Genomic DNA, 72089 nt, shown 5'->3' on the forward strand with positions numbered 1-72089 from the left:
CTCGTAGGAGTTTTTATGCAATTTTTATTTTAAACTTGAGTAAATTAATATCCATTAATAACTTAAATAAACACGACTAATAAAATTGAAAACTATAATAAAATTGTGTCAGTTTACATTTATGTCGTTATTTTCGTTAAATAATATTAATAAATAAATGTCTTTTTTTGTTCGTTTTCAGGTATTAATGAATTTTATAATAATTGAAGAAAAATGAAATTTTATTTTTGGAATGAAATTTACAGTTTTTTTTTAAAAAAATTATATCTTTAATGAAATTTAAAATAAGCGACACAATGTCAGCAGCGTAACTCAGGAAAACTTAACAGGAGTTCACTCATCCCAATGTTACTCTCACTCTTGCACGCTTCACCTAACAAAACTGAATGATAGTGAAAGATTTATCTTTTAGTTCGAATATTGTTTAATATTTATGTCAAAAGTTATATTTGTTACCCACGACGCAATATTAATTTATTATAATTGTGATTTATCGTGCAAAGCCCCTATACTAAGCAAATGGTGAACATAATGAGGATTGCATTGACGTGCCTGTCAATTTACCAAATTGTAAAACCCTATGCATGACAAATACAAATAATTGTTTGGTACAATAAGAAAACACTTCAAAAGAATCAAAATGAGTTTAAATTATTTTATGTGTAATAATTACTCTTATATACATCAAATGAATAGAAAAAGAGAAATAAAAATGAATTCAAATCGTTTTTATGTAAAACAAATTACCAATACACAACCCAAGTTTTAGATCACAATAAAAAAAATGTGATCATTACTTTACTTCTTTATGTTACATGTATAGAATAACAATCACAATTGAAGATGAGAATGAGATCGCAATAATAACATTATTTGGAAAAGTTGCGGCGTCTTTTGTTGGATGTTCTATTGAAGATTTCATTCAAATTCATGATCATATATAAGATAAAACAAACAAATGATTTTATATCTACATAAATATTGCATCTAACAATAAAAATTTTCAATGCAGAATTTACCAAATAACCCATATAAAGATTCGCTAAATCAACCAAGCTCCACACATTCTTGTTCAAGTTGGATAATTCAGTGGAAAAACGTGATGAAATGTTAAAAATTGTGGCAGAAGCTATTGAGATACATGACAATTATCCAACAACATATGTCAATATCAAGAAACGGAGATCTCGGAAGATTATCAAGACAACTAAACAAGGCAGTGTAGCACCAAAGGTAGAAAAATCAAATGAAATAAAATCAACAAAAACATGAAGATCCATGAAGACGAAGATGAAATAGAGATTCGAGATGAAGAACCAATTGCCGAGTACAAAAAAAAAGAGATAAGAAGATAAAACCGACGGACACAAAAAGATTTCAAGAAGTCTTCAAATCAAAGACAAGAAAATGTGATGATTTCGATTGTAACCAAATAATTACTTATTTATCTATTAAAAGTTATTCTTATTTCAAAAATAATTTAAACATATTTATATAAAATTATCATATAAAATTATTCTATTTCTCAACGTGCAACGCACGTGCATTTATCTAGTATTATAGAAAATTGCACGTGCATTTATCTAGTATTATTGAAATATATAGTTTATTCTTTCACAGAAAAAATACTTAATAATTTCTCACACTCAAAATATATTAAGCAACTCAAAATATCAATTCGAACATGGCCACATCAGCCTCACAACAAATCTAGGAAGAAACAGTACTCTTCATTGCCGCAAATCATATGCACATGATACAGACTGCAATCAAGTAATTTGTCTTTTGGTAATAACCTTATTCCTGTTCCAAACCGATAGTTTTTTGTAAATAGTTGAAAAACTTGTATGAAAAAGGTTCCCGATCAGCATTAACATAAACAAAATCTAGTTTTCCAGACAAGTTGTATATTTCCTATGATCATATCCACCAGCTACACGAGCAATCAAGAGTGGAGAAATAACATATCAAGATGGCATGATTGCATCGGTCTTCGATTGACCCCGTTGAAGATAGCGAGTAGTGGCTTCTTTATATGATGCTGAGATGGAAAATAAATAAACAAGCAGACATTATTTCAAGTAGATAATGAATACATTCATGTTTGTAGTTGGAGTAGTAACAAGAAAGATTTATCGTTCCCTAAAGCATGGATAAAGGAAAAAATGGCTTCACCTTTCCAAATTTCGAATTTCTTCTGGTTTATCATGGAACCGGTCACGTTTTGCATCACATCAAAGAGCATCTCCCGTGGGGTATACTTCAGTTCTTGGGCCACAGCATAGACGGTCTTCCCATTCTCAAAATAAATATGATTATTCGGGTGTTTGGTCTTGCAACCAGCGTGGCTCTCAAATTCATAAGCATTTAGCACCTACATGCATAGGTTTAGTGGGAAAAAGAAAGCTTCTTAAAAAACCGAAATGCATTCTTATTTATAAATATAACAGATACCTTAACAAGCTTGCACTCCTGGCAACCGCATAGATAATGAGTTCCATTTACCACTCCTCGAAGCGTCATCTGCACACACGTACTAATCTTCGGTCAACATAAACAAGCCTTGAATAGAAAGGCAGAGAATGATATCAGAATCAGAATTTTTTACCTCCCTTGACCATGAAACATACTTCACCGGAACCCCGTCGAGTATGCCAGTTGATAATAAACTTTTTACATTTGCAGGGAAATTATTTCGTGATGTTCTTTCAGTTGCCTTCTTTTTCTTATTCTTTTGTGCACCATCTATCTTTGAAGATGATGCTGAGATAACATTCAAACTTTGGTGACCCACCTGATCTCTATCTCCCAATGCTCCTGAAGATTGAAATGGCAATACGGCACAATTGCTTACGAGCCCACCTGAGGAATCATTCTCCCCAGCATTTTCATGTAAACCTTGGAAAGGTGTGGTAGTTTGTTCACTGTTTCTTTGGTCGTCACTCAATGGTAGGGGACTAGAATTTTCAGTGCGGAAATTGATCCTTGGGGATGGGACAACAGCTTCTCGATGATCCTGATATGAAGTCATTGATGTGATGGCATTGAGTTCCTTACTACTAGACAAAGTTGGATACAATGCTTCATTCGAACAATTGAAGAAAGGATATATCGTGAAGAAGTTCCCATGCCTGTAGTTGTGAGTAGGACAAACAGACATGAAATTGACATTTTCCTTTTGATACCAATTCAACATTGCAGTAATATTGTAATTTCCTCCGTCGAAAGCGTGACCAGTATAAGGCATAATGTTATTTACCCAGTTATTGTATTGATTATCAAGAATATAACTGCCATCTCTTTCGCTAGAGGCTTGTCCAAGCGAATAAATATAATTTTCTGTCCTACTGAAAGAAGGATTGACTATAAGAGGACCTCCATGTAACGCACTATAAGTATGTTCAAAAGACATGCCATTTTCCAACCTTGGTTCGTTCTCTTTTTGAAGGCAAAACGAGTTCTCCACCAATTCAGGGGAGCCATTTTCTGAGATCTTGACCTCCTTAACTTTTACTCTTCTAAATCCAGTTTTCTGAGACAAAGGATCTTCCAAGGAACGATGCATGGATAAAATATCGGCCAAATCATTTCCAAGTTGATCCTCAGAATCCTTTGTCTTGATGTTCAGAGCAGAGGAATCAATGGAGGGAACATTCTTGTCAGAAGCATCTGAAATCCCAACAGGCTTGGGGATGAAGAGGCCATCACCTATCTGACCTTCAGGGTGATAACTGGAAGCATCACGCCATAAAGGATCATTCAATATTGCTTCTTTCGAAGCTGCTTCAATGTTAACAGATTCTACAGCTTGCTTCTTGTTGTATAATAGTTCTTGCTTCGAGGCATCCATAGACATTTCATGACCTCTCTTTTGGTTAACTCCAGTAGAAGGTTCATGACTCATCTCACTTTTAGCCAGAGAATCAGAGCCATTGAGAATCCAACTATCAATTTTCTGAAAAGACTTCCAACACCATTTGAGCATTCTAAGACTAATGCGGTACATTGTTCAAAAAGAGGTTTAGCAACCTTCTACCACATGTATCATTTTTCGAGGATTCAAGGATGGAAAACATAATAGGAAGAATTGGAAAATGGGTTTTTTTGGTAGGGGATCCTATTTTTAGAAACGGAAAATGAAAAAAAAAAAAAAAGAAAATGAAATACACACACTAATCCCTTTCTTAAAACTGTCAGTTGGAAAGTTGATAATAATTATATGAAAGCAGAGTCATCCAAGGATGTACTAAATCAGATGATGGTGGAGATGGAAGCAGAAACTTACCAGATAACTAAAAAGATGGGAAAAAAAAGCATAATGTAAGCTATACGTAAATTCCATGGCAAAGGCTGAACTCGGATCCATAAGTATATCACTATTAAATGAATTCATGCTTCAACAAACCAATATTCCTTGTAGATAATTGAGTAAAAAAATTGGAGCAAGAAGGAAGACAATGAAGAGCCAATGACAATGGTAGAGGAGAACAAGGACAATGAAGAACAAAAACAATTCTATAAGTGTTATTTTTGAAAAAGGTAAATTAACAATTACATAAACAAAATAATAGAATAACACTGTAACAAATTTGGAAACAAAAAACTCAGTAAGTATAATATTTCAAAACAAATTAGAGGTATGATGTTATTTATCAAGTACACCAATTTGCATTTTGACCAACGGATTATGAAGCAGAAAGTTAAATTATTTCCCTAATCCACCCTTCTTTGAGGTAGTCAACATACTAACACGAAAGCCGAGAAGTGTGCAATAGCTTCCTCCTTTTTGGCCATAATAAATACAAGATGAGAACAGATTTTCCAAAGTAACATTTACAAACAAACACGCACATTAGTAAACAAATTTGATGCACATTAATTAAATTCCATATTTTTTCACAGGACCCCATATTAATAGTGTGCTTAAATAGCAAATATTTAGTATTCATCCTAGACTTATCCCCCTGCATCATTGACTCGTCATTGCATAAGTAAAAAAAGTGTATTCCTACAAAGAAAACCATGTGCAATTATGTAGTTTTGTACCGATAAACGCTCCATCAATGCTTAGATGAAGCAGTTCATAGTTCAAATTAGATCATATAACCCCTACAAGCTTCAAGGAAGGAAAACGAAGTGCAACAAAAAATGTTTTCGTAAAACAAGAACCTTTCCCCAGTAACAACTCAATCTGTAAACTATGCTAGAATGCTATGCAAACATATATCACTCTGTATTTTACAAAATCATATGAATGTTAACATTTTCACTTAAAAGTTCCAACACTATTTTTTAAGTAGATATGGCTTAATGAAAGATTTTTCTTTGACTTTGTCCCTAGTTTCTTTAACAGACCATGAGTTTTTCTCTCACACGCTAAAGATATGCTTGAGGAATGAGATATACAACAGACTTTTTCTGCACATATGCGCTGCATCTTTATGTGCACTCAATAGCACGAGTTTAAAATGAATCCAACATTATCCAAAGATGATTCGATAAATATTTATTTATCTCCCTTTTCCGTGTCACTAGCAACGGTAGTTCATTTTTATTTTGATACAAAAGAAAACAAATTAATGTTCATTCAGCTTCAGCAGTAAATGCACCAGATTGGAATTTATACCCACCATTTTAGTTATTTTGTCGTTTTTCGTGTTAGATGCCCGTTTGCCACGTGATGCATGGTTAGTAAATGATGATAGGAATACAGAGCCGGCGACAAACAAGAAAAAACAATATAAGAAACCGTTATCCCGCAAGTGCATTAAAATGTAGAAAAACTTGTAAAAAGTAAATTCTAAACATCTTATTGCAAGATCCTACCATGTTGCCCAATTATTTTTGATCAAATGCCGTTAATTTAGCTTTTATCCAAGAGTTCGGAGCAAGAAAGCCCCTAAATGATGAAATATTCCAAATCATGAATATTTGTTTCTCTTTAAACAACATACGGGCACGTTCATGTGCATATTAATGCAGCATAATCACGTGTATATTTTCCTACATGAAAGGACGCATGAAAACTCAGACACACACACAAAATCAAATAGTCTATGAGTGAATCAAGCTGATGATCAACTTCTCTTTGAATGATGTTTCAAAAACAATGAATCATCCAAAACATCAAACGCAATGAATCATCCAAAATATCAAACGCGGGTTTTTTTTATGAAAGGAAATGCAGGCTTTTAATAATAAAGCGAACCAAATTTTTTTAAGAGAATTATATTCGACTACCAAAACAAAACTATTCGACCAACCAGAAAAGATCATATAAAGCAAAAGTATAAACATACATCTTATGTGCACAGATACATATTAAAATTCAACAAGCATATTGGCACAAAAACAAATAAAGGTTGAGAAACGAAGGAATGCTGCTAGTGAATTCAGTTAGATTTAAATTAAAATGTGATGTCATGATATATAATGCACACAACACAATTCCAAACAACAAGATAAACAAAATCGTTAATAACAAAGTTGCATTCATCTCACTGAAACCAGAATTAGAGCTTACCATCTTGCACTGTAGCCTCAGTATAAATCTCAACCCGCTCGATCAATCCCCCCGCTGTATCTGTATCGGCCATGCACGAAGAACAATACACAAATAAATTAGACGACGTTAGAAAACCGAACAGCAAATTCGATCGTAAATCATAAACGGATACAAAAAAAAAAAAGACAAAAAAAAAATCGTCAATTCCCTCCGAAACAGCCACCATTTCCACCTAGCAACTCAATTTTACACCATGAAATCGTTCCTCCATCCAGAAATGCATTTACACATCTACAAGCATGCATTGGTCAAACTTGTTCAGAATTGATCGAAATGAAGCTCGTCCCAGACCCTACTAATTTCAGCAGCGCTCAACAATCAGGTGAAAATTCAAAGTCGGGGATTAAGAAAGATTAGTTATACCTTCGCCGGAGAACAACAATCGCCGAGCTTCCCGACGGGTTTTCCGGCAAAGATGAAATCTTTATGATTAATTTTTGTTACTTTTATCTTTTTCTTGGATTAAAATATATACAATTCGAGCATTTCATCACTAATACTAAATTGTTTGCAAAATGCGGAAAGAAAACTGTAGGACTTGGAGACCTGAGAGCGGAATTCAAGCGGCTTTATAGTGAGACAGTGGATTCCGTGCGGTCCGGTGTAGGTGCTCCAGTACTCTTACATGAGAACACGTGTAATAATAAGGAAAATGGCTACTATTTTACTGGTAGATGAGATCCTACTTATGTGGTATTACCCTCACTTTATTTCAACGGGTAAGATTTTGCCACACATACAATTTCAAAAAAAAGTGGGCTATATATATGTATGGACAAATCTTAGTCATCCGTCCTACCATGAGGACAATGTCCACATAGATAGGATGTAATAAACCCCATTTATTGAGCTGGAAAATTACACGAGAACACGTGTGATAATAAAAAAAAATATTATTTTAGTAAATTAAAAATCTTAAAATCTAAATATACATTTGAATAAATAATATACATAAATTAAATTAAAACGTTTTTTGCGAAATTTTCAAATATTTTCCTTTCTTTAAAAAAAACATGTCAAAAACTTGTGTGAGACGGTCTTACGGATTGTATTTTGTGAGATGAGTCTCTTATTTGGGTCATTCATGAAGAAATATTATTTTTTATGCTAAGAGTATTACATTTTATTGTGAATATCAGTAGGATTGACCCGTATCACAGATAAAGATTCCTGAAACCATCTCACAAAAGACCTGTTCAAAAAGCATATGGTTAAAAAAAAGTTTGTTATATTACAAAAACCTCTTTTAAAATTGTCTTTAAAAGAAAAATAAAGCGAAATCAATTTGATGCTCAAATATAATCGTGAAAAGGAAAAAAAAATTACTGCTTCTCTCTTTTTTCTTTCAAATGCAACTAATCTAAACACCATATTTTTGGCAAAATCATTTTTTTTCCCTAAAAAGCACATTTTTTTTTATAAAAGCTTCTTTATCCAAACTAAAATTCATAAATGCACCAAAAAAAATTATTTTTATTTTTTCACATTTTTCTTTTTTTTTTAGTTATAGCTTTAAAAAAATTAAATATATGTCGAATAGCGCGGTTTTAAATTAAAACATTAAGCTTATTTTTATGTATACTTTTGCATCCAAACAGATTATACATCGAGTGTAAGCTCTCGACTATCCTAAATTATCGACTATATATCGAAACGAAGTTAAATACAAAAAATCTAGAACAATAAAAAAAGTTGGAAGGAAATTGTTTTTTTTTTTTAACCCAATTAGTGTGTTGGATTTGTTTTATTTCCTTCTTAAAATCAGAGAAGAGATTACATTAATGATAAGAGATAAGAAAGAGATGTAAGAAGATTATGTATTCAGTATTCACCAACTCCATTAATGAATGGGATAAATAACCAACAAAAAGAGAGTCATATGTAAAGCACATCTTAGGTCACGTTTTTAGTGTTGCCAATGGGAGCACATTTATTACAGATTTTGTCGATTTATTTGAGGATGGTTATATGTTTTCTATGATTTTAGTAATTGTGAAAGCATGTCGTGACACTGAAATCTTACAAACAAGAAACAAAATCTCGATATGTAACATTAACCATACATATCAATGCGACAAATATGTAATTCTTAGCAAAATTCAAATATCGTGAGTTGTAAATTGATTCAATCCGACAAACGAAAAGGTGTCTCATCCAATTTTATCCGACTTCTAACTATAAGAATGAAACCTTCCAAAATTTGAACGATTGATGGAGTCAATCACAAAATGCATATTATCATCAAGAAAAGAATCCCTTTTGAGACCTCCATCAAAGCTCGTTGAAAAATTTGCTAAAGCTCCAACCTAAGTGAGGATTATTACACACAACTGCATCTCCGATATCAGATGAACCTGCAACTCCGACTTTTGTCTCGGAGTCAACTTTCCGATCGTGAATCTCCAAATGAGGTGGTCAATTTAAAAAAAGCGGATTCAAATGCTGAGGGTTCAAGAAAGCGTTAAAGTTGGATAAAGGTTGAAGATGAGGTCTTAGCGAGAAGTTTTGTCACTAACAGCTATGATCCAATAATCGACAATGATCAAAAGGCCGATGCTTTTTGGAGACGTGTTGCAAGCTACTACAATGAAAATCGTCACATAGGTTTAAACACCAGAAGTTCAAATATTATACGGTAACATTGGCACAATACAATCTAAAAGAAGGTATATCGATTCAACACAAATTATAATAGTGTTTACAGTTCATATCGAAGTGGACACAGTGACGAAGATATATTGAGGTTTGCGTACGAAAAATATCGATCTGAAAACAATGGTGTTGCATTCAATCTCGAGCATGTGTAGAGAATTGTCAAAGACCGTCCATGTTTACTCCACAGTCCGCTGATCACTTTGTGGCCACAAAGAAGACGAGGACTTCAGAGTCGGGAGCAAGCAACACCTCCTCTAACCAAGAGGTAAGTAAAGACATGGATGAAGATACTCGTCCATTGGACAGAAAGCAGCAAAACGAAAGGGAAAAGACAGAGTAAAATCGACCATGGAAGATTTGACAATAAACTACAACAATATCTTCACAAAGTTCACTGAGTACACAAGCGTGAAGAAGTCCGAAGTCGATCTGAAACAAAAACAACTCGAAATAGAAGAGATTAAGGCAAAAGCTGTCTTGTCCAAATCTGAAGCTAATACTCGACACTTGAAATTAAAGGAGTACAAAATCTTGAACAAAGACACCTCGCAAATGACAGAGGAGCAGCTTATCATACATAAATGTCTATATCAGGATATTATGTCGAGATGAAATATCTAAACTATTTACCCAAAGTTCATTTTCTAGTATTATTGTATTTCCGAGTGATTGTAATTTTTATTTATTGTATTTCTCATTTCGATTAATGTGATTTTCAATTATTATCATCTTTGCAAAATTATCATTGTAAAATAGCCGTTGAAAACTAGCCGTTGGAACATTTAGAAAATGATTTAAATATTGTAAAACATTTGTATTTAATATGAAAAAATTTTAAGATGATTGAGTGGACTGTGGGATCCATAAATAATGAGTATCAATGTTAAAAGGAATGTGGGTGAAAGAGGGAAGGTTCGATCGTGGGTGTGGGGACAATGTCCACACCCCATATCAATGGTTGAGATTCCACTTCATGTGAAAAAAAAAATTAAAAAAAAATTCCGACCTTTGGATGTGCCTGCAGGGGTAGGATGGAATAATCCGTGAAGGAGATATGTTGTTATAATAAGTATGCGATAATGGACCCCACGATTTTTGATGATTTGGTGGGTGTTCTAATAACCCACCATTACGTCTTTATGTTTATTTTTAATCATGTTATTCATTGTAACTTCCAATATGCTAGAGACTTCATTGAAAAGTTTTTATGAAAAATAATTTGTTGATATAATAGACATGGTCTTAATTCGAATACTTTAACTCATCATTTAGACCATTATATTTTGTAACTTTCAATATGTTAGAGACCTCTGAATTTTTTTTTTATGAAAAATAATTTGTTGATATAATAGACATGGACTTAATTCGAATATTTTAACTCACATCATTTAGACCATTATCAAATATAATGGACAAGAAGGGAACTTCTGTTTTGCTTTGTTCATTTAATATTTTTTTTTCCTTTTGTAAAAAAAAAAATCATTTTCTTTATTCGTTGTATTTAGATTGATGAATTTCAAATATATTTTTGTTATTTAGATAACTAAGATCATAAACTTCAAATCCACATTTTGTATGTTTAAAGTATTTCATATTAATTAGAATGGATTCAAGTTCACCTAATAATGATGTCTTCGAAATCTATTTTACCTTATATAACTAATGTGTAAATAAGAATGTATGAATTTAAAATTTAATAAATTATTTATTTGTTGATAATAAACTACAATCGAAATTTACGAATTTTAAATCATATATGTTAATTGTCTCACATCGGTTAGATAAACATTGAGAGTTGCATATATGAACTTGGACAATCTTCCCCTCTTGAGCTAGTTTTTAGGGTTAAGTTAGGTCCAAGTCTCAATATTAACATGGTATCAGAGCTCAAGTTCCACCGTTATGTGTTGGACTGCTCATAGTTTGGCCATATGTTCTGCCCATAATTAGAACATTTGTAAACTTTATGCTTCTGATGTTCATTCCTGGACGTGAGGGGGTATGTTAGTTGTCCTACATCAGTTAGATAAATTCCCTGAGAGTTGCATATATGGACTTGGACAGTCATCCCCCGCTGAGCTAGCTTTTGGGATTGAGTTAAGTCCAAATCTCCATCTTATGAATACACTCAAGGCCCGGTATATTCCAGCCGTGTCTCATTGTGTTCTTCGTAAAAACTAAAATAACAAAAAAAATAACAAATTTAGCAAAATTGAAAATTAAGACCATTTCAACAATTCCACTGTCCACAAGTCCAAGGTGCAATTGATTTTAGTTTGTTATAATTCTACCATTCGCCCTACTTTGAAATATTGGGTTATTTTAAGGAATTAAAAAAAAAAGAAAATTTAAATGTACTTTTCAAATGGTAGTGTTTTTGTAATCTGGCATATGTATCCATGGCACACACTCGATTTCAAACATTTAAAATTGATTGGAGAGACTTGACATACTAACTTGTAGGGATGTAATTACATAAACCTCTCGTAATAAACGAAACATATTTAATCTCACGTTAGTACTTAACCAGTGGATTATAACTGATTTGGATCTTCAAATACAGTGGCACTTAGTGGTAATCTCATGTTCGAAACTCATCTAAAACTCCGCCTCAAATGTAAAAAAAAAAAAAATAAATAAAATAAAATATTCGTTTGGACATTGAAGTGAAATAAAATCAAGAACAGAATTATTTACCAAAAAAAGAGACCCGAAACCGTACAAAACCATTACTGAAATTACAAGTTAAATCATATTAAGTCACGTACATATAGTAAAGAACCGGCGATACATGAGACGGGGAAATGTATACTAAAGTGTGCACAAGATTCTCAACACGATCAGCTGAAATAAAGCTAAATGAACTCGCAAAAATCAGCAATGCACATAAAGAAAGTGCGATAAAGCTAAGTTGAACCACCTCCTCAATATAGCAGCTCCTCAAAAACGGGATCAATGCTCTGTCCCCACTTTCCGTGGTACAAGTCGAGGAGCTTTTCAGCTGGTGTTATGCCTGAATGGGGTGTTTTTAGAACGAAATATGAAACAAAATCGATATTGTTAAAAGACAGAGAGCCACATACGATAAAATGATGAAACAGGAGATATAAGTCGGAGATGTTCTTGTCCCAACACCGTGTGATAAACTAGTTTTTTAGGAGTAAAATTAGACAATCTTGAGATGTTTCTCAGATGGGCATTTTGAGTTAGAGTCGCTTTTGTTAATTTACTTATATAGATTGTATGACACTTCCATTCCACAGTTTACAGCAAAAACTCCCATGTGATCATGCAAAATGTGATAGAACCTACTCAACTCAGAAATTAAAGTTCGCCGTGCAACTAAAAATATGTAATATGACTTGTGAGCTTACCAGTTTTAACCACTTCGCTCACTTCATTTAGGAAATTGGTCTCCTTAAAGCCTCTCCTTTCTAAGCCATCCTACATGGAAAAAAGTACAGATATAGAGATTTTAATAAGCTCGAACAGCAAGTATATGGAGCTTGTTGCTACCTACATAGACATAAGACAATGCAGACTACTAAAACAATGACACTAAAATTGACCATAGAGAAGCAATTGTTTTAGTACTATTTGGAACCTTTGCCAACTTCACGACGTCCATGGCAACATGCTTCAGCAGTCCATCCCGAAAAGGTGTCTTCAGACCACTCTTTGGTACCTACTAAATAGTTACAAATTAGAAGGGCATCTTCATTGCTATTAAAGAAATCTTCATCTTCATAGGCAGATATTATAATGAGAAAGGACATTCCCCCACACCAAGCCAACGTTTAAGTGTTGTTAGTAACAAAGATTTTCTTTTCCCACGGAAAGTTCACCATCATTACGGTCAGAGTTAGCATCTCCATAGTTCCAGGATTTTCAGTCCCGCCTCTCCCCTCCCTAGTTTTGGCTATGTCTCGAGTCTCTCTTCCTAGGAGGAGCTAGGAGTTCCTAGCCATTTGGAAGTATACCCTCCCATCTTTTCCGGTCGGCTTTGTTGTGGCAACTAGTCATTTCATACCTAACCAGGCTTTATACGGTCAAAGATACCTTATCTTGTTGGGACTAAGCTTGGATGGGGTTTCCCCATTAGTTTCCCCTTCTACTTCTGTTTTTGTAGTCTTTAGTAGCTTTCGCATCTAAATGTCAGGGTTGACAATTGACCCCATTCCGTGTATTTTGCTATACTATGCATCCATAGATTGGAGTTTGCCTAAACCTCAACCGGTTGTTTCAGGAGAAAGAGAAAATGGTGGCAGTGGAAATAGAAATCATGGGTAAAAACAAGAGGATTTGAATTCAATGCAAAATCTTTTCAATCCAAACATCAGCAAAAGACAGCAGTGAAGAAGCGTAAGCAACAAAAACTTCCCCTTCATAAAATTGATCCATGGTTCTTTTTCGATGATTTTAATCATTTGTCACAAGTCTTATTTTGGGGTTTGTTGGAGCACAATCTGTCTGTCTCACAAAATTACTATTCTGAACCTGATCTTTTATAGGTATATTGGAAGAAAGAGAATTTTTGTTTTCCATTTTTTTTGTTTTAAATAAGTTTGAAGCTTCTAAATAGGATTCCATAAAGATCACGGTCAAAGGGTATCATTGATCACAAAGTTGGGTTTTATTTCACTCCTTGCTTTCTGAGTGGCAGAAAATGTGTTCCTCAAATCCCCTCCAGGTGATTTAAAATTCAAACTCATAAGTATTGAGATTGCGGGTGCTAGATAACAGGCAACCCTTAGCCAAGATCTCAAGCAAAGACAAAACAGGCAACCCTTCGCCATACTTGTTTTACTAGTTGTAGAGATGGCATATCTCTGGTCTTGCCAAAAAACAAGGAGATCAAGTGTAAAAGGTACGCCTAAATCATGTTGAATGATGAAGCCTAAAGAGAAATAAAACAAATATCGTATCTGCATTCTAGAATTACCATCTCTTTTTTTTTTTTCTGTGATAGAAACTAAATGAAATCGGAAGTCATGTTTAGTCCACATTTACCTTATTCCTTAGCATCTGTCTTTCCTCCGAAGTCCAGTCAGCTGTCATGTCCAGGACATTTTGTAGAGAGACCTCATCATAGAGGAGACCTACCTGAAATTCAAAACTCATAAGAGCTTATAAATCCAACCAAAAGCGTGATTTTACAAGAACTAAATATGTTCTTAATTTGAAAGAGTGAGAAAACTTCTTTAGCAAAACATAAATTTTCCCCACATTCCCCCAATTTTTCTTTTCAATTTTGAACTTGATTACAAACATTTGCTTATATTCCGCTGAAACACAACACTCCATGCACTGCAAGTAAAAGAAAAAATACCCAGAAAGCAGGTAGAGCGCATAGCCTCCTCCAAGGCCCTCCATCGGCACCTCTCATTTCCAAGTATCTTTTAAGCCTGACCTGAGATAGGAGAGAAGGGCGAACTCACCAATAAGATCAAGATGATGGGCGCAACATTTGGTGAACCTTAACCAATGATGCAAACCTCAGGAAATATCGTCGTCAAATGATTCTCCCAATCGTTCAGAGTAGGATAATCACCAGGAAGACAAGTAAGTTTACCGGCCATAAATGCCTGTGTCAGATTCATAATAACCACCTTAGACAACTGGAAGAGAATTAGATAAGCTGTGGATTTTAGTCATAGAATCAAAGATAGAAAATAACCCGGAAGGACATCCCAGCACAATTAATGTACTTTTTCTTCCGATAGACAAAGTACATTGGCACATCAAGAGCATAATCTACATACCGTTCAAACCTGTAACAAGATATGGAATGATACACATAAAGGCTACTTCTTTCATTTGGGAGGCAAAGTGCTTTCAATGGTAAAACACTACCTCATGAATAATAGAAAACAAATCCAAGATGCAGAGGGGCCACAGACATGACACAACATTGACGATAAAAAACTCTTGTGACCGCTACATAGGATGTGATATAACTCATAAGGTTGTGATGATTGTGCAATAAATGGTGTAGCTCTTGATAGAAGAGTAGGTTGTGTTATTTCCAGCACAATGAGAGTATACTCAGCAGCAATAACGGACCTCAGCAATTGGTGTTGGTTTAAAGCTCTCTTTGTCATGGTGGCTGGTTGTGGATGTTATAGGTTGGTAATTGAAACCTATTTAGGTTTGTCAAAGCTTTTTATAATTCGATCTGTGAATGGATGAGGACCGAGAAATCAATTGACAAGGTCAATCGAAAAAGTTCTGTCTGAGGGAACGGATATTTCAAATCTTAATCCAAAATGGAAAGATTCTGTTAGGAACAAAAATTACAAACTGAAACTATATTGCAACCAGAATGAAAATGTTTTCCCAGAAGCACTCTGTTACAAAACCCTGGCAGAAATGCTAGTATTTCCCTAGCCAAAGCTAGTCATAGGATACAAATTGATAACTGAATGCCTAATCTACTCTCCCCACTCACATTTATATATCCTCCCCATTTCTAGATACTTCTAAGGCTTGTGGACTTGGGGCCCATTATATTTGGATCCGTAACAATACCACCCTTTTGAAAATCAGCCTTGTCCTCAAGGCTGGAGTTAGGAAGTTTTTGGCCACAAGTACAGCATTACCCCGAACTGCTTTCCTTGATGCGTGATCACATATTTGGTCTAGTATATTTTCTGGCTTCTGCAGAACCTCATGCATAAAGGATTCATGACTGGTTCTCGAGGCTTCAATAATTTGTAGCTGTTCGTTGCACTCCCCTACAATATCTTTATCCCCTTTCTCCACGCAGGCGATATCATTTATACCTTTTGCCAGTAATGGCATCTGCCCCCTTTTGACAGTTGTATATAGCATATCTCTGGATCCTGCACTAGTACACATTATATCCTCCAACTTCAGCTACATCCAAAGATGCCATTACTCGCCATACAAAACCCCACCTAACTTCACCACTACCATATTTACTCACGCATATGTCATGCTCATGTATGTCCAGGAAATGGCTCTTCAAATTGCAACATAGAAGCAATCCTCCTTTGTGCCAATACTTTGACAGCATCATTGGGCCCCTACAAGCTACAGACGTCCTTTTAACCACTCTATCAAATTCATGCATACCCATAACATTCTGCCTCAATTTCACGACAATGGCATCCATAACAAGATGCCCCAATCTACGCTCAAAAATTGTGTCCCTAACAGCTGACACAGTAGCACCTAGAGCCAGTTCACCGGGAATTTCATCCGGATAGTTGGCAGATTTACGAGTGTCTCCTGGTGCAAGTCCGAACCACGTGATGGGCATTTCACCACCATAGAAATCGTTGTATTACAAGCTACCTGAGTCAGAAAGGAGTCATACCCATTTATTTTCCTACCACTCTGGCCACAAACAACCATCATTTGGCCCAAAAAAACTCCAGACATGAGTTCACCCTCTTCAATTCCAACAAGTTTGTTAACTTTGTTGCACATGCTCCTGATTCGATTCTCAACCCACCATCAATTTCCCTTGTAATTAAACATCCCTTTTCCGGCATAACTTTAATTGTGTTAATGTTATCAACAAGCAATTCCATTCTATTATCTTCAGAGTTTGAATTAACACGGTATCCTGCACCTCTAATTCCAGCAGGCCTACTCACGTTAAAACCGCCCCCCATCCCCCCACCCCAATCGGCAATAAAAACCACACACTGAGGGCCAACGTCATAAATACACCACCAAAAATCAGCACAGGGAGATGACCCTCAACCCTCTGTTCCTTTTTGAGAAAGGATGTTTGCGTTATTAAATATCTACATGGTCCACTTATCTCACAAGAAATTCGATCTAAACTTAAAAATAACGAAGTTCTCTGCCTTTACCAAGTTCCCCAGCAGTCCTAGCAGAAGCAACCTGCAGCTCTGCCTGCTCGTACTTCTTCTGCCCCAACCACTTCCCGCCTTTTCCTGACCCTGCTGTGGGCGCCTTTCTTCCGATGACTGTAATTTGTCGGGTTAGCTTATCAGTGGCCCCTTCTTTCCATGATTCGCTGGTCGACAATCCGCATTAGTCTTCTTGTCAAATAAGCGCCCTCTATTAATTACTTGGACCCAACCCGTGTGTCAGCTACTAGGATGATTGTGCAAGGGCCCGTCGAAGTTCAGCCCGGTCCCTTGGAAGTGCGGGCAAAAACACCCCCTGCAATTTCCTTCACGAAGACATGACTCAGTACCGTTCCACATCCCTCAGAATGGGATCTGGGGCTACTGCCACTTTTCCTTCTCCAACCAACACATTTGGGCCTACTAGGGACATAGCCCATGAGTTTTCCTTCCTCCACAACCCACTGTGTTAACCCCATATCAATCAGCCCGTGGTGAAGCTCTGCTCTCTTCCACTCCATTAACGCAGTGAAACCTTCATAGGGGCTCGCCGCCTTACACCCACTTTATCTGAGAATTAAATCTTCGGTAAGACACTCATCGATTGTGACAAGAGTCTTTGTTTTCATCAACCGTGACCTGGGAAGTTTTAGGTCCTTCTCTCGAATAAACATGGAAAAGTGAATGCTATGCTCCATCTTCACCTTCATTTCACTGCACAATTCCATAGATGTCTCTGTCAAAGTCAGTTTCCCTTCCATTTTATTTCATAACTCTTTCGCAAGTTCACCTTTGGATCCAACTCCCTCAAAATCATGTTGTTCAAGCTTTCTTACGGCTTTTCCCGCTTTCTCACTGCATTGGTCAGCCTCATTATTGGTTCTGGAGCTACTTGTTCTCGTCAGCTTGTTTGTTATATTCAGCTTGGTGATTGAAATCCTCTTCCGTGCCTTGCAGCTCTGGATGTTTGTTCCTTACTGGAGATCCAACATCCCCTTGAACAACAAAAGTTTCAATTCCAGAAAGGACTTGAGAGATTGATTGATGGAACTCATATCTTCCGCGATGACTTTCATATTTTCTGCAATGATTTTCATTTTTTCCCCCCTTTTCATCAATGTCTCCTCTATTGCTTCCGGTCTTTCCTCTTCTCCCTCCATGGAATCCGGCAGGTCGAACCAATTGTTCGGAGCAAAAGTCAAAAACTGAAAATATATTGCAACTATAATGAATATGTTTTCCCAGAGATACACTCGGTTACAAAACCTTAGCAGAAATGCTAGTATTTCAAGCTAGTCACAGGGTACAAATGAATGCCTAATCTACTCTCTCCACTCACATTTATATACCCTCCCCATTTCTAGATACTTTTAAGGCTCGTAGACTTGGGCCCATCATATTTGGGTCCGTAAGAGATTCACAATCTCTTTGAGACTATATGCTGGTAGAGGTAAAACCATCCTCACAGGAGAAGTATATTAAGAGGAAACTCACCCAAAAGAATCATCAAACACGAAAGGTAGCATCCCAGCTCGATTATTGTCCGTATCAGTCCAAATTTGGCTGTATGAAAGAAAGAACTGTTACTTAACGAAATTTCCTGAAAACTTAAAACCCGGACAAATATTCAGAAAATTGAGAATAAATGTTGAAGAGGCTTAATAGTAGAGGACAATAAAACTACCTTCTCATGCTAAGATAACCATTTGGTTTTCCCTCAGTGAATGGTGAATTTGCAAATATTGCCGTTGCTATCTGTTCCACAGATCAGTTAGACTCCAGAGAAATACTGAAAATTCCCATGCCATAAACAACCAACTTACAGGTTGTATGGCAAGGCCAGCTCGAAACTTCCTTATCATGTCAGCTTCAGAACTAAAATCCAGATTGACCTGTAAAATATGAAGTTACAAAAGAATAACAGCAACATCTTATAAATGGCAGTTGATACCGTCTTGAACCAACTATACATATGTTGCAGTAAGCCCAATGAGTTTCTCGTATTTTTTTTTTAAATTAGCATTATGCTCACCTGGACCGTGCAAGTTCGAAACATCATATCAAGTCCAAGTGACCCAACTTTGGGCATGTAATTTTTCATGATCTCGTATCTTCCCTGATCCAAAATATTTTGTCAGTATTCACAAATTTACATGCAATGAAGATTGTGTAAGCATCTGAAAGAAAAGAACCATGCAGTGCATAAAAACACATACCAAGTCATTTAAAAGACAATGTGATCTTCAACATCCTAATTTCTCTGGTTCTTTAACGTTCTTGTTTACATCTGAAGCATGTTATTTCATGGCCTTTTTAACATTTAATATTTTCTATTTTTACATCAAGTGATAAGATGGTAATTTGAAGCAAATATGCACACAAATAAACGTACAAACTGCGTAGTTATTTTTAAAAGAAAAATATACCAATAGAAGTTGCATCTTAATATGGATAAATTAGCTAGTCTGGTTTCTTCAAAAATTGAGAATTTGGTTTATCAAGTATATTTGGTTAGTTTTTAAAAATCGATGCTATCAGATAACCAGGCAAAACAACCAAATTTGTAGTTTAATCGATTCAATTTGACATAAAAAATTATTCGATACTATCGGTCTCAGTAAGTCAATTGGGTCAGAAATCAAACCTCCCGATTGCACACTACTATCTTTAATCACGGGAATTACTGAAGTGAATGTTGTTCGTAAGGTCTTCTTGTATATAGTTTGTGGAAAGGCGCGGAAGACGGCAAAGGATAAAGAATCAAATCCATCACATCGAAACGAGAAGTATATTTATGAAATTATGACAAGTTTTTTTTTTTATTTTACAACGAACTAGGTCAACTAATCTATACAGAATAATCAAGACTTAATTCTAGGCACAATCCCTTAGGTTTAGGTACTAGACAATAATTATCTTTAATTAGCCTATGCGCTTAAGAAGGAAATATTCACATAATATCTCTATACAAACACAATATTTCCTTCTATTTTCTCCACATAGTTAAAGAAAAATATGAACTGTGCATATAAATCACAACCAACACATATATAATCACCACACATAAACAACTCAAGCATGAGGCATTATTGTTGCATAGAGAGCATGTAATTTCTGAGAAGGAATATATGTATAGAGAAAATATAAGGGTGCCCTACTTATGGCACAAAACTAGATAATTGGTCATTGAATAGTGCGGACACGATGTTATATTGGAACGTGAAAATTATCTGTGCATCAAATTGGCATAAAATGAATGCTTTTGGGTAGATAATACCTTGGGCATAACTGGTATATCTTCACGTCTCCATTTGGGCTGAAAGCCAATTCCTAGGAATCCAATCCCCAACTCCTCTGCAACGGCTTTAACCTGAGAATTTCATTTAAAAACCGATATCATACCAAATCACGCGAGGCATGATTCATTAACATTGTTGCAATTAATTTTCTAAAGGTATGAAGTTTGCAGGATTGGAATAAGAGAAAAGAATTAACGTGACATCTCTCTCAGAATTTTATCCCATCCCTTTCAGTATTTAATCCAGAAGTTTAGAACAAAACATCCTTCATAAGAATAGCAAAAGAGGTAGCCAAGCTACGGATTGGTCATATAAAAAGAAAATGACAATAGAACAAGCAAAAACAAATCATACAAGCCCCCAAAAGCTACACACAGCCATGGTTTACTCATAATTACACCCACAACAAAAAGCATTGAAATTACAACATAATGACCAGAAAATAGGATGGAAAATGACAAAAGTTGCACGCTGCTGGAACTTGTGTAATGACATCCTAAGATACTGAAGTTATTGGTAAAAAGCTTTATTTCACTTTAGACACATGTCAAGTTGAGTGATGTGAATGTACAGAAGCAAAACGAATTGTGTTGATGGCACATAGGTAGCCTGATTTCATTACGTGGCAGTAATTCCTTTGCTTCACGCCAACCACCTTCAGTTCACATTACATTTTTGTGAGATTTGTACTTGTATGACACCCTAGAGACCAAATTACCAGATAAATTCACTGCTTCACGCCAGTAACCTTCAGTCCAAATCCCATTTTTGTGAGGTTTGTACTGGTATCACAGCTAGAGGCCAAATTACCAGATAAATTAACGCATAAACCTCAAAAGGTTGTGACAAGAAATCAAACATCATACTTTATAGATTTTTTTTTATGAGAAACAATATTTTATTAATGATATGATAAGAGTTAATTACAACAGTGGACTAGCGGTCCACTATCAATAGAAATTACATAATATCAATGTAGTATCAAGGATACACATAAGCCCAATCTCTCAATATATCTGAGATCGACATGCTCTTAAATTTATCATGAGTGCAGATCCACATAACAACTTCTATCTTGACTTTATCCCAACATTGTTCTCTATTGTCCTCCTTATCTTCAAAAACTCTTTGATTTCTTTCTAGCCATATTGTCCAGCATATGCCTTGAACCACCACTTGCCAAAAAGTTCTTCCCCACGTACCTGTTAGTTGTCTTAGATCCATAGAGAATAAATTAGTCGTTGACTTAGGCATCACCCAAACCAATTTCAGTTCTTTCAAAGCTCTACTCCACTAGTCGGTCGTGAATGCACAGTGAATTAGCATATGATCACGTGTTTCCGCTTCATTCCTACACAACACACACCAATTGGGGCTCATAGCAATTGAGAGCCATTTTTTTTGAATCATTTCCAAGGTCGGTAGCTTACCCTAAATCGCAGTCCACCAGAATACCTGAATCTTTGATAACATGGAAATAAGGAAAAACGGGGAAGCGACTATAGGGAAAAAAGAACTCAAAGAAAGATTTTACCGAGAAAAAACCAGAAGGATCCCTATTCCACACTCAATAGTAATCTACCCCTTCAACCAACCTAGACATGTCTAACAAACCTAATAACTCAGTCAACTGTAAAAACTCCTCATCTCTCACGGCCCTTCTAAAATTCAAATCCCGTGATTGGGTAGACGACAAATTGTCAAAATGAAGTGTGATATAGGGAAATTGTGAACCGCAGATAGCTGAAAAAAGTCCGGAAAAAGTTCTTTGAAGGAGTAATCTCCCCACCACCTATCTTCCCAAAATCTAACCTTAATACCTCCTCTAACCTTAATTGAAACTAATTGCTGAAATGTCGGGTATATTCAGGAAATAAACTTCCATGGACATCTGAATGTCACGCTTCTTGCTAAACCCGCATCCCACCCATTCTCTTGTAACCCATATTTACACATTATGACCTTCTTCCACAACGTTCCATCTTCCACATAAAATCTCCACCATCATTTCCCCAACATAGCCTTGTTCCTCAACATTATTTTCCCAATACCCAATCAGCCTTTTTTCTTTGGGTTTGCACACTTGTTCCCACGCAACCAAGTGATTATGTACTTCACCATCCGCTCCATACCATAAAAAGTCCCTTGAAATTTTCTCCATCGCGTCCGTTATACCTTTAGGTACCCTAAAAAGAGACATATAATATATCCAAAGTGCATTTAAAACAGATGTTATCAAAGTTGAACTTCCCCATCTTGACAAAAAGTTTTTTTCCAACTTGCCAATTTTTTCCGACATCTTAGACATAATAGGTTCCCAGAACGATGCTTGTAATGGATTTCCACCTAAAGGCACACCCAAATACTTAATAGCCGACTTCTCCATAACACATCCAATTTGTTGTGTTAACAGTTCAACTTCTTCTTCTTCACCGTGAATACCCAACAAAGAATTCTTTTCCCAATAGATTTTTAATCCAGACATGTCGCAGAAAGATCTCACAACTTGCACCAAAAACCTAATATGATCCTCTTTCCTCACAAAGAAAAGTGTATCGTCTGCAAAATGAATATGAGATATCTTTATCATGTCTCTTTCAACCTCGATCCCCCTTATTAAATTCTCGTCCTTGGCTTTATAAATCAATCTCCCTAACACATCCACTACCAAGTTGAACGAAAAAAAAAACAGCGGATCACCTTGTCTAAGCCCTTTGTAAGCATTAAATTTGCCCCTTGGCCTTCCGTTAATCATAACAAAAAATGATATATTCGACACACATCTTTTGATCCATCTCCCTCCAAACCCCTTTTCGTCAAAACAAAATCCAAAAAATCTCAATCCACATTGTCATATGCCTTTTCGAAATACACCTTCGATATCTGTCCTTTCTTCTTCTTCCTCATTCCCTCTTCTAGTAGTTCATTCGCAGTAAGACCACAATCGAGTATTTGTCTTTCCTCAACAAACGCATTATGAGATTCGGATATTGTTTCTGCTATGAGATTCTTAATCCTTGTTGTTAAAACTTTTGTTATTATCTTATACAAACTTGTTGTAAGGTTAATTGGTCTGAAATCCTTCACTTTGATCGATTCATTTTTCTCCCGGATTAAACAAATGTACGTTTCATTGGTTACACCATTTATGATTCCACACAGTATTTGTCATGTAATGGGAGAAACTAAGGGCTGTAGTCACAAAAGCTAAATCAGAAGGGTTTGAGAATAGCAAACAAAACTTCTTGAGGAAAAAAATGAGAAACACAAAAATAGTTGATTGTCATTGCCACATTCATATAAAGGACAACGAACCTGGTAAAGATGAGAATTAACTTCAGCACAAGTTTGGTGTAGAGTTTCAAGAGGTGCACCACTGAGCTCGAACTGGCCACCAGGCTCCAAGGAGATGCTTTGTTTTCCCTACCAATAGATGGTCAAATTTAGTGGTAGATATTTCATATGGAAAAAAATGAAAGAAACCTCAATGTTTGTTCCAAAATGAAAGGCGTTTGGCATTAAGTACCAATGGCACGAGCTCAACGTGAACATGGAAAATGTGGAAAAAAAATACCTGTTAGAAACTAGACACTGTTGCCACAAGTAACTATACACTACATAAAAGAAACGAAGAAAAAATATATCCACAAGTTGACTAAGAAAATATCAAACCTGCTTGAGTCCAATAATGTAGTCACCTTCCATTATCTTATCCCAATCAAATCTCTCGGAAATAGCATTAAGCATCTCGGCTATTTGTTCATACTTCATGGGTTAGTAAAGTTCCAGTCTCGAACCCAAATTTTTCATGCTCAGTCCCTATCCTACATGGACAAAAATAAATATTGGGAGCTTTACATGCCTTGTGATAACTATAATACACAATAGTTAACACAAGTACCCACAAATAAATAGTAAACAAAGGAAACGACTAATTACTCCTTGCAAATAAACAAAAACAGATTAAACTGCCAGGCGATATTCCTGACAAAAAATTAAATAAATTAAAAATTGAACTCAAACCTCCAAAACTCTAAAAAAGTCTAAAGCCATGAAAATGAAAGAAATCGTAAATTGCAGGTTGGGGAGTGGGGTCTGCAGCATCTAGATGCATACGTACATATCTCAATCATTTAGCTAGGATATGTAAGGTCCGTCCAAAATTTGAACTACTTAAGTGCCGAATATCTCAAAAAACAAGCAGCGAGCACCAGGATTAATGGTTAGCAATAGTCACAGTGAAAGAACTATTTTTCTAGGAAAAGATGAACCGGATCCAAGTACCAATAAGAACTAGAAGTTGAACCTCCATTTTTCCTTCGTCTTGCAGCCAGAAGCAAGGTAACCTACAAGATCTTCTTTGGTCAGTGGCTCTGCGGCAACAACAGCATCATCAGTAGGAGGACTTGCAGCCACAATAAATCGATGTCCTCGACAAAATACTGCTCCAGAGACATCTAAACGCAAGTTATGTGCTGCCTTCAAGGAATTCCAAGAATGTGGGCGCAAACCAGAGAAGATTTCCTTCGTTTTGGGCTCCTCCATTGTGCTAAAACTGCTTTTAACTCCATTATGTCGAACTTTACACTGTATTCATTAGATATCCATTGTGATGAGCCAGGTTGGGTCATCATCGCCATGTCTTAAAGCTGAAAGATTTAACATAAGACTATTAGCAGATGACCCAACAGGCCCATGAGATAAAATTTATATGTTCAGCATTTCGAGTTAGAAAGCCTGAATATAGATACTGGAAAGATAAGAATCATAAAATGCCACAAATTTTTATGATTTTGATGAAAACTTACTTTCACTCCAACAAAAACAACGAGAGGTTATACCCAGATTTATTATAACTTGTTAAACGAAAGATTAAGCCCCTGATAACCATTAAAAGGAGATTTTGTCCATGGACCCTACTAAGGAGTGTTGGAAGTGTGAAATTTAATATTGGACATAAATTTTAAGAAAAATAATCTTAAAAGGACCGAAAATTCTCCTCGTTACAACAGGCAAACAATACATCCATGAATGATCACTCAAATTCGAGCTAAATCACACACGTAGAACCAATGAACAAGCACTGGCTCATAAATTCATTGCATAATCTTTTTTCCCCGTGGATAATAGATAGAGTGCCTTAAAAAAAAAACCCACAAGCAAGAATTATCTACATAAAAGATTAAAATAAAAACGAATGAAAGAAAGCTCGAGAGAACATAAGAAGATTATCCAAAATTGAATCTTGGAAAGACAACGCAATACCAAACAGTACGAGGAAATATGAGAAGGCGCTTCCTACAAAACAGGAAAAAGTTCGAGTCTTGGCTTCTCCGAGTGCCGCCGCTGAAAGATTGATATCTAGCTTTTTTCAGTTACCATTCAACAATTGCAGAGCAAACAGAAAAAAAAAAAAAAAAATTAAAATGGAAAAGGTGGGCCTCGGGGAATTGCAGGGTGCGACACCATCCATTCTTTTCGGTGGGTCCTTTTTTTATTTTCAATTTTATGTCGTCATATAATCAAGTACGATAAATGTGCAACATATCAATATTATATATATATTTATCGTACATATATTATATGATGAGATTACACTTACATATTAGAGGTACAATTTTTTTGTTTCATCAAATCTAATAAATGAATATCATCTTATTGATGCTCACATAAATGTGCACATTAAATATGCAATATATCAAAATTATATATAAAAAATTTTCCATGCAAAGAAGTTTAAATAATTTAAAATATGTAGTTAATTGGATTCAAACTCAAAGTTAATATGATAAACATGTGATATATAATATAAGGATAAATAAGATGTAGGATATTATATTTAATGTTTGGTATGATTTTAATAAGAGTGATTAAATGTATATATTAGACTGTAATGACAAAATTAACATTATCATTTAAATTTTGTGAGTCAAATCAAATATCAATTTTTAAAATTAATCGAGTGATACTAATAATTTTATTGAGATTTATAAAAATCATTTATATAATTATCTAGAGTTCATTTATCATATTATATAATATATAAAAATAAATAAATATATTTATTTGATTTTAATTTTATATTAAGATCGAAACAGTGACATTTTACAAGAAAAACTTTAAATATTTATAAAAATTATTTATATAATTATCTCGAGGTCAAAATATCATTATTTTGATAATATATAAAAATAAATAAAAATATTTGATAGGGTTTAGGATTTTTTATATATTGAGGGCAATAAAGTCATTTGTGATATTTTTTATCATTAAATTAAAATTATCACATCTCATAAAAAGGATATTTTATCTTTGTATAAAATTATTTATCACGGCTCATGATATTATCATGGCCTTTCTAAAAAGGTACTAAACGTGGGATAAGGAGGATTATTTATTAATCTCTCTCTTATCCAACGTACTAAACTATACCTTACAATGTTAACATTGTCTCAACATCATCTCCACCATCAACAATCTACCATTTTGCCATACAATCTTCACTAGAGTTGTGTAATTTTTAAATTTGATTTAAAATACGTGTGTGTATTTATCCGCCTAGGAAGATTTCGACTGCAAAGACGACTTGTTTTTCCCACCACATCCAGAGGTCGTCGTCTTTGTAAAAATCGAGGCAATAGGTGTGTACGGTAAGTTCGATGCTGGCGTTAGGGCTGTGCCCTAACCCAGTCGAACGCTGACACGTGGCACCTTTATTTAATTTTTTTTTGTAAATCTGCTTTAAAAAATAGCCTTTTTTACCATGATTAATTGCTCAACCTTTTCTTTTTAAAAAAAAATAGAATAACTCAAATTATTTCAAATTCCCGTGAAAAAATTACCCCCATTTTTTTCCCTTTTCTTTCACGTTATGCCATCTTCATCGGTAAATTTCATTCCATACCTCCACCAAAACGACAGCGGCGCTGCTACACACCGGCGTACATTGCATCCACCGGAAAGACTCCTGAATCACTGTGTGTTATTTTCACGTTCAGGATTAATTTTTATTTAAATCAAAAGATGAGATTTTTACCTTTGCTTCGGTTTCAAGCCATCAAGGGAAACTTGGGTTTTGTGATATATTTTGGATTTTCTGTTTGCTTTTGAACGGATTTTAAGGTACATTATAATAATTTCAAGTTTCAACTACTTTAGGCTTTGGGTTCCTGGATTTACAATTGGAGTTACCGTTATTATTTTATAATTTTCTTGTTTTCAGGGATCGTAAATTATCTTGATTTATCTCTTATTTCACATTGTTTAGGGGGCAAAAATGTGGTGTACGTGTTTATAATCTAGGTTGATTGTCAAGTATAGAGATGCTCATTGTCAAAAATATGTTGTTATAAGGCAGTGGACACATATAGATATTAAGATTTTGGCTTTTGTGACTTTTGAAAATTTTGAGGAACAATTTTTATATTGGCTGAAATTGGGGAACAATTTTTTTACGATACTGTTTGGTAAATTTCATTTCGTTTCAGAATTTGAGATGTTAACTATAATTTTATATTGTAATTTGGATGAAATGATTGATAAACTAACCCATATTTCTTATTTGACACACGATGCTCTCTGGTTCTACTTCTGATTTTTTTTGTTATTGTCTCATAAAATTTACTGGAGTATTGTTGTTCCTGAGTTCATCACAAGATTAGATCTTGGTCCATCTGTGGTTGCTACACATCTACATACATCTCATTGACTAAACCGAGACATGAAACACGAAGAATGGATCTGATTCATCTGTGGTTGCTACATTCTATCTACAAATTCTATTGTAGATCAATTGGAGAGTAGACTATTTGTTGGTGAAGTTGTGAAAAGTGTTGAAGATGATTATATACTATATTGTAATTATGCTCATGCAAAAGGTTTTAGTGCTAAAAAAAGGTGATCAACGCTACTTTCCTGGCACTAACGAAATTCAAGCTAAAGAGTTTGAATGTTATTGTGAGGATAGTAAAGATGAAAAACGTTCTAATGCACAAATACCTGTTTACTTGAAGCCGACAAGTAGAAGTAAATGTAAAGCAAAGCTCAGAATAGCTAGGCAACGTGGTGGAGAATGGACGGTCGATAGATTTGTCATGGAACATAATCATGAAATGCTTGCGGCTGATCAAAGACATTTGTTGAGATCATCACGCAATATTTCATATGCTCAAAAATCTATTTTGGAGTCCATGGTAAATTATGGGATAATAGTGTGGAAAGCTACCTGTTGTATGGTAAATGAAGCACAAGGACCACAGAATTTGAGCTTTATTCGAAAAGATGCATATGATTATCTTGGTCGCATAAAAAAACAAACGAAAGTTGAGAACGGGGATGCTTCTGCATTACTTCATCATTTTATAAACAAGTCGAATAAAGAGTCAAATTTTTATTGGAATGTGCAATTAGATGATGACAATAGTCATGAACTTCTTCCTTAGGGATTCCAGATGTGAAGCTGATTATGAGTTTTTTGGTGATATATTATCAGTTGACACGACTTATCGAACCAATCGTACAATTGGATAGTGCTCCTTTCGTTGGAATTGATCAGCACAGACAAAATGTAATGTTTGGCTTGGCATTTATGTCAGATGAAACTGAGAGTTCATTTGAATGGTTGTTCAAAACTTTTCTTTATTCTATGAATGGGAAACAACCTGAAACAATTTTTACAGATCAATGCCAAGCAATGATGAATGTAATTGAAACAATTTTTCCACATTCACACCATCGGTTATGTCAATGGCACGTCAATCAAAATGCTCCATCACACTTAGGTAGTTTGAATGGTGATTCGAGTTTTAAAAGATTGTGATCCACATGGAGTATTATGATTGATGAATACAATCTCAGTGGCCACAAATGGTTAAATGGTATGTACACGTTGAGATACAAATGGGCTACTACGTTTAGCAATCACAAGTTTAGTGCAGAGCTATTGGCAACTTCTAGAAGCGAGGTGACAAATGCTGCGTTAAAGAGATCAAGTAACAGTGCAATTTCATTGTATGATTTTGTGGTTGATTACGAAAAAATCCAACAAAGTTGGCGAGAGAAAGAGAAATCCGAAGATACACATTGTCATCACAAGAAAGCCCCGACAATATTGAAAAACAATCCAATGTTGAATTATGCAGCTGATGTTTATACACTCACAGTGTACAAGCTATCTCTTCAAATATTTGTGCAGCCTTTAAGCATTGCTCCCGTTGATCACATGCTAAATCTACCTGGACATCTATTAGTTTAGCTAGTTTCTCATATTGGTCGGTAGATGTGGTGCAACTTGAAGCTGTAGTAGAACTTGAAGCGGAAGCTGAAGCGGGCGCTGAAGCGGACATTGAACTCGAACAAGATTGTATTTCCTTGTACGCGTAAATGCTGCTACTGCTTCTTCATTAGTTTTATAAGACTTGTGTACAGCTCCACTAAATTTGTTAACTTGCATATGCGTTTCTTCCCAAGACGTATATACGCCGGGATTACGTCCAACAAACACAACATATGTTTTGCCCTATAGTTACACAAAATTTCCAAAAAAATGAATTAGTTTACTAAATGCATCAAATAAAACAAAAAATAGCAACTTCAAATTAAACGGCTCACCATTTCAACACTATCAAGTCACCAGATGCTGAGAAGGTCCAATAGTACCACACAAATAAAACTCTTGTTCAATTCCTATTATTGCTCCACAACCCAACTATCAGTGTTGATCCCTCTGTTACACACAATGTAATGCCCGGAAAATTAATCCCAGTAATCGGTAATTATTGAATTATAATTTGATATAATTACGAAAGGATTAACCGGGACACGAAATAAGATTACACGTGAAATGTATGTGCAAGGCAGTAGTATTGGCGCACATGCGCGAATAGAAGCCGCGCACATGCGCGCGATGTTCAGAGAGGTGGGCGCATATGCGCGGATTGATAGCGCGCATATGCGCGGAAGTTCCAGAGGGTGTCGCGCATATGCGCGGAAATAGTCGCGCATATGCGCGAGCTGCCGAGGAACTCAATGCGCAGACCAGTAGGTCTCGCGCATATGCGCCGGTAATGTCGCGCATATGCGCGAGACATGCAGAAAGGAAACGTGACACTTGGTTCATCGTGAGCCGTGAGTATATATATATATATATACAAAAACGCATTCAGTCTCAGAAACGAGAAATCGAGGAATTGAGAGAAAGTGTTGGAATTTGATTTCAATTTCAATCGTGTGATCAATCCGTCCGTCCGAATTGTAATCCGACTTTGGTACTGTTATCCTATCGACGTAGGCTACACTTTGACGTAAGTTTTGCTACGTTTTGACATGCTTTGAATTTATGCTATTGTCAGAATTGAATAGGATTCAGATATGATGTTCTTGATATGTTAGACATCATAGAATCGAAGTCAGATTAAGAAATAGACTGATTATGGAATTGTTATGAATTTTTAGGGTATATTGATTTATACCGGACAGATTTGGATTATGAATCGATTACAGTTTATATTGGATATGGGTTATAGATTGTAATTGATAGATGTTGAGATGGTATTGACGGGAATAGTGAAATGATACTATTATGCCGTTGATTTTGAATTAAATTCAGATTGATCAGATTGTTATCGATTTGGGAGGTATATTGACATAAGATTATTCATATTGTCATTACCAGACAGACTGTGAATTCAGGACTTCGACTGAGCAGGAAACCGAGACTGCAAAGAAAGGTATAAGTCAATGTGGTATTGGGAGATGGACTTGAGTCGGTTTAGACTTGGGTTTCCCTAAATCACATACTTTATTTTATTGCATGGATATTTGCATTGATTTGATTAATATACTTGTTCTCTTGATATTAGACAACAGGTATTGGTTGAATTGTCTTGGGACACACCGTGCCGGATAGTGGTGGTATCACCACGGCACATTGCACGATGTCTCAGGATAGGATGCTAGCGATAGAGCTATAGTCCTTGACGGTTAGGTCAGGACACTGGATGTATGGTTATATCGAGTAATGGAATCCATTACGGAATTCGATATAGGAACACCATATTTGGTTATATCGAGTAAAGGGGTTGGAATTCTTCTATTACGGAATTCGATATAGGAATACCGGGGCACTGGTTATATCGAGTAATAGAGATTATGGTTCCCTCCTTTACAGAATTCGATATAGGAATACCACATCTGGAAACCGGGATCCCTAGACTAGGATTGAGTCTAGTCTTAAATGATGTAGCTACGAGTATTGTAGATTCTTGTTTATGTTTCGGAGTATGATACATATTCATGTTACCTGATTACATGCTTTATATTGTTTATATGATTGCATGTTTCATTGATTTATACTGGGGATTATATTCTCACCGGTATATCCGGCTGTTGTCTTGTCTGTATGTGTACTTGACAACAGGTGGGACAGGTCCAGGGTCGAGGAAATGAAGAGCTAGATCGTGATTAGAGTGGTGGCACCGGACTTGGACTAGATGTAGGGTTCAACACTTGACTTTAGTTTTAAACCCTAGTTTGAATAAATGTTGAAATACAGGATTCGTATTTTATATACTGATATGTATATATGTTGTATGTCACTACGTTCCGCATTTTAAAAAAAATTTTAGACCCTGTTTTTAATTGATTAATTAGTCCCATTTATGATTAAGAACTTGATTAGCGTCCGGGTCCCCACAACAGGTGGTATCAGAGCGATAGATCCCTTAGACTGAGATAGAAGCTAGTGAGCGGGGTAGATTGATTTTCTTTCCTGCTTTTGATTGCTAGCATGATTCCTGTTTTAATATATGCTACCTGACTTATCTGATATTGATATGGTATTGTATATTATTGGAATGGATCAGCTGTAAGATGATCCGAGGAGGCTTGAAACAGGATTACTGTTGGAATTGCTAACCCTTTTGGTTATCAGATATGCCTCCGAGGAGAATGCCAGAACAGGGGAGTACCTCGAATCCTCCCATGGATGTGACACCTACAGCAATGGAGAAATTGCTGAAAAGGTTTCAGTCCTTTCATCCACCGACTTTGAAAGGTACGGAGAACTCCGTGGAATGTGAAAGTTGGTTGGACGACATTGAATCACTGTTTGACTCTTTGGAGTATACTGAGGAAAAGAGGGCTAAACTGATAATACACCAGTTGCATGACGTTGCTAAACACTGGTGGATCACGACAAAAAGGGCATTGGAACAGAGAGGTACGGCCATTACCTGGAATGTGTTCAAATCTGAATTTTATCTACGGTTCTTTCCAGTATCTTATAGGAAGGACAAGGGAGCCGAGTTTGCAAACCTGAAACAAGGCCAGTTGAACATTGAGGATTATGTGGCTAAGTTTTCGACATTGCTCCGATTTGCTCCCCACGTAGCTGAACATGATGAGGCCGTAGCAGATCAGTTCATAAATGGCCTAAATCCTGAGATTTTTACGCTGGTGAATACTGGGAGGCCTAACAACTTCACCGATGCCCTGAACAGAGCCAAGGGAGCCGAGGCAGGCCTGATGAGGCAGAGAGAGGCTTCGGTTGTGCTTCCAGCACCGGGACAGCAACCACCTCCTCGATTTGAAGGTGGCAGCAGTGGTAGCGGAAAGAAGGAGTTCTTGAAGGCTAGAGGGAAGCAATTCAAGAAATCAGGGACTACCTCGTCCAGTTCGAGTGGCTCTAGACAGACCGGTCAGAGCCAGAGCTATGCAGGACCGTACTGTGGTACTTGTGGAGGGAGGCATTCCACAGATTAGTGCCGAGGAGTAGTTGGCAGCTGTTGTATCTGTAAACAGCAGGGACACTTTGCCCGAGTGTGTCCCCAGAGGAGTGCCCAGGGATCACAGGCTGCTGAGTCATCTGGATCAGCGACTCAGACAGGGAGACGATCTTCTGCCGTTCATTCCTTTCAGCCAGCACCGTCTACTCTGTCACAGCAGAGGCCAGGAGGGGGCTAGATCGCGAGCCAGCCTCCGAGACAGCAGGCCAGAGTTTTTGCTTTGACCGAGGAGCAAGCACAGGATGCACCTGATGATGTAGTTGCAGGTAACTGTTTTATTTCTGGTTATCCTGCATATGTACTGATTGATACTGGTGCATCACATACTTTTATGTCTGAGCGATTTGCTTTAATGCATGCATTGCATGTTGAGTCCTTAGCTACTGTAGTATCTGTCACGTCTCCGATAGGAACAGGTTTAATATCGGTGAAATCTGTGAAATCGTGTATACTGCAGTACGACGGGCATACGATTGATTTAGACTGTATTGTTCTTGGTTTATCTGATTTTAATTGTATTGTCGGCATCGACATGTTGACCAAGTACCGAGCTACAGTCGATTGTTTCCACAAGATAGTTCGATTCAGACCTGAGATGGCTGAGGACTGGAAATTTTATGGTAAGGGTTCTAGAGCTAGAATTCCTTTGATATCTGCCATAAATATGACTCGATTATTGCAGAAGGGAGCGGATGGATTCCTGGTATATTCAGTTGATTTACTGAAGACGAGCCCATCATTGGCGGACTTGCCAGTGGTGTGTGAGTTTCCTGATGTCTTTCCAGATGAGATTCCTGGATTGCCTCCGATTCGAGAGATAGACTTCGGCATTGAGTTAATGCCAGGGACAGTTCCGATTTCGAGAGCTCCTTACAGGATGGCACCGATCGAATTGAAGGAGTTGAAAGAACAGTTGGAGGATTTACTGGCCAAGGGATATATCAGACCGAGTGTATCTCCTTGGGGTGCTCCAGTACTGTTCGTGAGAAAGAAAGACGGGTCGATGAGACTTTGTATCGACTATAGGCAACTGAACAAGGCAACGGTAAAGAATAAATATCCATTGCCTCGTATAGATGATCTGTTTGATCAGTTGCAGGGTTCATCTGTGTATTCCAAGATCGACTTGAGATCTGGATACCATCAATTGAGAGTCAGGGATTCTGATACCTCAAAGATAGCATTCAGGACCAGGTATGGACACTATGAGTTTATTGTCATGCCTTTTGGTTTGACGAATGCACCGGCGGTATTTATGGGATTGATGAACCGCGTATTTCAGAAATACTTGGATGATTTTGTTATCATATTCATTGATGATATATTGATTTATTCGAAGAATATGATTGACCATGCTAATCATCTGAGGACTGTGCTGAGAATTTTGAGGGCTGAGAAGCTGTATGCTAAATTGTCGAAATGCGAGTTTTGGCTGAAACAGGTTGTGTTTTTGGGTCACATTATATCGGGAGACGGTATATCAGTTGATCCCAGTAAGGTTGAAGCCGTGATTAGTTGGCCGAGACCTACATCTGTGCCAGAAATTCGTAGTTTTATGGGTTTGGCAGGATATTATCGCCGATTTATTCAAGATTTCTCGAGTATTGCCAAACCGATTACACAGTTGACTCAGAAGAATGCTCCGTTTAATTGGTCCGAGGAATGTGAGACCAGTTTTCTTGAGTTAAAGAAGAGATTGACCAGTGCGCCTGTGTTGACGATTCCTTCAGGTACTGGTGACTTTGTGGTTTATTGTGATGCATCTCATAGAGGATTGGGGTGTATACTGATGCAGCGAGGGCATGTGATTGCTTATGCCTCCAGACAATTGAAACCACATGAATCTCGTTATCCAATTCATGATCTTGAATTGGCAGCCATAGTCTTTGCATTGAAGATATGGCGGCATTATCTGTACGGTGAAAAATTTGAGATATATTCTGATCACAAAAGCTTGAAATATCTGTTTTCGCAATCAGAGCTGAATATGAGACAGCGGAGATGGCTGGATTTACTGAAAGACTTTGATTGTGAGATTAAATATTATCCAGGGAAGTCCAATGCAGCAGCAGATGCGTTGAGTCGAAAGGTATGTGCACTATCCTTATCGACGATAGGTGTCTCGAATTTGATAGAAGACTGCTGTTTGTCTGGATTAGCTTTTGAGACGGATTGTCAGCCTCTAAGATTATATGAAATTCGAGCTGAACCAGAATTGATATTGAGAATCAAAGAGGCGCAGAAAATTGATCAGAACGTACAGAATTCGATTGCGATGGTTAGATCTGGACATCGATCGGAATATCAGGTTCGAAATGGTGTCTTGTATGTGAATAATCGTATTGTTGTGCCAAATGTTTCAGAATTGAGACAGCGAATACTGACAGAAGCGCACAACAGTCGTTTTAGCATTCATCCTGGTGGCAGGAAAATGTATAATGATTTAAAGACACAGTATTGGTGGAAACAAATGAAATCTGATGTGACTGAATTTGTAGCCAAGTGTCTGAATTGCCAACAGGTGAAAGCTGAGAGGAAGAAACCAGGAGGAATGTTACAGAGTTTGTCCATTCCTGAATGGAAATGGGATCACATTTCCATGGATTTTGTGACACAGTTACCGAGATCCTCCCGAGGTTGTGATGCGATTTGGGTCGTGATTGATCGACTGACCAAATCCGCATGTTTTATTCCATACAAGATGACCTACCGATATGATCAGATGGCTGATGTAAATACGTACTCGCCTGTAATTACAGTCCTTCTTATGGATATGATTTGATTATCAATGATTTCGAGGACGAAATCGTATCTTAGAGGGGGAGAAATGTAATGCCCGGAAAATTAATCCCAGTAATCGGTAATTATTGAATTATAATTTGATATAATTACGAAAGGATTAACCGGGACACGAAATAAGATTACACGTGAAATGTATGTGCAAGGCAGTAGTATTGGCGCACATGCGCGAATAGAAGCCGCGCACATGCGCGCGATGTTCAGAGAGGTGGGCGCATATGCGCGGATTGATAGCGCGCATATGCGCGGAAGTTCCAGAGGGTGTCGCGCATATGCGCGGAAATAGTCGCGCATATGCGCGAGCTGCCGAGGAACTCAATGCGCAGACCAGTAGGTCTCGCGCATATGCGCCGGTAATGTCGCGCATATGCGCGAGACATGCAGAAAGGAAACGTGACACTTGGTTCATCGTGAGCCGTGAGTATATATATATATATATACAAAAACGTATTCAGTCTCAGAAACGAGAAATCGAGGAATTGAGAGAAAGTGTTGGAATTTGATTTCAATTTCAATCGTGTGATCAATCCGTCCGTCCGAATTGTAATCCGACTTTGGTACTGTTATCCTATCGACGTAGGCTACACTTTGACGTAAGTTTTGCTACGTTTTGACATGCTTTGAATTTATGCTATTGTCAGAATTGAATAGGATTCAGATATGATGTTCTTGATATGTTAGACATCATAGAATCGAAGTCAGATTAAGAAATAGACTGATTATGGAATTGTTATGAATTTTTAGGGTATATTGATTTATATCGGACAGATTTGGATTATGAATCGATTACAGTTTATATTGGATATGAGTTATAGATTGTAATTGATAGATGTTGAGATGGTATTGACGGGAATAGTGAAATGATACTATTATGCCGTTGATTTTGAATTAAATTCAGATTGATCAGATTGTTATCGATTTGGGAGGTATATTGACATAAGATTATTCATATTGTCATTACCAGACAGACTGTGAATTCAGGACTTCGACTGAGCAGGAAACCGAGACTGCAAAGAAAGGTATAAGTCAATGTGGTATTGGGAGATGGACTTGAGTCGGTTTAGACTTGGGTTTCCCTAAATCACATACTTTATTTTATTGCATGGATATTTGCATTGATTTGATTAATATACTTGTTCTCTTGATATTAGACAACAGGTATTGGTTGAATTGTCTTGGGACACACCGTGCCGGATAGTGGTGGTATCACCACGGCACATTGCACGATGTCTCAGGATAGGATGCTAGCGATAGAGCTATAGTCCTTGACGGTTAGGTCAGGACACTGGATGTATGGTTATATCGAGTAATGGAATCCATTACGGAATTCGATATAGGAACACCATATTTGGTTATATCGAGTAAAGGGGTTGGAATTCTTCTATTACGGAATTCGATATAGGAATACCGGGGCACTGGTTATATCGAGTAATAGAGATTATGGTTCCCTCCTTTACGGAATTCGATATAGGAATACCACATCTGGAAACCGGGATCCCTAGACTAGGATTGAGTCTAGTCTTAAATGATGTAGCTACGAGTATTGTAGATTCTTGTTTATGTTTCGGAGTATGATACATATTCATGTTACCTGATTACATGCTTTATATTGTTTATATGATTGCATGTTTCATTGATTTATACTGGGGATTATATTCTCACCGGTATATCCGGCTGTTGTCTTGTCTGTATGTGTACTTGACAACAGGTGGGACAGGTCCAGGGTCGAGGAAATGAAGAGCTAGATCGTGATTAGAGTGGTGGCACCGGACTTGGACTAGATGTAGGGTTCAACACTTGACTTTAGTTTTAAACCCTAGTTTGAATAAATGTTGAAATACAGGATTCGTATTTTATATACTGATATGTATATATGTTGTATGTCACTACGTTCCGCATTTTAAAAAAATTTTAGACCCGGTTTTTAATTGATTAATTAGTCCCATTTATGATTAAGAACTTGATTAGCGTCCGGGTCCCCACACACAATACCTCTGTATCGCACAAATTGTTGCCTATCTAACACAAATTTCACAACTCCATTCGTAAAAACAATGGTTAAGTTTTCACAACAAGATGAATTTAGGGATGCAGTACCGTGTTTTTTTATATTTATATTTCTAAAATAGATCAAATATTTAGGTGAGAATCGATTTAAACTGTACGTATATTATATGTTGTTATCATTAATTACTATATGATATTTTTTGAACATTCACTCTCTTGATTTTAGATCTACTTAAATATTATTTTTTCGTGGTTGAGGTTAAGAAAATTTAAAATAAGAACTCGGAATTAATTATTGAATTTTTCTTCAACCCTCGTGAAGTTGTTTAAATTTGTATAATATGAATATAAGCTTACCCAATCAAATAAAGAACCGATTCCATCAATAAAGACTTGGAAATAAAATGTTTCAAAATTACACACAAACAAACAAATGCACGATGGCGGCTTTTCGGCGGTGCAGAGTGGTGACATCGGCGATCGTGTATCGGTGGAAGAGACGTGGTGAAATGTAAGTTTTTGGTGGTGACGACCGTCGTGGTGGCTCGTGATGGTGGCGGCGTGGTGGGGAGAGTTGATGAAAACGTGAAGATTATCAGAGAATTGGGGAAATGCCCTCTCCACCCTAAAGTTTAATTAGAATATCATTGGAATATCAAACCACATAAGAAAAAGGTTGAGCAATTAACCATGATAAAAAAAGACTATTTTTTAAAACAGATTTTCAAAAAAAATAATTAAATAAACGTGTCACGTGTCAGCGTTTGACTGGGTCAGGACAAAGCCCTAACGCCAGCATGGAACGAACCGGTGTGTACATTGTTCAATATTGCATAGGACAACCTGTTTAATTCTTTCCCATTTGGGAATTAATCTTTAATCATTTGCAATTATTTAAAAATGAAATTTTATAATTTAGTTAATTAATGTGCTGTGTGCATGAAAATTTTTGGACCCACAATTTTTAATCAACTTTCCTTCTGTTTTTTTAGGTATTCATTATGTTCATTTTGACCAATCCGTCATTAAATTTTATTTTTGGCAGATTGCGCCTTCAAATCAAATTAAGACACTCATGTTACACCTTTTTATTTTTCAATATAAATTTTTCCCTCAAATCAAAGTTAAAGATCCTTTTATATTTTCCATAGAAATGGTTTAAGGGAAATTTTGTCAATTAAAATAAATTAATTTACTAAATGGGTTTTCATTGTAATTTTTTAAGCAATAGAAAGATATAAACTTGTAGTATATATATGTTATTATTAGTAAATCAATAGTAAAATAATATTAAAATAGAATTAGAAAACATAGAATAATATTAAAGTTATTTTCAAACATTAAAAATATAATTTATTTGTGATAAGAAAAATTAAAAATAAGACTTAAATTAAATAGAATATGAAAACAATATAGAACAAATATTTGAGAGTATATCTTTCAAAATAAAAAATAAAAAAATTGATGCGAAATTTTAAAAATTTTAAAAATGATAAATTATGAGGCGAGTGCTATGAGAATTATTTTAAATTATTTCTCGAATATAATGTTTCATATAATATCTAATATATAAATGAAATTTATCCACTAATATACATTTAGACATTGTTTGGTGTGCATGAAAAGGGGTGATTGATTTTTAATCATTCACTTATCATGTGTTTGGTGTGCGTGATTAAGATTATGATAGGCACGTTCAGCCCGCATCTGGCCCGCACATTATTATCTTCTTGTTGGTGATTATATAATCCTATGGGAGAGAAAGGTGACCAACGATCCTTTATATCTCCGGAATACAAGTTGGAGTGTAATATAATACATAAATATTTGCAGATTTGTTAATAAAGTCCATCCCATTGTTTATTCAGATAAATGATAAAGATTATCAAAACTCAACTTTGTGCTTAACATATTTAAACCTGAAAACCATGGTCATTTAAATTAATCGCGAGTTAAAAATAATTGTATCACAAAAATTTCTATTTATTTTATATTTAGAACAATCAAAATGTGACAATATCGGTGTTTATCATATTTGATCTCCACCAAGTGCGACATATATTCACATATAACTTTCATCATTTATTCAAATCTTTAATGCATTCCAATTCGTTACAAAATCTCGGATAGCTATAAACTTGAAACATATGCATCTTAATGGATATATCGGAAGACGTGTGAGTTTATGTAAAAACTATAACTCTCGTTTGGATAAATATGGAATATGTTTTTTCAAAAAAAAAATAGAGTAGCTTATATTATTATAAATTGTTCAAGATCACTGGGGATTTTTTTTTTTTTTTTTTGGTTATTGTTCTTGAAGAATCGCCTGTATTTCAATTTTTTCAGAGTATTGTAAATAAGAACTTGCTTATGTGGTAACTGAATATAAGAACTAGTATATGCACAGCCAAATGTGTATATAATTTAAATATGGTTAAATATTTATAAATTTTTTAGAATTGAAGATAAAGTTTGAAGTGAGAGTGAATAAACTCTTTTATAACTTTGTTCTAAACTCGTCTTAACAGTTTTTTGCTGTTAATACATGTTTTTCAACCTGTTAGACACAACTAACCACTAGAAAATGGTTTTTTAAAGTGCGGAAGGGGTCGGTTGGAGGCTAATATATATTCACTTGGATGATCTTTTAACAAGTAAAATAAAAGAATGAATTGAAGCAAAAATATATAATGATGCGTAAATTAAATAACACAAGATTATGAAAGTTCGAAAACACAATCCTTATGAGTCTCCAATTTTTCACTCAAAAAAGAAATTCACTGGAATGCTTTCATTTTTACAGCAACTTGCAACAACCGATTTCAGTTCGCACTTATCCATTACCTATATTGAAACTCCTAATACACTTCTCAGGAAGAAATACAAACGTGCTACCTTTAGAACCCTAACAGATAGGACAACGTAAATCTCTAACAGATAGCTTGAACAACTTGAGTTGATTAAAAAACACAAAGACTAATTATGAAGGCTTCAATAGTCTCTCCAGACTTGAATCTTGCCCTTAAGTAGTTAAACTCTTCCAACATTAAATTTGGCTTCAAAGTTCAACTAGCATTGTTTGTCTACACAAAAAACCAGCTTGATCAATATCTGCACTTGCTTGTTGAACAGGAATTTCAAATTCACTAGGTAGAGAGTGTAATTTTCAAGAGTTTGCAGTTTGGTCATCTGCTGGTCACCAGCTTGATCCCTAGGCGGATCTATTTTATCCTGATCCTCAATGTGAACTGTAGACGAGTAAGCGGCTGGAGTTGGGTCTTTCACTGAGTCAAAAGTAACAATATACTCGTCATCTTCCACAGACATATGATATTCTCACCTTTTCAACTTGACCATCATGGAGATGGAAAAAGCATCCATCTCCAACTGTAGGATGATGGCAGAGTCATCACGGCTTGTTGGACTGTGAGAGTCAAAGTTAAAAATGACATATATCTCAGCCCATCGAAGAATGTCATCCTCAAGTTGGGCCATTGGCCCATTGCCTTCAGCTTCTTCTCCTTTCGGATGGTTGTCTCCCAAATTGTAATATCGTCACTATATTACTTATAGTGATCGAAATGTATACTATATTTGATTTTAAAAAAAGTTTTAATTCAACAGTAAGGTCATGGTTTGGCTAACCCACTATTTTCATTATAAATTTTCATCCTCTTTGCATTCTTGTAATCATGTATATGGAATTTATAATAAATAGAAAGAAAATAAATGTCAAGTTATAGGGGATTTAGTAAGGAAATAAAATGAGCTTATATGTCGTTAAAAAAAATCAGACGATAACATATAATTATAGTATTTCAATATGAGATAACATGTATCAATAGTAATATATTGTCACAAATTATCTTGTGAAATGAAATGCCTCAATTATTCGGGTTTCTGAAGTGAATATTATGAGCTAAAAAAGTAGCTCCCACCAATATTTGACGCATCACTTTTCCTCACTTACTCAAGTAGTATCTGTAGAATATATAATTTATGAGTCAATGTGATATGTGAACTTATTGTGTCGGAAATAAGTACAGAAAGCTTCAGTTGTCGAAAACCGCCAAATCGAGGCAGCGTGTGAGCTTCATACGCCGATGCGTTGGCATGTGTGGCTACTCCGGTGGGCTTTTACCGGTTACACCAAATTCTATAATAGTTTAATAAAATAATGTAAGTAAAAAGGAGTTTGTGAAATTAATGTGTCACGCCTCTTCACTCTTGAAGAGGCGTGACTTACAAATTGTTTTTTTAAATGCAAGTCACGACATCTCAAATGGCGTGACTTGCTTAATAATTTTTTTAAAGTAATTCTCGTCAATTAAATAGGCGTAACTTACATTTTTCAATTTTTTTAAAATAATAATAATAATACTAGTGAGTTGCTTTAATATTTCACGTCTCATCACATGCATTAAAGACAAAGACTGCAACAAGCAGATGCATTAAAGCTGCAACAACATAATTTTAATAATTTCAAATTTATTATAATATCATATATTTTTATCTATAAATTGATTACTTCATTGTCTTATTTCATTCATTCATTCCATATTTTTCATCGGTAAGTTCTCGTAAATGTTTGCTTTTTTTTTTTTTCACTTCCTGCAAATTTGTATTATTTTAGTCTCTTTTTTCGCAGGTACATTTTTGTTTCAACTTATATTAAGATATGTATACTAATATAAACTATTTATGTTAAATATTAAATTTATAAATGAAATTATTATTTATGTTAGAATAATTTTGTCGTATTATTTTTTTATAATTTTAATTATTACGTGAATTTTTAGTTATTACTAATTTTAATTTTTGTAAAGAAATTTCAAAATCATTTATTATGATAAATTTTCATTATCATTATTATTTATTTTAAAAAAATTTATGTTACATGCTATTTTTTCAGTTATTATTATTGTTTTATAATAATTATTTAATTGTATAGTACAATAATAATAATTTTAAATTTATTTGTTTATTTATATATTTGTTTCAAATGTAATATAAAAGATTATTTTTAAAATAAAAAAATAAAAATCACGTGTTTTTTGTTTAAAAAAATACCATGTTTTATAATTTATTTGAAAAAATACACTATCACATATAATTATGAGATATTATAAATTTTTTTAACGATTTATTGTATTAATTGTAATAATTTGGTAATGTATTACGCCAAGTGAGTTGGCGTAACTTTTTTTAAAAAAATGGAAGTCACGCCTACTTCCAATAATAATTTGATTCAAAACTTGTTATTTGATTTTTAATCGAAATATGTATATAAATTTTTATTATTAAAATAATTTTGTATTTTTAAAATTCGTAGATTATGAATATATTATTTTTAATTTTTTGAAAATTAGTTTACTTATAGTTAATGTTTATATATTATCATTGTTTTGTTAATTGATTTCGAGTTATTATTTTTTTTTTTGAGAATATTGTGTGACGCCTCTTGAGGCGTGACTTACAATTTTTTTTTTACAATGAAAATCACGCGATCTCATATGGCGTGACTTGCTTAATAAGTTTTTTTAAAAAAAAGCAAGTCACGCTGTCTGAGATGATATGACTTGCATTTAAAAAAAATTAATTTGTTTATGTATATATTTGTTTCACATTTAATATAAAATATTATTTTTTAAATAAAAAATAAAAATCACGTAGTTTTTTGTTTAAAAAAATATCACGTTTTATAATTTATTTGAAAAAATACACCATCTCATATAATTATGAGATACAATAAAAAATTGTATTAATTGTATTAATTTGGTGATGAAATGAAAATGTATCACGCAAAATGAGTTGGCATCACTTTTTTTTTTAAAAAAAAGAGGCGTGACTTCCAATTATAATTTGCATTATTATTTTTATAAATAATCATGCACGTGTTAAATAAATTGCATTATTCAACACTTGTTATTTGATTTTTAATTGATACATGTATATAAATTTTTATTATTAAAAGAATTCTGTATTTCTAAAACTCGAATATTATAAATATATTATTTTTAATTTTTTGAAAATTGGTTTACTTCTAGTTAATGTTTATATATTATAAATGTTTTGTTAATTGATTTTGTAGTTATTATTTTTAGATAATATTGTGCTAGATAATGATATATTATTCTTGTTATTAATTATAGGATTTCATTACATACTTGTTGATGGTACTTATCGGTGATACATCACATAACTTTATTATGCGAACTTTAATTAAATTTTTTTAACGTTTTCTTTGTAAAAAATAAGAAAGATGCATGGCGTGACTTACTTAAAATACTTTCAGACTTGCTTAATATATATGGAGATGGCGTGACTTGCTTTTTTTTAGGGCGACTTGCTTTTTTTTTAAAAAAATATTAATTGCAAGTCACTTTCAGATAAACATTTTCAGATGGCACATTACTTTCATATACACCTTTTATTTTACCTTATTTTATTAAATATTAGAAAATTTACGTAAATGGTTAAAAAGCCCTACTCCGGTAGTCATGCGCGGCTGAAATCTTCCTCGTGGGCCGAGACAAGTTATGTCTTGAGCCCAAATAGTACGGCCCAATTCATTCACGTAACCCAATATATATAAGGATTCCTGCCCAATTATTCATTGTAAGCGACAGGTTACTCCAGCTTGGTAGAGGCGGAGGCGGCGGCGGCGGAGGAGAAGTGATATCACGACGTAGACTCATCCGCGATATCTCCTTCATAAAGTGTGTGACAAATTTTGTGAGAGAAGAACTGATACGATTTCAAGCAATCAATACACACATGGGACGAAAAGGAGCGAGCAAGAAACTGAAGAACGCAGTTTCAGGGCCTCAGCCACGCGCTTCCATGACACTTCGAGAAGAAGCGACTGGGAAGAAACAGGGGAATGTCAGTGCCAGAACTATGAGCAGAATCGACCACCTAAAAAGCCTTGCTTTGTGGGCTGCCACCGAAGTTTCTATTCCGTCACTTGGTGCTTTCTTCGGACAGCGCTTGGCTGCGTCCACTGAGGCCGTCGGTCTTCGCTCTGACCCGAGTTTGTTTTTTTGCGAAAGGTTTGATATTTCTCTCTTTTTATATTTACATATAATAATCCATGCTTATTTTCTGAATCAGGGGATCAGGTTAGAAGCCGATTTTATGGAGTTTGGTCTTGATTTCATATTCTGAAAAAAATTGTTTCTTGCACTAATGCCACAGAAATAAGACTCGTGCAATTATTTTTGCTTATTTTCTTGTTGTGCTATTATTCTTATCCATTGGTATTTGCATAATAAATTATGCAAATAACTCATTTTTATTTAGTTGTTGAAGATTTTTTTCTATTGAAAAACACGAAATTGTGTGCGGAGTTCTGCTGCGTGCAAAATTTGTGTAAATGCGTGGCTTGGTTATGTGAACCCTTTTTTCCTGTTTTTTGTGTTTGATCTTCGCAGGTCCTGGCTTTCGCTTTTATATTAATCTCTTAAAATCTGCATTTGGATTAATCATTCTGGTTCATATGTATCAGATGAGCTGGATTTTGATTTTGTCAATATTGTCAGGATTTTTTTGTTAGCGAGAGATCGAAACTTGCTATTTTCTTGATACATTTAATCCTTGAGAATGGTCTAATCTTAGTTCTCTATTTGTAATTGAATATGGCATATCAGGGGATAAGTCACATCGATACCAATTCCCACTTTCTTGTTTTTCTTCTTCTTTTTTATCCGTAAAATTAAAGATTTTATGGATCAATGAGTTTAATGCAAGGATACAAAATCGGTACATTGCTGCTATACCACGTGATTTTTTTTCTTTCTATCTAAATGTCAGATATAGATTTTGAGTTTCTAAACATTATTATCGCACATAGTTCTTCTTGGAATTTTTCTGATTATAATTTCCAAGATTTTATGTGTGCAGACAGAAAATTATTATTAAACATCCATTCTGCTTGAGCCTTCTCCACAATAGATAAATGGAGCTGTGCTTCAATGTTATTGGATGACAATTCTACCACTGTACTTACTAATCACTGGAAAAAATAGTTTGTTCTCGTGGACATTTGTTACTTGGCCATCTTTGTATATGAAACCTTGTCGTTGCATACATAATGGACATATCTGTTACAATTAGCGATGATGTTACTTTATAATCCTTTTTATACATCCATTATTTCTTAAGAGCGTTATTCTCTCGCTCTGACTATGCGTTGTTGTTCACCAGATGTGAATCCATTCTTCAACCTGGTGACAATTGTACCGTCAGGATTGAAAAGAACAAGCCGAATAAGGGACGTAGACATAAGAAATCTGCTATTATCGTACAGAATAGCGTGGTTTACAATTGCCATTTCTGTTCTCATCGAAATTTAATGAGAGGAACACCAAAGGGTTATATACAAGAGATAAGTCCTCCGAAGACAAAACAACCTTCAAGATTAGATGCCGCCTATCATGTTGTAGAAAGATCTAGTAGCTTGACCCAAGCTACACCAACAGCTGTCGAGATTAATAACGAGACGGATGTTGTTGCTTTTCCAATTACAGCTAGGCAGAGTCTTGAACCAAGCAGTCCCTCAACTCCTTTGCCAACAACAGGTATTACCCTATTAGATGCAAAGAGGAGGAAAAGGAACAGGGGAAGTGCCAAAAAAGTCGCTGAACAAGAATGTAGCTCAACTGCAGCCGACTCAGAAAAAAGTAGATGCACCTCAAGTAAGAGGAGGAGAAAATCCTGGACTAGTTTGAAGGAAATTGCCCAAAGTGCTGAGCATGACACAGTCAAGAGGTTCACCAACTTAACCATTCCATTCTTAATGTAAATAGAAATACTCTGTTTCCACATCATGAGAAAGTGGATCACCATTAGGGTGAGCATTCGGATAATTCGGTTACCGACCGAACCAAATCAGCCATAACCAAAACCGATTAGTTTAAAAAAATTGTGATTTAACTTTAATTATATTTGTAATTTTTTCTAATACTACACTTTACACAAATGCATAAAAACATATAAAAATGTATGAGGTTTATTTGAACACAATTAATATATATTATATACAATTAATTCGGTTTAACCAAAATCTTGCTCACCTTTAATCGCCATAGCTGCAATATAAATGTTAAATATTATCTTCTCTTGCTATTCGAAGGAGAGATTCTGTTACATCCGATGATTTACACTCGATGGATCTTCACCATTCATGTATGGGTTCCACACCAAAAAGAATGGTGGATGTTAAAATTGTTTATTTATTTTTGCCTATGGCATTTTCAAATTATATAATAATCACCATTGTATAAAATTTTAATCAATTATTATTTTATAATCCAGAATTTTCAAAGCAATAAAATAGTCAACTAATAAACTATGATTCATTTGTATGCATGCGATAACTCAAGATTTTTATTTTGTCATAAAATATTGCATTGTGACATATGAAGAAGATTTACAAAATTGTCACCATATGCTTATTCATTGAAAACGGATGAGAAATAATAATAATCATCAAAAAAAATTCAGCAACTTTGTTATATTTTTATGTTTTCTAGGATTTATTATGGTTTTGTATATAAATAAATCATGTTAGGAATTTTACTTCCATTTCCAACGTCGTTTTTCGTTATTTTTAGTACATATTAGCTTAAGATATCATAACTAACGATCAAATTAGGATTCACAATTGTCTTGTGTTTAGAAGTCGTGTTTTACTATTTTTAACTCAAGTTGATGTATTTGCACCTCACATCCAAAACTTTGTGCAAACAGTTATTTATATGTACATTATATTACTGATTATTTATTCTATTTTATTTCTTATCCTAGGAAATTAAATGATTCATCATTGTATCGACGGATCCAAACGGTAAAAATATTGATGCGCACACTTTTAAGAGCGAGTCTCGTGTGAGATCGTCTCACAGATCTTAATCTGTGAGACGGGTCAACCCTACCAATATTCACAATAAAAAGTAATACTCTTAGCATAAAAAGTAATACTTTTTCATGGATGACTCAAATAATAGATCCGTCTCACAAATACGACACGTGAGATCGTCTCACACAAGTTGTTTTCCACTTTTAATTCATTAAAGACACCAAATTTGACAACAAGATTTTGGCCAAGAATTGAATGATGCACATGTTGGACTCATATGAAGTCCTTTGATTGTATTCATCAAAGTTGAACTAATTTTTTTTTAAAAAATTAAAAATTAAAAATCATTAGTTTTTTGCATTGAATTTTCAGTCACAAATGTTAAAATATGGGAGATATATAATTGATTATTTCTATATGATTTTTATTTTCTGAATTAAAGTAATCCTAGTGATGTTTTTGCAATAAGACTAGGTAGATATTTTATGGTGTAAAGTACCATATTGGGGTTTAATTAGTTGTAAGATACGATTGTGGAAAGTACGATTTTTTGTTTTTTAACACTAGCGCTATTAGGTTCGACGATTGTCTTTAATTATAAGTGTTTTTCTAACGGCAAAAACTTATGTGAGACGGTCTCACGGATCTTATTTGTGAGACGATCTCTTATTTGGGTCATCCACGAAAAAGTACTACTTTTTATGTTAAGAGTATTATTTTTCATAGTGAATATGAGTAGGGTTGACCCGTCTCACAGATTAAGATCCGTGAGATGATCTCACATGAAACTCACTCTTTTCTAACATGTGTTTAGGTCAAATTCACTCACTCGTTAGAAACTCATTTCATAATTGATTCCAGTTAAATACGTTGAACTATGGAGTTTTTAAGTTATGAAATCCAAAAAAAATGTATTTTATTGATATTAATAAAATCTATGAAACCTTTTTAAGCGATATTGTATAGTCTCATGATTGCACATTTTTATAATTTCTCTCATTTCGATTTAAAATCGATTCATTCATATTTTTTTTCGTTTAAAAACCTACCGGGAGCCGCCCTTGTTCATGCTATTTCTTAGCATTGGCAGTCATTTCCTGATCTCGTCGATCCTGAACCTCACATTAACTAGCTACAGAATTCAAATATAATGGATAAAAGAGTTAAATTTCACTGTTAGAGTTGATACCAATACTTCAATATAGAAACCTTTAATTAATATTAGTTTAATTTGAAGAAAATGGGATAAATGTGGGTTTTTTCTTGTGTAATATTTTTCTATAATATTTATTTTATAATTTTATATTATAATATAATTTAATAAATATATATAATTTATAAATTATAAAAAATTATAAAATTATTGTTTTAATCAATTAAATATCTATTCACAGAATACTTGGTATATTTCATATACAGAATAATCGAGGTGGATGAGATGATAGTCCACCATGCTATAATGCAAACAACTGCTGATAGAACAGAGTTTGGAAGCATAATGGGTAAATATAGAGACTTTGCATCTATAAACTCGGGTTTCTTGGTTCATTTTACCCGTAGACAAGCAAACGAGATTGCACATGTGTTAGCTAAGCATTCTCGTTTTTATGTTAGTCTTTTTGTTTAGTAAAAGACAACAACATATATTGATGATCTTACAAATTTATATTTTATTCTTTCTATTATTGAATGAAGTAAAAAAAAAAAAAAGCCAAGTTCCAAATATATAAACATATTTAACGAAGCACGATCCAACAAAAAAATATTATAACTATTATTTTATATTATTGCTATTGTTGTGAAAAGTAAAAATTTACGGTAAAAAGTAAAAATCTCAAACTCTCAAAATTATCAAACTACACACTTTATAATATTTTTCTCTCAACTCAATTGTTATTTCATTCACAAATGAGTGCTCTATTTATAGAGTTTCATATACAAATATTCCAAAATAAATTACCTCATTACATACATCATCACACACTAATTTTCAATATTCAACACCTAATTTTACCTAATTTTCAACATTCAACATTCAACATACATATTTTAATATTATATTTTCAACACTCCCCCTTGTGATGATGATCATAATGATTATCTTCATTACGTGTTTTTATACTGTCTCGTTAAAAACCTTACTTGGAAAAACCCATTGGGATAAAAACCATAGTAAGGGAAAAAGAGTGCAGTCACGTAAACTCCCCCTGATGTTGACATGAACAGTTCTTCACAAATTTCGTAGATTGCGCATCCCAATATTATATATGTGTTTTCTGAATATTGACGTAGGAAGTGCCTTTGTGAAGAGATCTGATGAGTTTTCACTTGATCGAATGTGACGAACATCAATACATTTATTCTTCTCAAGCTCTTTGGTGAATGCGAAGAACTTAGGAGGAATATGTTTAGTTCTGTCGCTTTTTATGTATCCTTCTTTCATTTGAGCAACACATGCAGCATTATCTTCATATAGTATCACATGTTTCTCGTCGAATGATAATCCGCATGAGATTTGGATATGTTGGGTCATTGATTTTAACCACACACATTCACGGCTTGCTTCATGTAGTGCAATAATCTCGGCATGATTTGATGAAGTTGTTACTAGTGTTTGTTTCTGTGAACGCCAAGAAATTGCAGTGCCTCCACGAGTAAATACATATCCAGTTTGGGAACGTGCCTTGTGTGGATCAGATAAGTATCCAGCATCAGCATAACCAATTATACTTGGATTAGCATCTTTTGAATACAAAAGTCCCAAGTCTGTCGTTCCTCGTAGATAACGGAATATATGTTTAATTCCATTCCAGTGTCTCTTTGTTGGATATGTGCTAAATCTTGCCAACAGATTCACGGCAAAAGATATATCAGGCCTTATACAATTTGTAAGGTACATAAGGGCACCGATGGCACTTAGATATGGTACTTCTGGACCAAGAATATCTTCATCATCTTCACATGGACGGAATGGATCCTTTTCTATGTTTAATGATCTAACAACCATTGGAATACTTAAAGGATTTGATTTATCCATATTAAAACGTTTAAGGATCTTTTCTGTATAATTTGTCTGGTGAACAAACATTCCACATTCTTTTTGTTCAATTTGCAAACCCAGACAATACTTGGTTTTTCCAAGATCCTTCATTTCAAATTCTTCCTTCAAGTATGACACAACTTCTTGAATTTCCTTACTCGTTCCAATGATGTTTAAATCGTCAACATATACAGCAATAATTACGCATCCGGATGTTGTTTTCTTAATGAAAACACAAGGGCATATTGAATTATTTACATATCCCTTCTTCATCAAGTGATCACTTAGCCGATTATACCACATTCGGCCGGATTGCTTTAACCCATATAATGATCTTTGTAATTTCACAGAATAACATTCTCTGGGTTTTGAACTTTGTGCTTCAGGCATCTTAAATCCTTCAGGGATTTTCATATATATATTACTATCAAGTGATCCATATAAGTAAGCTGTAACAACATCCATAAGATGCATTTCTAAATTTTCAGATACCGCCAAGCTAATCAAATACCGAAACGTAATTGCATCCATCACAGGAGAATACGTTTCTTCATAATCAATTCCAGGTCTTTGAGAAAAACCTTGTGCAACAAGTCGAGCTTTATATCTTACTATTTCATTTTTCTCATTTCGCTTTCGAATAAAAATCCATTTGTATCCAACAGGTTTTACACCTTCAGGTGTAAGGACTATAGGTCCAAAAACATTACGTTTATTTAGCGAATCCAATTCAACCTGGATGGCATCTTTCCATTTTATCCAATCCTGTCGATTTTTACATTCACCAAAAGATTTTGGTTCATGATCTTCGTTATCATTTATGATGTCGATTGCCACATTATAAGAAAATATATCATCAATTTCTTCTATATCTTTTCGGTTCCATATTTTTCCAGTATTAATGTAATTGATAGAGATTTCATGATTCTCGTCAGTTTGTGGTTCTGACAGAACATTTTCATCATTATGTGTTTCTTCAGGAACATCATTCTCTATTTTGTGATCATCATGTGTTTCTTCAGAAACATCATTCTTTATTTTGTGATCATCATTTTTCTCTATGAATTTTCTTTTACGAGGATTTTTATCCTTGGAACCGACTGGCCTTCCACGCTTCAGGCGTTTAATGACATCATGAGTATCTTCCATTTGTTTCTTTGGAATTTCAATTCGAGCAGGGGCATTTGCAGCATGTATATATGATTTAGTTACCCCTTTTGTGTCTGCAAATGCATCTGGTATTTGATTTGCTATTCTTTGCAAGTGCACAATCTGCTGTACATCCTTTTCACATTGTTTTGTTCTTGGATCCATATGTAACAATGATGATACATACCACGTAATTTCCTTTTCGGTATGTTTCTGTTCTCCCCCTAACATTGGGAAGATTTCCTCATTAAAATGACAATCAGCAAAACGTGCTGTGAACACGTCTCCTGTCTGAGGTTCAAGATATCGAATGATTGATGGACTATCATAACCGATATAAATTCCAACCTTTCTTTGAGGTCCCATTTTCTTTCGTTGCGGTGGTGCAATAGGCACATACACCATACATCCAAAAATTCTCAGATGAGAAATGTCTGGTTCTTTACCAAATGCAAGCTGTATTGGGGAGTATTTATGATATGCACTTGGTCTGATGCGAATTAATGCAGCGGCATGTAAAATTGCATGTCCCCATATAGAAATAGGGAGTTTTGTTTTCATAATCATTGGTCTAGCAATCATTTGCAGACGTTTAATCAATGATTCAGCCAATCCATTCTGTGTATGTACATGAGCAACAGGATGCTCAACAATGATTCCCATAGACATACAATAATCATTGAAAGTCTGGGAAGTAAATTCACCAGCATTATCAAGTCTAATTTTCTTGATTGTATAATCGGGAAATTGATTTCTCAATTTTATTATTTGAGCAAGTAATCTTGCTAATGCAACATTTCGAGTTGATAATAAACATACATGTGACCATCTGCTGGAGGCATCAATCAATACCATAAAGTATCTGAATGGTCCACATGGTGGATGGATTGGTCCACAAATATCACCCTGAATACGTTCAAGAAACATTGGTGATTCAGTTTGGATTTTGCCTGGTGATGGTCTTATAATAAGTTTTCCGAGAGAACAAGCTTTACATTGAAACTTATTATTCTGAAAGATCTTCTGGTCTTTCAACGGATGACCATGTGTATTTTCTATAATTCTTCGCATCATTGTTGAACCAGGATGTCCCAATCGATCATGCCAATTGGTTAATATCGAAGAATTATCAACTACCATGTTTGATTCAATGGGACTTATATGTGTATAATGCAATCCAGTAGGGAGCATTGGTAATTTTTCAATCACATATTTCTTTCCTGATTTATATGTGATAAGACACATATATTTCTCATTCCCTTCATTCATTGTTTGAGTATCATACCCATGGGAATATATATCATTAAAACTCAACAAATTTCTTTTCGATTGTGGTGAATATAAATCATCATTGATCAAAAATTTTGTACCATTAGGTAACAAAAATTGTGCTTTACCACATCCTTTAATCAAGTCTACAGGACCTGATATTGTATTCACCGTTGTTTTTGTTGGTTTTAGTTCCAAGAAATATCTTTTATCTCGGAGGATAGTGTGCGTTGTACCACTATCGGGTATGCAAACTTCAGTTTTGCTCATTGCATTTTCCATATTTGAACTTCAAAAAAAATATGCAATGAAATAAATTACTGGCAATATATATTTAAATATAACACATATCATAATTATACAATAAAACATTATTCTATGAATACATGAAAAACAAATTATTGTACATTTATATTCTACCACTATATTGTTCATTTTCAGAAAAATCATTTAGAAAATCTGCAGCATCAAAATTGTTCATTTCTATCCCACCAACATGTTGATCATTTCCAGAGAAATCATTCATAAAATCACCAGCATCAAGATGAGTTGAATCACTCAAACGGTCACTGCGTTCAGTGAAGTTGGTCTCCTTTTCTTTCCCCTTTAATGATTCTTTATAAAGTTTACAAAGGTGCTCAGGGGCTCGACAAACTTTGGACCAATGTCCTGGAGTACCACATCTGTAACAAGAACTTTCATATCTTTTTGAGTGATCCTCATTAACACTTGTATTCTCATGATGCCTTTTCTATGGATGGTTTGGGACGCTCTTTTGAGATGAGTTATAAAAATAACTATCTCTATTATTTTCAAAACCACGGCCTCGACCACGACCACGACCAAATCCACGTCCATGTCCACGTCCACGTCCACGACCTCGACCTCGACCTCGACCAAAATCTTGTCTTTGAATTTGATTTTGGTTTCGAGGTTTAAATTCATTTTTATTTACAGCATTTACTTCGGGAAATGCTGTTGATCCAGTGGGTCGAGACTGATGATTTCTCACTAGAAGCTCGTTGTTCTTTTCCGCCACAAGAAGACAGGCGATGAGTTCAGAATATCTGGCAAATCCACGTACTCTATATTGTTGCTGTAGAGTAATATTTGATGCATGAAATGTGGAAAATGTTTTTTCAAGCATCTCAAATTCAGTAATCTCATGGCCACAACATTTCAATTGCGAGATTATTCTATACATCGCCGAATTGTAATCACTGACTTTTTTAAAGTCTTGGAATCTTAATGTATTCCATTCATCCCGGGCGGTCGGAAGTATAACTTCTCTTATATGTTCAAATCATTCTTTTAATCCCTTCCACAAAGCCATGGGATTTTTTTCAGTCAGATATTCACATTTCAATCCATCGTCGAGATGTCGACGTAAAAATATTATGGCTCTTGCCTTTTCTTGTGACGTGCATATGCCATTTTCTTTAATGGTCTCGCTTAGACCCAATGACTCAAGATGCATTTCTATATCTAGAGTCCATGGCATATAATTTTTCCCAGTAATGTCAAGAGCGATGAATTCGAGCTTTGTCAAGTTTGCCATGGTGGTACTAAAAATCACGATGCATTTTATTAGTTAATGAATATTGCAATACAAAGTAATGGATAAACAACAAGTACAAGTATTCGTAAAAATAAAGAAAACACACGAGGAGGATATTCTCCGATAAATACAAGACTCGTGAGTATGATAACTAAAATAATTAAAAATAACCTTGCGAAAGCCATCTTCTTTTTTCTCCGAAAATTTGATGAAGAATAATTTTTAGAGAAGAAGAGAAAATTGGGGTGATTGAATGAGTTTGAGAGATCATATTTATAGGGCAAAAACTAGCCGTTTTGTTACCGTTTATGACCGTTGGTGAATAAAAGAATAAATGTATGTATTTGTATAATTTTATGGTAATAATATGATATATATAATATTAGACATGTTTAAATAATTATATATATCATATCATAATATTATAACGACTGTCATAATTTATTTTGTTTAAAAACCTTATAGGCTTTTATACTTGTCGTATCCCTTGCCGGGAGTGTGGGATGTCGTCTTAACATCCTCCCAGGATTTATAACAAGTTTATGAAAAATTTATTTTTATTATTTCTAATAATAACATTATATTGTATATTAAATAAATACACAATAAACAAATAACAGTAAAATAAATATAATTACTTTTGTTACCTTTTTCTTCTGTTTGGAGCTTGGAAAAATATGTAGGACTTTTAGAGCTTCGTGCTGATAACGTGATGTGAAAAAGTAAAAATTTACGGTAAAAAGTAAAAATCTCAAACTCTCAAAATTATCAAACTACACACTTTATAATATTTTTCTCTCAACTCAATTGTTATTTCATTCACAAATGAGTGCTCTATTTATAGAGTTTCATATACAAATATTCCAAAATAAATTACCTCATTACATACATCATCACACACTAATTTTCAATATTCAACACCTAATTTTACCTAATTTTCAACATTCAACATTCAACATACATATTTTAATATTATATTTTCAACAGCTATTAAATTTAGTGGAAAAAGTTAGGCAAGAGGTGATTAATTATTAATATTAAATTAAAAACACTGAAATAATTCAGTTCCCAATGGCAAAAGTTGAATTAATATCTGCAGTGGATTCTTTCTTTAATATAATTGGGACGTCCTCCCTCAGCTGGTAGCACGTATATTCCCCAAAACACCCCTTGGTTAGAGACAGATATTACCAAGAAAGCCCCTCGTCAAAGACGATAGCACCATATTGAAAAGGGTGTTTTCGTCTTTTGACGAAGCTACCAAGCTTGGGGCCTCCCCTATCTAACGTGAGGGAAAAAAACAAAGTAATGATTAAAAGTAATTTAAATTTTGTGTCATAAATTCTATTAAGCTATCATTTAATTAAAGAATATTAACATATTTTACGTACAATTTATATACACTACTACCAAATGGGACATAACCCATGCAATATTATTTATCGAATTGAATGAATATCTCATATATAAAAATCGATCATATGTTGATTGATATCTCAGGGATGAGCCCACTATCCATAGTCCATCTCAAGTCCAAATGAAAGACAGGTCTATAAAGGGTCCAGTTATTCTCCTATAAATAACATGTTTGAGTGTTCAGTTCATTCCTTTGTGTTATTTAAAATTATCAAACTGGTTAACATTTACATCAATGGATATCTCTAAATATTTTAAACAACCATTCATTTTCAGACTGACCAGTCAAAGGAACTGGCTTTGGTTTTTTAAAATATTTGGACACAAACAGAGGCTTGGCAGCTGTGTCACTCTCCATTCTACATTGTCATTTAAATTAGAGTGAAATTTGATGTAACATCCATACCCCCCGCGGCTACCCCACCCCAAGCAGCAAAAAAGAGAGAAAATAAAGAAATTAAGGCATGCATGTTATGTCGTCTTTTGTGGAGGCATGTATATCATTAGCTTCCACTGTTTGTGGGTTGAGTTCAGTTCTCTCTTTTTTATGAACGGCATGACACTGTTCTTCTTCTTTCTTTGAGAAGTTTTTGTTACTATTTTTATTCATCTTTTTGGTGGTTCAAGTTTTATTAAGTCTGTTGTTAAACGTGGGTGCTGTTCAGATTTTCTTGTTTTGGTGAATCTGATTGTGAAATGGGAGTTCTTGGGAGGTAGGGAAAAGTGATTGCTTTTTCTGGCCGTTGTTTGGGGTTTGCTTTGGCTTCACTCCTCTGAGATCTGAAGTGTGGTATGACTGTTTTCTGTGGAAATTGTGTTTTACTTGGCTTGGAATGCATAAAAACGTTGTCTTTAATGATGTTTGCTTTGTTAATTATCATGCAGTCAGTAGTTTTTGCAAAGTATTAGGTTGCTTCTCTGTTGGAAAGTTTCAATTTTTATGGCACACAAATTGGGTTTTTTTTTTGTTCCATCGAATATCATAACTAATTGGCGCATGAATTTGTGGGCATTGTGCATTTTCAAGGAAAAGATGTGAATGAAATTGGAATTTAGAATCCTGGTTGTAAGTGTGTTAGATAAATGAAGTTCATTCTCTTTTGAACTAAAGATATGGTTGTGATTGTGGTTAAATTGTATTTTCCAGTTTGTATTTTTGAAGGCCTTAGCTGGTCATTCCTGCAATTAATGTCTTGTGTAATTTATTTAGAAAATTAACTTCAGCAGAAGTCCTCACGCTCCCCGATTCAAAATCTTTCCATCCCTTGTTTCGATATTCTTGGAAATATATGGTGTTTTTGAGTTATGCGATTGACAAATATATTTTGGTTCCTATTTAATGCGTGCCCCTTTTTCTTCATTTAAGTGTATTCAGTATTGTCTCATTTATATAGACGTACTTCCATTGTTGTTCAATTGAGTGTAGGAGCTATCGAATATAGACGTACTTCCATTGCTGTTCAATTGAGTGTAGGAGTTATCGACACGTTACCAACTACATTTTCTTTCCCTGGTATCAAATGCAAAGATGAAACGGGACTAAATAGCAATGGATTTGGATTTCGACAAGTACTGCGTTGTAGATGGAAGTCCGACAACTGTACTCGAAGCTCCTAGGTGTCATTTGAGAGTTTCAAGTAGAAAGTCAAGTGGAAAGCCCAAATGTGATGATTGTAAATCGATCCTCAAGGAAGGCTTCTCGGAGATTAGATTAAATCACTACCGTAGTGCATCGTGTAGAGACAGAACATCTGGGAGACTCCAACATGGTCGTGAATTGTTAAAGAGGGGTTCGGTCTATCAAAGTTCAAAAGATGTGAGGTTGATGAAGAAAACCGACGCAGTTGAGGCAAGGCAAAAAATTGAGTTTTCTCGAGGAAGTGCATCTACTATCTCATTCAGGATTATTGATTCATTATGTAGTTCAGATGACGAGGATAGCTCATTATTGGAGCCGAATAGAGCTTCATTAGTGTCTCTCTCAGAACAAAGTACATCTTCGGTCCGCAGATCCCAGACAGAGTTCAACTCTCGGGATTCCTTAACTTGTTCTTTTCCCCCATTGCCACCTCAATTACCGGGTGATGGTTCAAACACCGATAGTCCAAAGGCAAGGTTTTCTACTGTCAGAAAGATGTTTGATCCATTTGTTAAATCCAAGGTTCATAAGAGTCCCTTGAGTTCTTCAAATGATACAGGATGGGAAAATAGAAACAGAATGGTTGACACGAGTCATGAACCTACAACTTGTAGTACCTACGAGCCAAATCACGAAGAATTCAGTTTTAAATTTGAAATGAAGGAGAACCACATTTCCATTCCACAGTTATCCCCAGCTCATCTACATGGCCTTCTCAAGTTAGAATATAAACACGGGGTGCCATTTTTTAAGTTTTCGGTGAAGTCTCCGCAAGAAGTTTACGTGGCAAAGATGAGTAAAGTGGAAAATTCTTCAAATTGGGTCTACACGTTCCATTCAATTCATGGTAAAAGAAAGAGTAATGCTAGTGGATGGGGCCTAAAAGAAAGCAATAGAGGATCCTCCATAGCAGGACAAATGCATGCTTCATGTTATCTACATACAGAAATAAAAGACATTGGGGCACTCAATGAGTCTATGGTGACAGATTTTGTTTTGTCCGATGTTTCCTGTTCAAGAAAACGTATTTCTGTTCAAGATAATTCTAGACATCTCCATGATGATAGAGCGCAAACAGTTTCTAATGAACCCTGTGACATTGGTCGAGCACCGGAAAATTTAGGTCCGGAACTTGAAATTGCAGCAGTAGTTATGCAAATGCCATTGAAGATGAGAGAAAGTCTGAAGTTCAAGAGTGGAGATAGAATGATCACAAAAACACTTCCGAACTTGCTAGATGTAAGCAGTCTTGAGCAGAAAAAGGAGTTGAATTCCAACACTTCTATTGGTCAGAAGATGCACGTTGTTATTCCATCTGGAAACCACAGTGTGCCGGGTACTGAAAGCCGCGGCCCTTTGCCATTACTAGATAGATGGAGATTAGGTGGAGGATGTGATTGTGGTGGCTGGGACATGGCATGCCCCATTGACATTTTTGGAAATGAAAACATTCAGATTGGTGAGAGCATTATGGACAATCAACAGCCAGTGCAACTTTTTGTTCAGGTAATTTTCTCATCTAATGCAAGATTGCATGTTTCCTACATATACCAAGGATGTCCATGGCTGTATTATCAGATTCTTGAATATTATGCTACCTAATACTAGAAATCTTACTCTCAATTAGAATCGAAATACGTCCTTGAAGTTTTTTGTGATTTGTGCATACATGACTTTTGTTCTTATTATATTCAATAGTTTGATTCATTTTTTTCTGCACTGGGGATGCAATAAGAAGAATGGAAAGACTTTTCCCACTGTTATTCTTCATTTGACTTCTGATGATGTGCTTGAATACCCTCTCTTGTTTTCCATGACATTTACTAGTATTCAAAACTATATAATCAGTAGCTTTGACAATGACCCGTTAAAGGTTTTTCGAATGTTCTGCTAATTTATGTGGTTTCCAGACTAAACCTTTTAGATCGAGTTAAGATAATGACTTGAAATGAATGGACGACAGATCTCTTGATTTTATTGAAGATGTTTATAGCCTATGTAGCTGACTTTGTACTAGATATTTTATTTAATCTCTCTGACTCTGACAGATACTGGCACTTCTTAACCATATTCAGGGAAAGAAAGATAAGTTACCTGCGTTCATGATGACTGTAATCGAGGATGGAAAGTATGCCGTTGATTTCCATGCTCGATTATCTTCGTTGCAAGCATTCTCCATTTGTGCTGCAATTTTACATATATCAAATGCCTCCACTCTGGTTGGACGTGAGAGTACCAAAGAAATATTGCGACGTGACTCACTGAGGGTGTTCGCCGAGGAAGAATTCAAGAATTTGATAGATGGAGTGGAAGAGAAACTTGTTGCTAGCAAGAAGATGGGCGAACCTGTACCATCTCTCGTACTCAATCCACCTTTCTCCCCAATTGCCCGAGTGTAGAGAGGCCTGTGGAGCGACCTGAAAAAAGAGGTAAGATCAAGAACACCTTACACAATATGTATTTGTTCTGAGAGATGAACATCTGTACATTCGTTCTCAATCTCCATTCTCTCCTATTACTCGAGGATACGTCATGGGATGACCTGGAAAATGGTTGCATTTTTTTGCTATAGAAGTCGGAACATTTTGCATCTTCCGTTCTCGATCCACCATGTTCTCTCATCGTTCTTGCAAACCCACATGGGACATCCTGCCTAGTAGTTTACATCAACAACGCTTCGTGTTTGTTATGAAACATGATGCTGTCGCACATATTTTGATATGTTTCTCGAGGCTACCCGGGTATTCTTGATCAAGGCAGATATCGAGAATGGTATGACTTCGAAGTAGAAACTATACTGTTTATTGTTTTCTTAGTCGATAGGAATAACGTGTTCATGATGATCAGTCAAGTATCAATGTCTGCAAGGCATATATTCTTTTTGTACTTTATAGTTTGTTCAAGTGAAAAAATTGTATTCTGAAACATGCGAGATTGAGCTCTTCTTGCACAATGTTATTTCTCAATTTGTACCTGTCTGTACAATGAACAAAAATAAGTCAATAAACCATGTAGTTTGGGCTTAGTCAAGTAGTGATTTTTTGTTTTGTACTTTATCTATATATATATAAAGCAGATTTTTTGCCAAAAATAGTAATTTCCCGCCAAATATCATTTCTATAAAAGAAAGATTTATCATCAATATTGAAATATGTGCACTGCAATAAATGATCACTTCAATTTTTGTTTGCATTGATTATATCAATTCATTTAATTTAATTTTGAATTTAATTAATTTTTATATTAATTCAAATGTAATTTATGTATTAAATATTTTTTAATTTTTTTACTCAAATTAAAACTAAACTATATTGAAAAAGTAAACTATATTAAAAATTTCTGCATTAATTATATCAATCAGTTTAAGTAAAAACTATGTAAATAAATTTAAAATAAAAATGATTGCAATGTTCAATATCACTCATGAATTAAATCATCCAAAAATAAATTTAGCTATTTTAAGTAATTTATTTCTCAAAATACTTACTAAAAAAGAAATACTATATTTAATTAGTTTATTTAAATTTTCTAAAAATAAAATTGGTTGAGTGTTAGAAATTATCATTACAACAAAGTATTCCAATGGACATTAATGTACTATTTAATAATCATAAATTTTTTATCCCAAATACATATTATTTCGAAATTACCTTAATTTTAAAGAATTGTTGCATTTTAGTTTTCTTCCAAAATCATATGTATATTGTATATCTTGATTTGTCTTCTTAAAAATTCAAATAAGATAGCACAAGAAAATTAAAAGAGATAGATTCAAAAGAATTTCAAATGGACATTAAATTACTTTCGATACACATGTATATTACCCTCAATAATCAGAAATGTTTGACACTCAATGCATTCAATTCGGGATTTTCATAATTTGAAAGAGTTGATGTATGTTGTAATTCTGTCAAAAGCATCCAATGTATACTTTTTGTCCCTTGAGATGTCTTATTTGAATTTTAAATTATAAATAATGCAATATTGCATATTATATTAGAAACCAATTTTATTAAAATTTATCTTATTAAATTTATCTATTCCAAAATTGAATTTTGAAATGGCTCTTCTTTTCAGCACCATATATTAGTTAAATCCTTTCAAGATGTAATGTTCGTTTAAATTTAGATTTGTTCGTTGTTATGAAATACCTACATATGGAAACAACGAGACATTAAGTTTGAAATCTATCTTTCATAATCAAGAAATAAAAAATATTATTCTTCTATTTATAAAAAAATTTAATTATTATTTATTACTGATGTGATAATTTTCTTTTATATTACAAAGTTCACGGATACATGATAGTATAATGTCCCGTAATGGAAATGATTAAACCAATTCTAAATAAAACAAACATCTTATTAGAAGACACATTTTAAAATTTGTTGACATTATTTTGGAATACAAATAGTAAATGTTAATAAAATAACTTTTCTGATTTATACATAATCTACTTATGATCAAATGTTTCATTTTTCTTTCGGAGTAATAGGCTGTTGTGTATATTACGAAAAGATTTTGTAAATTAAATCACAACCCATTTGGATAAAGATATTGATGAAAAAATTATTGTTATAATTCAAATGTGTCAAACATGTGTCATGTCACAAAATTATTTGTGAATGTGGATTTAGACGAAATTACTGAATTTTTTAAAAAGTATTTTTTATTAATTTTATTGAATGTGATTTAAAAATATTTTCTTATCACATGTTAAAAAATAATAATATATAACATCTCGAAAAGTAAATAATTAAATATGTATTAAGATTGATGGCCGACATCAATACACTAAACACGATAAACATCATGTTATTGTCTTAGGCTAACACGATCTAAAATTTTGATATATGATAGTGATTATTATCCAAAAAAATTTATCGACATGCGTTGTATATAAGAAACTTTTTAAAATTAGTGAAAAAATAGTTTTTATTTTTATTTTTTATAATTGTATTATTTTTTAAAATTTAAATATCTATTCATTTTTCAATAATTTTTAATAATATCATCCCGTGCATCGCACGGGTTAAATACTAGTTTGAATAAATATTGAGTTTGCTTAATTAGTTTGAGCTAAATTACTTTTTATACTAAGAGTATTAATTTGTATTGTGAATATCTGTAGAATTGACCTGTTTCACAGATAAAGATTCGTGAGATCGTCGCACAAAAGATCTACTCAATTGGAAAATGCATTAATAGACGGAATTGAACTTTTTAAAAATTGGCTTCCATAATATATAATATAGAAATTGATAATTTAAATAATAATATTATGAAAAAACTGAGTATTATCGTAAGCTGAATTCAATCAGTATAAAAACCTGAATAAGAGTAGAATCGAAACTCCCTTGGTTTAGAACTCGATTTACTTTCTGCAGCTTCATCGATAACGACCCTACTCTAAATCATCTTAAATATATTTAAGCTATGTTTTGCTGGTTTTTTTTCCCGAATAATTAAAATGATAATTTATAAGAGTAATAATATCATAAAAATAGGTTGTTAATTACATCTTACACTTATTTCTCGATTTTTCTCCAAACCGGCTGGTTTGTTTCCATAAATGGTGAAAATCACGACAACTGTGCCAAGATTTTTCAAAGATTCGATTTATCTATATTATTTATGATAAAAACTTATGTGAAACGGTATAACGAATCGTATTTTGTGAGACGGTCTCACGAGTCGTATCTTATTTGGGTAATCCATGAAAAAATATTACTTTTTATGCTGATAGTATACTTTGTATTGTGAATATCAGTAGGATTGACCTGTCTCACAGATAAATATTCGTGAGACCGTCTCACAAGAGACTTACTCACTATCTATAACCATGTAAATAAAGAGAGCGTTTTCATCGTTAATTAACAATTTTGCACACAAATTTTATATGAAATCAAATATAAATCCACCTACAATCATAATTTGTTTGTGTTTTAGACTTTTTGGTTTGAATCCACTCTTGCCAATTCTAACATCTGAAGTCTCTGAACTTCGAAACAAATTCAATACAGTGGATTTAGGGACACTTTTCAACGGCTGAAACGGGTAGAAAAAACAAAATCATGATTAATTTAGTTTCAATTAGCCTTGAAGATAAATCAAAATAAACCGTGACATTCAAAACGAACACATAGCAATCAGGTACAGGAATGATGGGAAAAAAAGGACTCTAAACTACAACACGTCCGTTACATAATCTAATCTACATTAGTAGATCATGACCTCCATTTTTTGTGTAATCGGCCACGAATTAAGTTAGGTACCTCACGAATGAAGGCTTGTAAACAGCCTCCTCTTTCATACAACATTCTCATGCCTTGAGAAACATCGTTTAATGACATTAACGTTGTAGTAGTATACCAACGCAAAAGTATTGAAAATTTTGGTTGTCGTGCTAGGAACTTGTGGATTACGCCCATCGCTTGGAAGATTTTTGTGCATATGAATTGCCGGTTGTGGATCTTTTAGAGCCTGAGGAGCACAGAAAGAGACGAGATTTGATTACAAATTGCTCTATAATGTCATTGTAATGCTGTTCCCACTATATAAATTTGTTGAATTATTGGAAGTGCAACCAATCATCTATCACTCCGAGGGTGAAGATTCAGGATGATCCATGGTGAATTATAGACTGAGACTGTTGATTTCAGTGCAATATAGAACACCCCTACCCGCATCAAGGCACCTTCAACAAAACGACTCTACATGACAACTTAACACATAACAAGAAAAAGGTGACATACTTGAGGGCTTGGAGGAGCTTTTGCCTGCGGACGTTCGAGAAGATCCTGCTTGCGTTTGTTTTTGAGGTGGTCTTGGAAGTTTGGCGGGAACCTTGTGCCTGCAGGAAACATAATGGAACCCAAGTTCAACAATACGAAATAAATGTAGGCAAGTATCAGCTACACAGCAGGCTTTAAATTCTTATTCTATAATTAGCAGTTCTCTTAAGAGCAATATATGATTAAAATTGCATATTATTGGTGCCAATAAACTATTTTACTTCCATAATTAACTTTTCCGCAGCATTAGAGAGTAGCAGGGATATAAGAAATTATTACTTTTCAATTGTTTCTGCTGTCGATTTGGCAGTTTCTGGGAAAAGGGTATATTCTACCACACTGCCTACAGAACCATCAGTCTCTGTAGCCATAGAAAGAACACTATCCGATATATCACTAAGTCTTTCTTCCGAATCTGCATCTCCAAATCCCAAGAGTTCTATGTCCTCATCAAGATTCTTGACTCCATCTGCTAAATCAAGCTTCAAGTCAATATCTTCACGGAAATTCTCACCAGCACCTACAACAGTAAGTCTTGATTGTCGAAAGAATTCTTTGTGGTGCCTGAAATCGTCAATTGACTGCTGAGAACCAGCTTCAGAATGCTTATCACTGTACTCAGAACTGTTATCCAAATCATAAGCACCTTTCTCACTAGAGCTTTTCCCACCTGAAAGTCTTTGGCCGGGCCGTGATGTCCCTAAAGAATGTCTTCTTGGAGAGGTAGATCCATACCTCGGAGAAACTATACTGCGTCTGTCGCCATTTCCAGAATTTTTAAACAATCGTAAACGTCCTATTTCCTCATCCTTTTTTGCAACATCATTCTTTAGAGAAGCTATCTGCAAGATAAATACAAATTAATTGCTTCTTAGCTCTTTCTGTTTAATATGCAAAAATGCATATACATATATTCGGCTCACTGAGGAAACACGTAAATAATTTAGATAACAGAAGAAGAGTACAACCAGAGGTCCTGTATCAACAAAAGGCGAGTAAGCAAAAAGGTGATAAACAAAATTAAACAAAGCCACTTAAAAAAGAGATGCATACATCATAAAAAAAGGTGCAAAAATATATCAAAACCAAAGAACGGGGAAAAGAAATGACACTAATCATGTTTAATGATTTCACTTGGCATGCACACTAACGATGCTTAGATATTAAACAGAATGTTATATAAAAAAACTAAAAAGTGGAAAGCCTCAATCGAAACATCATACGGCAATTATCATCTGGACAAAAAGCGAGAAAAAGGAAACGAATGAGAAAGGAAAAGAACTGAGCAAGAACATCAACTCAAAGATACAACAACGAATAAGCAATCCGACAGTCACAGACTCAGAGGTGATAATCACATCACAATTTGACCATGCATGTTCATCAAACAACTGATCACTGGATGAACCTGGTCATTTAAGATTTGACAAGGGTATTTAAAGCACAAGACTAAACCTGTTCCATAAGTTCTCTGACACCCCTACCCTCCTTGTTACTGCGTGCTGCACCCAACTCAACACCAGAAACCCTCTCAGCAAACTTCAAGGTACTTATAGTTTCAGAATACGATTCTACATCAGGATTTAGTTGAACAAACATGAGTGTCTTTGCTTGTCCACCTGCAAAAAAGGACGACATTTGAAGCAAGGTTACATGAGAGGAAGAGAGAACAAAATGAAAGAGCTATCGATAACATGGAAGAGAACACATAAAACATAAGGCAAGAAGCTTTAGACATTAAAAGAACAGCTTATTCATGTGAAATAACTGAAAATGATCTAAATACCTAGAGAACTTTGAAGAACTTGAGTTAGTTTACTATTTCTATAGGGAACATGAGGGCTTTTTTGTGCTAGAGCGAAGATTACGTCTCCCAGAGCCGACAAAGACTTATTGATGTGTTGTGCTTCTCTCAATCTCTCACCAGTAGCTTCAGAACGGTCTACTCTTTCACTGCCAGCGAGATCAACTAAGTGCAAACAACCACGCAAAACAGCATTTGTTTCCAAATCCGTTCCCCGGACATGAACAGTGAGGATACTGTTTAATTACAGATACAATCAAAACTAGATAATCCAAAGCAATGTAGAGATGGAAAGTGACAAAAAAAATTATGTCAACCTGTGAGAACGACTGCTTCTTTCATTTAAGGCTGTGGCACCTACAGCCCTATTCGTCAATCCAATATTCATCAACTCTAACACATCAGAAGTTGATTTAACATGGTGCATGCTAGCATCAGGCACGGTCAACCCATTTGGTTGGGTGGTATTCCAAATCCCAAGCGTGTGCAAGTCAAAGGAAACCATGAATTAAGAAAGTACCACAAATGAAAACACAAAAACATAAGTATCAACAACAGAAACTAAAAAGATTGAACATTTATTGGTTCATTAAACATGAAATAAGGTAAAAAATTTATAAGGATATCTCTTTTGAGAAACGTCGTTGCTGAGTAAGTCACGCACTTGTTCATTGTATATTTCAACCATTTGGACACCAACTTCGTATGCAACGGATCCGTGTCTATTCCTTGAGATATTGAAGAGATCATTCAAAGCTCTATAGTTAACTCCCCAATCCACAATTGATGTCACATTTGGTCCAGTCTGGAAATGTTTTTCAATTTCACGATGGTAATAAACTAAATAGCCAACAAATGTTTTTCTTGATGATAATTTATGGACTTAACTTACCATCGTATAAGTTTTCCCAGAACCGGTTTGACCATAGGCAAAGATGCAAACATTATACCCATCGAGAACTGACCTAATTAAAGGTTGAGTGTCCAGAAATACCTCCTCTGGAGATGGACACAACGATGATCACCCAATCAAAAAAATAGGGATGAAAGAAATTGACTAGTGATTTAACATTATAAGCAATCATTAAAAATTTAGTACAATCAGAAGTCAGAACCTTGAGTAGTGGTGGGACCAAACACCTTGTTAAATTTGAAAAGCCGATGGTTGTCTTTTCCTTGCTTTCCTGGATTTATAACAACCAACTCTCCGTTCTCACCAACATATTGCATGGTTGTTTGTTTATCACTTTGTCCTGGAAGGAATGGCCTTATACGGGCATAAACTCTTATATTTCCTATCAAAATAAATCAAAATGCATGAGCAATTCATTTGAGTCCTACGCTTGTTGATAAACTACGATATGTACCTTTCAAATCTTGAACCTCGTTATACAATTTCCTATTTTCCTCTTGTACGCTGTGGTAATTCTGAGCAGCATATATCAAGCCTTCAAGATTTACACCTAAAAACACAATTTAAATGTTAATAAAAGAAATATTGAGCAAGTCAACTTGCTTTATAAGAAAACAAGTAACAAGAAAATAGCCATTTCAGAAGCTCAAAAGAAGGAAAACTTCAGGCAGTTCTCACCAAAATTATGAAACTCTTTTGCAAAGGCCTTGTTGATCTTAAAAAGCTCTTGCTTGATGGACTTAGATGTCAACCTCAGTTCCTGGTTATTATCATGAGATAAAACAACAATGATGAGAACATTGTACATAGCATAAAGTATTATGGTTGTTACAAACCTGCAGAGACACAAATTGAGAATCTATGAAGTGTCTATATTCATGTTCTTTTCTTTTCCATCGCAAGAATTTTGATTCAGAAAAATCTGAAAGTTCTTTCACTTTCTTCCTTGAATCAGTCAGCAAACCATCAAGTTCCAAAATTTTCTTTTCAAGCTTATCTTTAGTATCATCTGCTTTGGCTTCCAATTGCAGGCGATTCTCTTCATAGGTATTTTTGACTAATTCCAACTCTTCCTTTAATGACAATATTTGACTCTCACAGGTATCCTTTTCTTTCCTCAATCTGATCAAGTCCTGTTCTTCAAGCTTCTTCTTCTCCTCAATTTTGGTCTTCTCAATCTGCCATAACATGTAAATTGTCAAAAAAAACCTAAAACTTTCTAGAGAAAAGTTGTATAAGCAAACATAAAAAATTAGAAGCCATCTTCCAACAGCTTAAGTATAACTTCATCCATGATAATTTTATATTGTAGCATATGATATAGTTTCCTGGTTGATACATTAAATCGATATAGGAGTTTGGGAATTCATAAATCTTGTGACAAAGCACCAGAAAAGAATTATTCTATGGAGGCAGCCATCCTGGTACCATGATATATTAGTCCTCCATATATAGAGAAATTTTCTCTCAATGCTATGTTCAATATTTAAATTAAGAGGAATACAAATACATCCTAAGAATCTATTCTAGGAAAGATAATAAAAGAATTAACTTTGAAAATAAATACAGATGCTAAAATAATATACAGATCATAAATCTAAACATAGCCAAATAATCAAACAGTATTTAGCTCTATACAGCTGCCCGATGAAACATAATCTTGTCATTTTGATTTTTCAACACTTCCCTCTCGAGATAATCGGTAAACATATGTTATTCTCAGCTTGTTTAGAATATTTCTAAATGTAGGATGAGAGAGTCCCTAGTGAGGATGATAGCAAATTGGTCACCAATGGGAACATACAGAGTACATAATAGTCCACTATTAAGTTTCTCCTATATGAAATGCCTTTCCACCTCATTATGTTTTGTTATGTTGCACTACTGTTTTAAGTCGTATATTGCTTTATTCGGTCGACACAGTTGGTTCTCAAGAAGAGAGCCATCAAACCCAGGTGGAGGATCCATGTATGCTTCTTCCTCTAAGTCACCATGTAAAGAGACATTCTTAATATGTTATTCCTGCATAGACCATCCAAAAGTTTGCTAACAATATCCAATTTTGCAACCAGGATAAATGTATCTTCATAATCTATACCAAAGGTTTGAGTATGTCTCATCGCCACTAGCTTAACTTTATATCTTTCCAAGCTTCCATTGTCTTTAGACTTTAGGGTAAACAAAAGAATTAACCATGGATAAAATAATAAATCTCAACTAAATACAAAACATATTTCTACAATAAAGGCAAATAATTAGTAGTAATTAGCTCTATAAATCAATTTATTGAAATTTAATCCTATCATTTAATTTTTCAACAATTTAAGCTATAGTACAGAACTTTAAAAAAAACAAATAGATACAGGGAAAGTAAAAGAGCAGGCAAAAATTTTCAATGAAAACATGGGATATTGTGATTCGTCAATCAGGACACGCACCTTCATTTGTTGAAGCTGGTTCATGACAATCTGCAGAATTTTCAATTTTGTGAGATAAGACAGAGCAGAAAAAGAACCCATCATCCATTATCAACAATTGAATTGAACCACCATTCTAATACCTCATTTTCTTCTGTAGTTCCAGTTGCAAGGGTTTCTAATGCTCTGATTTTCAATTGATACCTGTCTTCACGGGACTTGTACAGACTGCCTTGCTGCAGTGACAAGACAATGCACAATTACGAAGCCACCCAAATAAATAAAATGTTATTCAATTTCAGACAATGTGTCACCTTCTTCATAGTATCTGTTTGTTTTGAAACCCGCTGCTCAATTTCTTGCACAACTAATTTTAACATGGACGCAACACGCTATTTAAAACACACCACGAGATATCATCGAAATGTAGAAGGATTAGTCAGCTGAGAAGAAAATAAAAAACGAATTGAATAAGCAACTACATGATATTTTCTATGTTCTCTTTAGCCATCATACCTGAGGGATATCTTCATTCTTTCTCTCGATGCTTTCATCCAAAATACTATCTACGACAATGAAAAGTGAGTGCGTAGAGGCGCTCTGCATTTACAGAGTGGCTAGAAGTTTCATAATCATATGAAGATGTAGAAGTATTATAGATAAAAGTAAATCTGCCGATATTATTAAAAAATATTAGATATTTATTTGCACGGGAGGGTTCATTTCACCTCTAAACTACCCAATTTCATGAGCTCTGAAATCTTAGAGACTGGGGCATCCCCAAAATGCCCACGCTTAGGTTGGAAGTCGTCGGCAGAACTATTCCCTACAAGATTAAGTGATACAAACAAGTGTTACTTCAAATAGGCAGAAAATTCTCACCAAGGACGAACACATTTAAGGTGAGAAGACCACGTTTACTAAAATGAGCTAAATAATAACAAGGTGAGAACCATTTTTGTGTGAACATACAGTAATACACATAACGATCTCTCTCCCCGTGGTATATTCCTTTCAATGTCCCTCCAAGGTCAAAGTAGGTTTTTAAAGAAAGGATGATGAAATAAGAACGAAACATGTCCAGCTAAAAAAATGGAGAATAACAGCACAACATCTACTTCTGCATTTACTCATGGACCCACTGACTGTGTAGAAGACAAAAAGTAGAAATTGATGCAAGCATCAGTGTGGTTGAAGATTCACACTTCTCTGACATCCGCTACTTGATTTCCAAAGGAGATCACAAACACTGACTTTATGGTACCTCAACGAAAATTAAGTACGATTCAATATAATCATCGAAGTAAAAATCTAGCAAATGGTCCTCTACCTTCAGCCCTGCCATTAAAAGCTTCAATTCTTTCCGAAACATTGCCATTACGGATTTCATGGAAGCCATCCAGTTCTCCATTTTCACTCACACGTCTTTGTGGGTGTGGATCCATGACAAACTTGGTAAATGGTTGTCAAGGTCAACAATGAACACCTGAAACTGGGAAATATAAAAGGTAGTTGTCAACGATTGCCCAAATGCACAAAATGAGAGGGCAATTCCTGAAAGAATTTGGAAAAATGAACTGAGTAGAAGTCTAACAATAAATAAATTCGCAGAGTCTATGTATGACTTGGAACAGTGCTCTGTGACAAATAAGGCAGGGGTCGATGGCTTCGGATCTTTTGAGTCTCAGAAACAGAAGTGCCCAAGATCATCCAGAAGGCATGCGACACTTGTGAATAAAATGAGTACTGAGTAAACACAAAAAACCATTTGAAGAAAAACTGGATAGATTATAATGGTTCCGAAAAGGAAATGACAATAAATTGAAGAGGGCATGTCTGATATCAATGGTGAATTATGCTCAAATTTAAACCTATCGGCTATCATCTAGTATCGCCCAATAGAACGAATTAAACACAGCTGTCAGGATATTGATGCAAAATGCCTGATTATTAAGACAAAAATAAAAATCAATATCAACAATAAGAACTAAACTACAGACAAAGTGCTAGGAAATGCCACAACTTATAACGCATGAATGGAAGAAAATTTCAAAGCAAAATATTACTATAGTTGAGGATACCATCCAATTGGTTCTCCGTAGTAATTTTGAGGGGAAAACACAAAACTCAGAGAGTTGACATAATCAGAATAATGATTCATTTCCCCAATAGCCTCACAAATCAAAATGCCCAACCCCGAAGTGATCTCTACTAGCTCTCGGCAGAACATCCCAAAAAACAGAAGCACGTAATCTGTTAATTCAAAAGCCACATTCT

General features: G+C 34.6%; 6 protein-coding genes across 10 annotated transcripts in view; 3 read left to right on the top strand and 3 right to left on the bottom strand.

Moving 5' to 3' along the window:
- Positions 1-1695: 1695 nt before the first annotated feature.
- LOC140807740 (uncharacterized) lies at positions 1696-7089 on the bottom strand. 2 transcript variants are annotated; one of them, XM_073164704.1, is made up of 6 exons: positions 6929-7089; positions 6524-6583; positions 2609-3955; positions 2455-2523; positions 2176-2374; positions 1697-2041 (listed from the first exon to the last, which is right to left on the bottom strand). In XM_073164704.1, the coding sequence occupies exons 2-6, from the start codon at positions 6524-6526 to the stop codon at positions 1968-1970; spliced, it is 1692 nt and encodes a 563-aa protein (XP_073020805.1). In that variant the 5' UTR covers positions 6527-6583; positions 6929-7089; the 3' UTR covers positions 1697-1967. The 2 variants fall into 2 exon arrangements, with proteins under 2 accessions (XP_073020804.1, XP_073020805.1); XM_073164703.1 differs by lacking the exons at positions 6524-6583; positions 6929-7089 and having other exon boundaries at positions 1696-2041; positions 2609-4233.
- A 4849-nt stretch (positions 7090-11938) lies between these two features.
- On the bottom strand, positions 11939-25003 carry LOC140806934 (glutamate--cysteine ligase, chloroplastic-like). The gene is given in 17 exon segments (XM_073163499.1): positions 11939-12233; positions 12595-12664; positions 12825-12905; positions 14231-14323; positions 14550-14630; positions 14716-14805; positions 14898-14991; positions 18559-18627; positions 18749-18819; positions 18888-18956; positions 19097-19180; positions 20342-20434; positions 23679-23786; positions 24036-24137; positions 24139-24187; positions 24670-24955; positions 24958-25003. Coding segments are annotated over 17 exon segments (1575 nt in total). The 3' UTR covers positions 11939-12144.
- A 3222-nt stretch (positions 25004-28225) lies between these two features.
- Positions 28226-28804, top strand: LOC140807944 (protein FAR1-RELATED SEQUENCE 5-like). Its single transcript, XM_073164905.1, has one exon. The coding sequence runs from the start codon at positions 28226-28228 to the stop codon at positions 28802-28804; it is 579 nt and encodes a 192-aa protein (XP_073021006.1).
- A 15681-nt stretch (positions 28805-44485) lies between these two features.
- LOC140808188 (uncharacterized) lies at positions 44486-46868 on the top strand. The gene is made up of 2 exons (XM_073165247.1): positions 44486-45006; positions 46160-46868. Exons 1-2 carry the CDS (start codon positions 44732-44734, stop codon positions 46755-46757), a joined length of 873 nt encoding a protein of 290 aa, XP_073021348.1. The 5' UTR covers positions 44486-44731; the 3' UTR covers positions 46758-46868.
- Positions 46869-56649: 9781 nt separating this feature from the next.
- On the top strand, positions 56650-60910 carry LOC140808014 (uncharacterized). 4 transcript variants are annotated; one of them, XM_073165009.1, is made up of 3 exons: positions 56650-57043; positions 57774-59390; positions 59960-60910. In XM_073165009.1, the coding sequence occupies exons 2-3, from the start codon at positions 57795-57797 to the stop codon at positions 60281-60283; spliced, it is 1920 nt and encodes a 639-aa protein (XP_073021110.1). In that variant the 5' UTR covers positions 56650-57043; positions 57774-57794; the 3' UTR covers positions 60284-60910. The 4 variants fall into 4 exon arrangements, with proteins under 4 accessions (XP_073021110.1, XP_073021112.1, XP_073021111.1 ...); XM_073165011.1 differs by having other exon boundaries at positions 56650-57035; positions 57672-59390; XM_073165010.1 differs by having other exon boundaries at positions 56650-57035; positions 57720-59390.
- A 3049-nt stretch (positions 60911-63959) lies between these two features.
- LOC140807242 (kinesin-like protein KIN-14J) overlaps positions 63960-72089 on the bottom strand; it is an 8756-nt gene continuing 626 nt past the window's right edge. The window contains exons 2-19 of the mRNA XM_073164016.1: positions 71143-71304; positions 70541-70638; positions 70329-70412; positions 70127-70204; positions 69956-70048; positions 69834-69863; positions 68232-68573; positions 68074-68155; positions 67850-67945; positions 67598-67777; positions 67375-67481; positions 67109-67287; positions 66800-66964; positions 66465-66718; positions 66134-66297; positions 64958-65520; positions 64640-64737; positions 63960-64367 (exon numbers count right to left, since the gene is read on the bottom strand). Of these exons, the coding sequence (XP_073020117.1) occupies positions 64306-64367; positions 64640-64737; positions 64958-65520; positions 66134-66297; positions 66465-66718; positions 66800-66964; positions 67109-67287; positions 67375-67481; positions 67598-67777; positions 67850-67945; positions 68074-68155; positions 68232-68573; positions 69834-69863; positions 69956-70048; positions 70127-70204; positions 70329-70412; positions 70541-70638; positions 71143-71257 (2790 nt within the window). The 5' untranslated portion in view covers positions 71258-71304 and the 3' untranslated portion in view covers positions 63960-64305. The remainder of the gene's footprint in view (positions 64368-64639; positions 64738-64957; positions 65521-66133; positions 66298-66464; positions 66719-66799; positions 66965-67108; positions 67288-67374; positions 67482-67597; positions 67778-67849; positions 67946-68073; positions 68156-68231; positions 68574-69833; positions 69864-69955; positions 70049-70126; positions 70205-70328; positions 70413-70540; positions 70639-71142; positions 71305-72089) is intronic.

The sequence above is a fragment of the Primulina eburnea genome, chromosome 12 (assembly GCF_022965805.1).
Source record: "Primulina eburnea isolate SZY01 chromosome 12, ASM2296580v1, whole genome shotgun sequence".
Lineage (NCBI taxonomy): Eukaryota > Viridiplantae > Streptophyta > Magnoliopsida > Lamiales > Gesneriaceae > Primulina > Primulina eburnea.

Coding starts and splice junctions, on each gene's coding strand:
- LOC140807740 (XM_073164703.1), bottom strand. CDS start 4,006: ATGTACCGCATTAGTCTTAGAATGCTCAAATGGTGTTGGAAGTCTTTT. Junction 2,524..2,608: donor ATGTTTCATGGTCAAGGGAG/GTAAAAAATTCT, acceptor ACGTGTGTGCAG/ATGACGCTTCGAGGAGTGGT. Junction 2,375..2,454: donor AGGAGTGCAAGCTTGTTAAG/GTATCTGTTATA, acceptor CTATGCATGTAG/GTGCTAAATGCTTATGAATT.
- LOC140807944 (XM_073164905.1), top strand. CDS start 28,226: ATGCTCATGCAAAAGGTTTTAGTGCTAAAAAAAGGTGATCAACGCTAC.
- LOC140808188 (XM_073165247.1), top strand. CDS start 44,732: ATGGGACGAAAAGGAGCGAGCAAGAAACTGAAGAACGCAGTTTCAGGG. Junction 45,007..46,159: donor AGTTTGTTTTTTTGCGAAAG/GTTTGATATTTC, acceptor GTTGTTCACCAG/ATGTGAATCCATTCTTCAAC.
- LOC140808014 (XM_073165009.1), top strand. CDS start 57,795: ATGGATTTGGATTTCGACAAGTACTGCGTTGTAGATGGAAGTCCGACA. Junction 59,391..59,959: donor CAGTGCAACTTTTTGTTCAG/GTAATTTTCTCA, acceptor AACCATATTCAG/GGAAAGAAAGATAAGTTACC.